The following is a 72,089-nucleotide window of genomic DNA, read 5'->3' as shown; positions in this document are numbered from 1 at the left end:
GTGCCGACGTTCCCTTCTTTCCTGTCGCGCTCTGTCCACCCTTGCTTGAGTCACTGCGTCTCTTGCCCCACTCATTCTCGCGGAATCTTGCACCGCTGAAGTAGGTCATGGACTATTTTGCCTTGCAGATCCTTCGGGAGGCGTACTTGCGAACGCTATTCCCATGGCTCCAACTCCTGCCATGGCCATGTTATACAACGCTTCTCTTGGATCTCCGGGAGGTGGCCTAGATGCCAGGATGAAAGCTTGTGTCGCCATGTATCCGGTGATGCGTGTAGTTGACACGTCCGTTGGGAACCCCAAGAGGAAGGTGTGATGCGCACAGCGGCAAGTTTCCCTCGGTAAGAAACCAAGGTTTAATCGAACCAGTAGGAGTCAAGAAGCACGTTGAAGGTTGATGGCAGCGGGATGTAGTGCGGCGCAACACCAGAGATTCCGGCGCCAACGTGGAACCTGCACAACACAACCAAAGTACTTTGCCCCAACGAAACGGTGAGGTTGTCAATCTCACCGGCTTGCTGTAACAAAGGGTTAACCGTATTGTGTGGAAGATGATTGTTTGCAGAGAAAACAGTAAAACAAGTATTGCGGCAGATTTGTATTTCAGTATTAAAAGAATGGACCGGGGTCCACGAGTTCACTAGAGGTGTCTCTCCCATAAGATAAAAGCATGTTGGGTGAACAAATTACGATCGGGCAATTGACAAATAGAGAGGGCATAACAATGCACATACATGGCATGATAAGTATAGTGAGATTTAATTGGGCATTACGACAAAGTACATAGACCGCCATCCAACTCGCATCTATGCCTAAAAAGTCCACCTTCGGGTTATCGTCCGAACCCCTTCCAGTATTAAGTTGCAAAGCAACAGACAATTGCATTAAGTATGGTGCGTAATGTAATCAACAACTACATCCTCGGACATAGCGCCAATGTTTTATCCCTAGTGGCAACAGCACAACACAACCTTAGAACTTTTTGTCACTGTCCCAGGTGTCAATGCGAGCATGAACCCACTATCGAGCATAAATACTCCCTCTTGGAGTTAAAAGCAAAAACTTGGCCAGAGCCTCTACTAGTAACGGAGAGCATGCAAGATCATAAACAACACATATGTAATAACTTGATAATTAACATAACATGGTATTCTCTATCCATCGGATCCCGACAAACACAACATAGAGTATTACGGATAGATGATCTTGATCATGTTAGGCAGCTCACAAGATCCAACAATGAAGCACAATGAGGAGAAGACAACCATCTAGCTACTGCTATGGACCCATAGTCCAGGGGTGAACTACTCACTCATCACTCCGGAGGCGACCATGGCGGTGTAGAGTCCTCCGGGAGATGAATCCCCTCTCCGGCAGGGTGCCGGAGGAGATCTCCAGAATCCCCCGAGATGGGATCGGCGGCGGAGGCGTCTCAGTAAGGTTTTCCGTATCGTGGTTTTTCGCCTCAGGGGTTTCGCGACGGAGGCTTTAAGAAGGCGGAAGGGCAACGTGGGGGGCCACACGAGGGTCGAAGGGGTGGCCACACCATATGGCGGCGCGGCCAAGACCTGGGCCGCGCCGCCCTATGGTGGCGGCCCCTCGTGGCCCCACTTCGACTCCTCTTCGGTCTTCCGGAAGCTTCATGGCAAAATAGGACCCTGGGTCTTGATTTCGTCCAATTCCGAGAATATTTCGTTACTAGGATTTCGAAACCAAAAACAACGAGAAAACAGAATCGGCTCTTCGGCATCTTGTTAATAGGTTAGTTCCATAAAATGCACGAATATGACATAAAGTGTGCATAAAACATGTAGGTATCATCAATAATATGGCATGGAACATAAGAAATTATCGATACGTCGGAGACGTATCAAGCATCCCCAAGCTTAGTTCTGCTCGTCCCGAGCGGGTAAAACGATAACAAAGATAATTTCTGAAGTGACATGCCATCATAACCTTGATCATACTATTTGTAAACATATGTAATGAATGCAGCGATCAAAACAATGGTAATGACATGAGTAAACAAGTGAATCATAAAGCAAAGACTTTTCATGAATAGTACTTCAAGACAAGCATCAATAAGTCTTGCATAAGAGTTAACTCATAAAGCAATAATTTAAAGTAAAGACATTGAAGCAACACAATGGAAGATTAAGTTTCAGCAGTTGCTTTCAACTTCTACATGTATATCTCATGGATAATTGTCAACATAGAGTAATATAACAAGTGCAATATGCAAGTATGTAAGAATCAATGCACAGTTCACACAAATGTTTGCTTCTTGAGGTGGAGAGAAATAGGTGAACTACCTCAACATAAAAGTAAAAAGAATGGTCCTTCAAAGAGGAAAGCATCGATTGCTATATTTGTGCTAGAGCTTTGGTTTTGAAAACATAAAGAGAGCAATAAAAGTAAAATTTTGAGAGGTGTTTGTTGTTGTCAACGAATGGTAGTGGGCACTCTAACTACCTTATCAACCAGACTTTCAAGAGCGGCTCCCATGAAGGACGTTATCTCTACCAGACAAGGTAGATCATCCCTCTTCTCTTTTGTTTACACATGTACTTTAGTTTAGTTTTTCTTTATTTATGGATGACACTCCTCCCAACCTTTTGCTTACACAAGCCATGGCTAACCGAATCCTCGGGTGCCTTCCAACAATCACATACCATGAAGGAGTGTCTATTTGCAAAATTAAGTTGCTTACCGATGAATCGAGCAAAACATGTGAAGAGAATTATTAATGCAAGTTAATTAATCGGGGCTGGGAACCCCATTGCCAGCTCTTTTTGCAAAATTATTGGATAAGCGGATGAAGCCACTAGTCCATTGTGAAAGTCTCGTCAGAAGTAAATGACAAGATCGAAAGATAAAACACCACATACTTCCTCATGAGCTATAAAACATTGACACAAATCAGAGGTGATAAATTTTGAATTATTTAAAGGTAGCACTCAAGCAATTTACTTTGGAATGGTGGAGAAATACCATGTAGTAGGTAGGTATGGTGGACACAAATGGCATAGTTATTGGCTCAAGGATTTTGGATACATGAGAAGCATTCCCTCTCGATACAAGGTTTAGGCTAGCAAGGTTATTTGAAACAAACACAAGGATGAACCGGTGCAGCAAAACTCACATAAAAGACATATTGTAAACATTATAAAACTCTACACCGTCTTCCTTGTTATTCAAAAATCAATACTAGATATTATCTAGACTTTAGAGAGACCAAATATGCAAACCAAATTAGCAAGCTCTAAGTGTTTCTTCATTAATGGGTGCAAAGTATATGATGCAAGAGCTTAAACATGAGCACAACAATTGCCAAGTATCAAATTATCCAAGACATTTTAGAGTTACTCCATGTACCATTTTCCAATTCCAACCATATAACAATTTAACGAAGAAGAAACTTCGCCATGAATATTTTAAAGAACATGTCGAGGTTTTGAACTAGGTTCTCCCTTTCAGCATCAGGTATATTTTGCAACCGAGATCTTGCCCTATTTCGAGCTGCTCTATGACTGTCTCCCGAAGTACCTGATTGTCGGCTCAACTCCGCTCTTCGCCTGCTTGACGCAGAAGCCGCGGCTTGCCTCCTATCCAGCTCAACTTTCTGTTTTTCGAGCTCCCGTCTGGCACGGGCGAGTCTATATTGATATGCTTGTAACTCTTCAGCTGTCGCAGTTACAGTCATTGGCTCTATTCCATCAATAGCTCTTGCAACTCTATCCCACACTGCCTGCGGAAATTGCACCATCTCTCGTGTTCCAGGTCCGACATATTTGGTTCCCAAACCTCGCGTAAGATCAGCGGGATCGACGTACGGATTTCCCGCGTTATCGAAGTTCTCTGATGTCTCCTCCTGTGGTCGGCTTGTATCTCCGATTGCATAGATTTGATGGTATTTTGAATTTTTACCTTTTTCGGGATTGGTGACACCGTCATATAGATCGGCGAAGACCTCTCCCACAATAGTGGATTTGTCGATGAAGCTGAAGTTGTCGATGTTGTCCGAGTCGCTGCTTATATTGGAGTCCGCAGACGATTCGAAAGACATGTCGCCGAAGATCTTGGCGAGCTTTTCACTTGTCGTAGTTCTGACAAAACGTGGCGGCGAAATCTTCTCATCGCCTGTCTCGAACGATGACGATGAGTCCGAAAAATCGGAATCGACCGCCGACAATCCCGACAAAGTCGGATCCTCGAGACGATACGATCCTTCTTTCTCGACGCGGAAGTGGAACCTTCCGAACGTCATATCCATAGGCTCCTCCAGATACGCACATGCATCCAAACGGGAGGGCGGGTGAGGAACAAAATCGACTAGATCAATTTCGATCTGTTTACCTCTATCCATCGCGTTACTTGCTACCGAAGAAGTCGACGATCTTGAACGTGCCATCGAGATCAGCTCCTTGTCGCCTCTAATTGACAAGGGATTAACTTGTCAATGCCTACAGATTGTAGACTAGGGTTTAGTTGGAAGTAGAGGGCAAGTAGATCTCGAGGGTTTCAGGCACAAAAGTACTCGACTGCTAGAAAACTAGGGTTGTGTTGACAATGAAATCGATCGCCTCTTCGTCCCTCGATTCCCCCTTATATAGGAGGCGGAGCCGAGGGTTTCGTATTACACAAGTTTACAGATTCCGGGAGACTCTTTGAGTTCAACCCGTAAAGTTACAAATCTCTCTGTTTCCTAATACAATTCTATCTTTCCTTATCAATAACTAATTGGGCTTCCGAGCTCCATATTCATCGACTCGTGGGCCTTCAGTAAACCCCGGGTACCTTCTTCGGCAGGCCTATTGGGGATGCTTATGTCATCAGGAGCCTTATGACTTTGATCATCAACCAACTGAGGTGAATCTCTTCTCTTGTTCATACTAATATTTGCATCTGATACACTCTGCCTTCCATTGTTAAATCCTCATCTAAACTGATAAGTTCCATCAACTGCCGAATACTTTCCGAATGTGTCGGATGAAAACCTCGAAGAGGGTGATTCTACTGCCAATATAGAATCATGTGCCGAACAAAACGAAGTTCTTGAAGATGAAGACAATGATCCTGCCAATCCCGAAGCTTTTTCTGCAGATCATAGATCCTTCGCTGATGATTTAAGTGATACAGCGGAGTCGAATCATGACAATGATGTTGATCATGCTCCCTTTGTTGATGCAGCTCCGGAGAAAACTAGCGCACAACCGCGGAAGAGACCTTCTGGTGGGTTTGCGGATTAGGAAGATCTGCTCGACTTGTAAGTTTCTTCCATTGTTCCCAAAGTTTCTTTGTATTCTTCTACTTATTCTGAATGATTTATGTGCCTATAGCGACGAAGGCTTTATAGAGCCTCCTTCAAAGAAGGCAAAGGCGAGCCCCAGCATGCCAACTCCCGCAGATTCCAAAGCTTCTGCTCTGCCAGCAGCTATGGCTGCTCAACCTTCAACTTCCTCTTCCCTTTCAAAGGGGAAAGAGATTCCTTCGACAGCTGCTGCTGTCGTTTATCCTTCCAGCGAAAAACATGTAAGTGTTTCAACTTTTGCTCTCCTTGATGATGGTTCTCCTTCTACCAGCCCTCGAGTCTACATTCGACTGCTTGCAATCGGGTGTGGACTTCAAAAGATACATTGTTTTAAAGCTGCTAACTTTGACTTTGTCTTCTTTTCCTTTTTATAGGGCATTCAAACGGCCATCCCTATTTTGAAGGGTTTTGCCTCCCAGTTTTCTTCACTCGAAGGTGATAAGGCTCGACTTTAAGAGGAGGTGCAATCGTCTTCTACAAAGCTTGATCAAGCAGTAAAAATGGCTGCCACTGCTCGTCAAAACGCAGATTCCTTGAAAAAGGAACTTGACTAACTGAAGAAGAGGTTGAAGGATGAGGAAAAGGATAGGGCTGAAGGCGAAGCCCAGAGTAAGGAAATGAGGGTCTTCATCGCCAATCCACTTTGGCTTTGCTTGGTAATTTTTACTGTCTTATCCTTGAATCTTCTTTACTTAGCTTCATTGTGTTTCAACTTTTACTGCTTATCTTTTGCAGAAACTGCCGATATTCCTACTGGTTCCAAGGGCAAGCTCCCAGATAATCTTCTGTCGGTGCTCTGTCTATGGCAATCGAGTCCGGCGACCTGATCCGAGCCCTTCTCCACAAGAACAAGAGAGTTATGTCGAGACTTCATGCGATGATCTTTCCGAATGCCAATCAAGAGAAGTCGCTGGAGCAGCTGAAGGCCAATCAATAAAAAAAGGTGAGCTGGCTATTGATGCAGAACGATACGCACTGAGTGAACTGCAAAAAGCAACGTAAAACTTGCACTGTAAGTGTCTGTTCCTTCTTTGATTTCTTCGATGCTGTTGATGATTTCTCTCTCATTTTATCTTTGTCACTGCTTTTGTCAGTCATAGCTCTGAATTTATCGGAAGAGAACAAGCGAGTGCACAAACGTGTAGATGCCTTAACAAATTTTGCACACTTTGATGAAGTCTTCTGGAAGAATCAGTCGAAGGCTGCAACTGTCACAAAGTTTCAAGATCGGGTGCAACAAGTGCATCGATTTTTTGACAAGTGCTATACTGGTTTGAAGATGATATGGAAGACGATGTTTCCGCTGAATGAAATTCCTCCAACTTTGCTAACTTTGATGTCGAAGTTTAGTAATGCCAAGAAGGTCCGTACGTTAGTTCGCTGCCAGCTTCTTGCAGGAGCCGAATCAGCTTTCGCCTTTGTGCTGTCGAAACATCCTTCCTTGGACTTGATGGCAATTGCAAATGCTGATGGCGATGTAAGCCAATTTTACCCTGCTGGGAAGGTCCCTGATTTTATTGTACTTGATAGGCTGGAAGATACCTCGAAAGTAGATGTCTCAGTAGAAATTATGTAAGAATAACTTTAATGATATTTGTACTCCTATTGTAATGATAGCTTTATGCATCCGATATTTGCTGCACTCGAATATTCGAGTGCATTAGGTATAAGTTTATTCATTTGTATGATGTAACTCAATCTTAAATTTGTTGGAAATGCTATATTTGCCGCTTTTGGCAAAATATCACTTCCTCACAATTAATCTTCAAATGCCGGTGGCAAATATTTGTTTGACTAAGGAGCAAATCTTGATGCTCTTAGCCTTTTTTTAGGCTTCGATATTGTGATGTTTTTTTACGAAAGTTATCGGTGGCAAATTCTTTGAGTGATCAACTCATCTTGCGGGTTCGAAGAACTCATAGTAATCGCAACTTTGCTTCAACCGATGATGTATGTTTTGGCGACAGCCCCCGAGCAAATTGAGGGAACTATGCCTGCCATCGACTCCGTGATACGTCCCAAACGTATCTATAATTTCTTATGTTCCATGCTACTTTTATGATGATACTCACATGTTTTATACACATTATATGTCATATTTATGCTTTTTCCGGAACTAACCTATTGACGAGATGCCGAAGGGCCGATTCTGTTGTTTTCTGCTGTTTTTGGTTCCGAAATCCTAGTAAGGAAATATTCTCGGAATCGGACGAAATCAATGCCCGAGCATCCTATTTTTCCACGAAGCTTCCGGAACACCCGAGAGCCGCGAGAGGAGGGCCACGGGGCCACCGGATGACAGGGTGGCGCGGCCAGGGCCTGGGCCGCGCCCCCCTATTGTGTCACCGCCTCGTCAGCCCTCCGACTCCGCCTCTTCACCTATTTAAAGGTCCCTGACCTAAAACTTCGAGACGGAAAAGCCACGGTACGAGAAAACTTCCAGAGCCGCCGCCATCGCAAAGCCATGATCTGGGGGACAGGAGTATCTGTTCCGGCACACCGCCGGGATGGGGATGTGCCCCCGGAAGGCTCCTCCATCGACACCACCGCCATCTCCATCAACGCTGTTGTCTCCCATGAGGAGGGAGTAGTTCTCCATCGAGGCTAAGGGCTGTACCGGTAGCTATGTGGTTAATCTCTCTCCTATGTACTTCAATACAATGATCTCATGAGCTGCCTTACATGATTGAGATCCATATGATGAGCTTGTAATCTAGATGTCATTTTGCTATTCAAGTGGATTTTACTTATGTGATCTCCGGAGACTCCTTGTCCCACGTGTGTAAAGGTGACAGTGTGTGCACCGTGTGGGTCTCTTAGGCTATATTTCACATAATACTTATTCACTGAGTTATGATTTGAGTTGGATGTCTCTATGAAATTGTGTTGTGTTAGTACCTCCTATGAATGCTCAAAGTGACAGCGTGGGGTGTTCATTAGTACTTGGTACATCTTTAAGGTTTGCCTACATGATGAATTAGTGTTCGTTATCTTGCCAGAGAGTAATTCAGAATAGCATAGTGAAGTGCTTATATTTATATTCCTTTATGATTACAATGTTGAGAGTGTCCACTAGTGAAAGTATGATCCCTAGGCCTTGTTTCCAATACTGCAAACACCGCTTACTTACTGTTCTGCTACATGTTAGTTTACTGCATCTTTACTTCCTGCAATATTACCACCATCTATACCACCTGTATTTTACTATCTCTTCGCCGAACTAGTGCACCTATACATCTGACAAGTGTATTAGGTGTGTTGGGGACACAAGAGACTTCTTGTACCGTGATTGCAGGGTTGCTTGATAGGGATATCTTTGACCTCTTCCTCCCTGAGTTCGATAAACCTTGGGTGATCCACTTAAGGGAAACTTGCTGCTGTTCTACAAACCTCTGCTCTTGGAGGCCCAACACTGTCTACAAGAATAGAAGCACCCGTAGACATCAAGCACTTTTCTGGCGCCGTTGCCGGGGAGGAAAGGTAAAAGACACTCACACTCCGGTCCCAGGTAAAAGTACTTTTCTGTTGCCGTTGTGTGTGTGCTCGAAGCTATTTCCTTTAGATCCCGCAATTGCATCTTTTTGTTTCTTGTTTACACTAGTAAGGCATAATGGACAACAATTAGCTTCTTATTCTATTTCCTGAGTTAAAACATGGATTGTTTGATGCGAAAATTAAAAAACCTATGGAACCTTATTTGCATGCTGGTAGTAATATTAGTATGAACGCTTTGAACACCATTGTTGATAATGATATAGAAAGTTCTAAGCTTGGGGAAGCTGGTTTTCATGATCTTTTTAGTCCCCCAAGCATTCAGGAGAAAATTTTCTTTGATGATACTTTGACTCCTATTTATGATGATTATAATGATAGTGGTCTTTTGGTGCCTCCTACTATGGAGGATAGAGTTTATTATGATTATACTATGCCTCCTACACTTGATGAGAATAATAATGATAGCTACCTTGTTGAATTTGCTCCCACTACAACTAATAAAATTGATTATGCTTATGTGGAGAGTAATAATTTTATGCATGAGACTCATAATAAGAATGCTTTATGTGATAGTTATATTGTTGAGTTTGCTCATGATGCTACTGGATATTATTATGAGAGAGGAAAATATGGTTGTAGAAATTTTCATGTTACTAAAACACCTCTCTATATGCTGAAATTTTTGAAGTTACACTTGTTTTATCTTTCTATGCTTGTTGCATTATGCCTACATGACTTGTTTATTTACAAGATTCCTTTTCATAGGAAGTGGGTTAGGCTTAAATTTGTTTTGAATTTGATTCTTGATGCTCACTTTTGCTTCAACTCTTATTTCTTGTGAGTGCATCATTAAAATTGCTGAGCCCATCTTAATGACTATAAAGAAAGCACTTCTTGGGAGATAACCCATGTTTTCATTTTACTACAGTACTTTTGTTTTATATTTGAGTCTTGGAAGTTGTTTACTACTGTGGAAACTTCTCCTTATCTTATTTTATTGCATTTGTTGTGCCAAGTGAAGTCTTTGATAGTAAGGTTGATACTAGATTTGGATTGCTGCGCAGAAACAGATTTCTTGCTGTCACGAATTTGGGTATGATTCTCTGTAGGTAACTCAGAAAAATCTGCCAATTTACGTGCATTATCCTCAGATATGTACGCAACTTTCATTCAATTTGAGCATTTTCATCTGAGCAAGTCTGGTGCCTCTAGAAAATTCGTCTTTACGGACTGTTCTGTTTTGACAGATTCTGCCTTTTATTTCGCATTGCCTCTTTTGCTGTGTTGGATGGATTTCTTTGTTCCATTAACTTCCAGTTGCTTTGAGCAATGTCCATAAGTGTTAAGAATGATTGTGTCACCTCTGAACATGTGAATTTTTGATTATGCACTAACCCTCTAATGAGTTTGTTTTGAGTTTGGTGTGGAGGAAGTTTTCAAGGGTCAAGAGAGGAGGATGATACAATATGATCAAGAAGAGTGAAAAGTCTAAGCTTGGGGATGCCCCCGTGGTTCATCCCTGCATATTTCAAGAAGACTCAAGCATCTAAGCTTGGGGATGCCCAAGGCACCCCCTTCTTCATCGACAAATTATCAGGTTTCTTCTCTTGAAACTATATTTTTATTCGGTCACATCTTATGTACTTTACTTGGAGCGTTTGTGTGCTTTTATTTTTGTTTTGTTATTTTCATTCTCTGAATAAATGCTTGTGTGGGAGAGAGACACGCTCCGCTCGTTCATATGAACACTAGTGTTCTTAGCTTTACTTTTAATGTTCATGGCGAAGGTTGAAACTGCTTCGTTAATTGTTATATGGTTGGAAACGGAAAATGCCGCATGTGGTAAATGGTATAATGTCTTGAATAATTTGATACTTGGAAATTGTTGCTTATATAGATCATGTTTAAGCTCTTGCATCATGTACTTTGCACCCATTAATGAAGAACTACATAGAGCTTGTTAAAATTTGGTTTGCATGATTGATCTCTAGAGTCTAGATATTTTCTGGTTGAGGTGTTTGAACAACAAGGAGACAATATAAAGTCTTACAATAGTTACAATATGTTCATATGTGAGTCTTGCTGCACCGTTTTATACTTGAGTTTGCTTCAAACAACCTTGCTAGCCTAGCCTTGTATTGAGAGGAATTCTTCTCGTGCATCCAAATCCTTGAGCCAATAACGATGCCATTTGTGTCCACCATACCTACCTACTACATGGTATTTCTCCGCCATTCCAAAGTACATTACTTGAGTGCTACCTTTAAAATTTCTATTCTTTGTCTTTGCAATATATAGCTCATGGGACAAATAGCTTAAAAACTATCGTGGTGAAGAATATGTACTTATGTGTCTCATTTCTTAATAAGTTGCTTGTTGAGCGGTAACCATGTTTCTAGGGACGCCATCAACTCTTTTACCTTTGTTGAATATCATGTGAGTTGCTATGCATGCTCGTCTTGTCTGAAGTAAGGGCGATTTTCATGATCAAATGGTTTGAGTATGCATACTGTTAGAGAAGAACATTGGGCCGCTAACTAAAGCCATGATCCATGGTGGAAGTTTCAGTTTGGACAATAATCCTCAATCTCTTATGAGAATTTTAATTGTTGTTGAATGCTTATGCATTAAAGAGGAGTCCATTATCTCGTTGTCTATGTTGTCCCGGTATGGATGTCTAAGTTGAGAATAATCAAAAGCGAGAAATCCAATGCGAGCTTTCTCCTTAGACCTTTGTACGAGCGGCATAGAGGTACCCCTTTGTGACACTTGGTTGAAACATATGCTATACTATGATAATCCATGTTAATCCAAGCTAATTAGGACAAGGTGCGAGCACTATTGGTATACTATGCATGAGGCTTGCAACTTATAAGATGTCTTATACATAACACATATGCTTTATTACTACCGTTGACAAAATTGTTTCTTGTTTTCAAAATGAAAAGCTCTAGCACAAATATAGTAATCAATGCTTCCCTCTGCGAAGGGCCTATCTTCTACTTTATTGTTGAGTCAGTTTGCCTATTCTTTCTATCCCGGAAGCAAACACTTGTATCAACTGTGTGCATTGATTCTTACATGTTTACCTATTGCACTTGTTATATTGCTTTGTGTTGACAACTATCCATGAGATATATATGTTACAAGTTGAAAGCAATTGCTGAAACTTAATCATCCTTTGTGTTGCTTCAATGCCTTTACTTTGAATCTATTGCTTTATGAGTAACTCTTATGCAAGTCTTATTGATGCTTGTCTTGAAAGTATTATTCATGAAAAGTCTTTGCTATATGATTCATTTGTTTACTCATTATCTTCACCATTGCTTTGAATCGCTGCATTCATCTCACATACTTTACAATTGTATTGATCAAGATTATGATAGCGTGTCACTTAAGAAATTATCTTTGTTATCGTTTACCTACTCGAGGGCGAGTAGGAACTAAGCTTGGGGATGCTTGATACGTCCCAAACGTATCTATAATTTCTTATGTTCCATGCTACTTTTATGATGATACTCACATGTTTTATACACATTATATGTCATATTTATGCGTTTTCCGGAACTAACCTATTGACGAGATGCCGAAGGGCCAGTTGTCTGTTTTCTGCTGTTTTTGGTTCCAGAAATCCTAGTAAGGAAATATTCTCGGAGTCGGACGAAATCAATGCCCAGCATCCTATTTTTCCACGAAGCTTCCAGAACACCCGAGAGCCAGCAGAGGAGGGCCACAGGGCCACTAGATGACAGGGTGGCGCGGCCAGGGCCAGGGCTGTGCCCCCGTATTGTGTCACCGCCTCGTCAGCCCTCCGACTCCGCCTCTTCGCCTATTTAAAGGTCCCTGACCTAAAACTTCGAGACGGAAAAGCCACGGTACGAGAAACCTTCCAGAGCCGTCGCCATCGCGAAGCCATGATCTGGGGGACAGGAGTCTCTGTTCCGGCACGCCGCCAGGACGGGGAAGTGCCCCCGGAAGGCTCCTCCATCGACACCACCGCCATCTCCATCAACGCTGCTGTCTCCCATGAGGAGGGAGTAGTTCTCCATCGAGGCTAAGGGCTGTACCGGTAGCTATGTGGTTAATCTCTCTCCTATGTACTTCAATACAATGATCTCATGAGCTGCCTTACATGATTGAGATCCATATGATGAGCTTGTAATCTAGATGTCATTATGCTATTCAAGTGGATTTTACTTATGTGATCTCCGGAGACTCCTTGTCCCACGTGTGTAAAGGTGACAGTGTGTGCACCGTATGGGTCTCTTAGGCTATATTTCACAGAATACTTATTCACTGAGTTATGATTTGAGTTGGATGTCTCTATGAAATTGTGTTGTGTTAGTACCTCCTATGAATGCTTAAAGTGACAGCGTGGGGTGTTCATTAGTACTTGGGTATACATCTTTAAGGTTTGCCTACATGATGAATTAGTGTTCGTTATCTTGCCAGAGAGTAATTCAGAATAGCATAGTGAAGTGCTTATATTTATATTCCTTTATGATTACAATGTTGAGAGTGTCCACTAGTGAAAGTATGATCCCTATGCCTTGTTTCCAATACTTCAAACACCGCTTACTTACTGTTCTGCTACATGTCCGTTTACTGCATCTTTACTTGCTGCAATATTACCACCATCTATACCACCTGTATTTTACTATCTCTTCGCCGAACTAGTGCACCTATACATCTGACAAGTGTATTAGGTGTGTTGGGGACACAAGAGACTTCTTGTACCGTGATTGCAGGGTTGCTTGATAGTGATATCTTTGACCTCTTCCTCCCTGAGTTCGATAAACCTTGGGTGATCCACTTAAGGGAAACTTGATGCTGTTCTACAAACCTCTGCTCTTGGAGGCCCAACACTGTCTACAAGAATAGAAGCACCCGTGGACATCACTCCGTCGTTCTTAGTACCTCCTTGTTCGATGTACCGGCATGGGCCTTTCATAAGTAGTTTTTATCCTTGCCATAAGCAGCACTCACATGTTCCCTGAGGCTTCAGCAAATGATATTTGCATATTGTTGTGAATCCCGTCGATTACCATCCATTGCAGCACTCGTACTTTTCCCGAGGCTTTAGATGATAATTTCGGGTATAATCATTACAAGCGACTCTCGATCTTTTTTATCGAGTTCACTTGTTGAAGTCAATGTTCGTGGTATTATGCGAAATACTCTTTAAAAAATTGTTTGGGTGTCCCAAATCAACTCAATACTCGAATAAACGAAACTTGTGTCTTTATTCATAAGTCTATGACGACAAGATAAGCTAATACTGCTATGTCTAGGAAAGCCTTATTGAAAGTAAATTTCTATGAAAAATAAAGATGCATGTCACCGCTCATCTCCTTCTTGTCTTGATCCGCGCCTAGGGAGCCGGTAGATCTTGAGGTGCCGATGATTTCTGGAGCGGTGTCGATGGTTTCCTTAGGAGTACTTGCGATGATTGCTGGAGTATTAGTGCCTTCGGCTGAGGCCTTATCATCAATTGTTGAAGGGGCAATAGTTGGAACTGTCATTGCAGAATCATCTGGTTTCTTCTTCGACGTCTTAACGCTGTCATCCTCCTTGAGCTTGAAATCTTTATCTCGAGAGGCTAATTCCTTCGAGGGAAAGTCGATAGTTTCCTTCTTTACTACAAACTTAGCATCGATCTTCTGAAACTCACGATCGCAATTATCCGAGTGAGAGAAACTTCCTTGGACTGTGATATTGGTCCCATTGTTGCCTGGCATTTTGAGCTTTAGATATGCATAATGTGGCACAGCCATGAATTTGGCATAAGCTGGTCTCCCTAGTATAGCGTGGTACTGTGATTCCCAATTCGCTACCTCAAATTTGATCCTTTCTTTCATGAAATTTTCGGGTTTCCCGAAGACGACATTCAAGGAAATTCTACCAAGAGGATATGCTGGCAAAGTAGGGACAATGCCATGGAAACATGTATCAGACTCCTCTAGAATTTTGGTTGTGATGCCCATGTTTTTGACTGTGCTGGCGAATATCAGATTTAATCCGCTTCCACCGCCCATGAACACTTTTCTCATACCGAATCCTCTGATTTATGCTTCGACTACCAAGGCAGCATGACCTGGTTTTGGGATAGACATCGGATGGTCAGCCCTGCTAAACAGGATGCTCTGTGACGACCAGTCGAAGTATTTTGGAATATTCGCCATGGTACTTTCTAAGAGGTTGATTTCTTGTGTGAGATTTTTCATCTCTCTTCTGGAAACACCAGTTTTGTGGATCATGCTCATCTGTCCCCGCGGTGGGGGAAAGGCTTCATTAGCATTACGGGTTTGAACTTGTTGAAGTTGGTGCTGAGGCGGAGGTGGTGGCGGATTCAGCTGCTGCGGCTGTCCCCTGCCTGTTTCGTAGAACTTTTGCATTTCAATAAACTGTCGACAGTCTCTGAGCAAATGACTCGACTTCTGAGTGTTATCCTTGGGATTGATATAGGCATGTATGTAATAGGGAGCATTTAATTGTTCGGCAAAAGGTAAATCCGGGTCCCTTGAAGGTCGCTCCCTGTAATTGTCGCGATTTCCTCCTAAATTATTGCGATTGCTATCTCTACGATCATCACGCCTATCATCATATCGATCATCTCGTTGGTCGAAATACCCAGCAGCTACAATGTTAGTATCATCGTATCCACGGTCTTTCCTCTTCTTACGGCGATCACGTTGATGGCCTGAATCATGCCTCTGTTGGTCATCATCTTCGTCGTCACTACGCGGACGAGGTTTCCTTACATGATCTTCTCCATCAGCCCAAGTGTTGGCAATCTCCATCAGTTTGGTGATGGTTTTTGGCTTCTTTCGACCAAGTTCTTCGATATACGATTCCCGTCGGATGCCATCACTGAAGGCATAAATTGCTCTGTCGATGGAAACATCTTCGGCAGCGTTTAAGAGCAGAGTAAAAAGCCGGATGTACATGCGCATTGATTCCTTCGGCTTCTGCTGACAGTGACGTAGTTCTTCGATTCTGACCTGCCTCTTGTACGTGGCTTGGAAGTTTTTAACGAAGGCGTCCACCAAGTCTTCCCAGGATCGATCCTTTCGGTAAGCCACTCATCCATGCTCGTTCCGAATCTTTCATATAAAGCTACAGACATTGCATCGCCGCTATCTGATTTCCCTTGTGCAAGATCACAGTTTGTAAGTAATCGTCTATCCAGGACCTCGGCTCCTGCTGCCCGTCATATTTGGTAGCATCAGTGAGAGTAGGCTTAAATCACTTTGGTGGCAATGTCTCTCGAATCTTGTAACTTAAGCAATCGGCTCCCCGAACTTTGCCATCATATTCCAGAGTTTCCTCGGAATCGTCGCTATCATATCCTTCTCTTGCAGCACGTCGTCGTCGAGCTTTGTCGATTCTGCTTTGTGTGATATCACCACGAGCGTCTTTCGAACGATGCTTGGATCCACTGCCCTGATGTGTAGCTTTCTCCTTCCTTGGGACAAGCTTATCTCCAAGGATCGCGAGGCTTTCCATAGCACCTCGATGAGCTTGCGCCATGGGCCCATCGGGTGTCGGCAGGTGGTTGATCAAGTAGGCTGCGAGGTTGGCAGTTGCTCCCTCGACAGTTTTCGGCATGGGCATGCCTGCGGTGTCCGTGGTCATAAAGGAGTTGGACAAGTTTGAAGTTATCTCTCTTGCATCATCTTCCGAAAGTCGAGGCATCCTTGGTCGATATCTTCATGAACCTTGATTGCTACGAGACGCACTACCATGTGACGCTCTACGTCGCTCAATGGATTGATCGGCTGCGTGTCGGTGTTGCTCGAGACTTGCCTGCTCGTTTGACAATTGCACTCGATTCCTTTCCAAGATAGTATGGTACGCATTAAGAGTCCCCGCTGAAGCTCCAGAAGGGATTCGAGTATTGTTGGTTATAGCAGCACGAGCAATTTCCCACTCTTTCTCGGTAATAGTCACTATTATCGTTACTAGAGCTGTTGTCAATGTTGCGACGCCTATTGGCACGCGGGGTGCGTTCTCCTTCAACTCCATCGACCGAGTTGAGGATAGCGTAGATCTGATGATGCGCCACCTTCTAGGTAGCTGTCCCGGTGATGTTGTCGATACTTTCTGCATTCAAAGAATAATTGGCACTGCAGACGAACGGCGTGTCATCCGAGCCCAATCCATGCCTAGTGTCGCAGTTGAGGCAATAGTACGATGTCAGATCGGACGACATAGAGTCATCGGATCCAACAGACATAGATGACATCGAACGGCGCGGAATCGATGGAGGTGAAGATGTTGATGTTGATGTTGATGTCGATAGTGTAGTCGATAGGCCGACCGGGACCGGAGTCGACGCGGTCGATCCTACTGCCGATGACGACGGAGTCCTTGTTGTGTTGGAGGCGAGCGGATCGGGCAGTCGAAGGATGCCCTCAGCGTTAATGCAGTAGTGGATGCTCCCGAACGTCATACCCAACCCGCCTTGCAGATCCGAAAAGATCGGACAATACGAGTTATCGTGCGGAGTAAACTCGAAGGACCCGAATCGAATCGAGTTCCCCGAGCTTGGTGATGAAGGAGCTTGGTGATGAACTTGTGGATGACATGGCTGAAACAGCTGATGACGAGCCTTGTGCCAATAGGATTCCCACAGACGGTGCCAATTGACGAGGGTGCTCCTCGGCAATGCCCACCTTTTGGGGCTTAGGGTTGACGGAATCCTGCAGGCTGACACGAGACATCTGATACCAAACAGACAGGGAGAGAGATTTACCCAGGTTCGGGGCCCTCGATGAGGTAAAACTCTTACTTCCTACTTGTCTGATCTTGATTATCAAAATTATCGGGATTACAATGGGGTAGCCGAAGGCTATGACTAAGATCTCGTCGAGAGGCTAAGATTTCTAATGACCGAGCTCTAGACTTGCAGTGAATCTGTCTGTGGTGATTGTGTGTCCCTCGGCAGACCCTCTCCTGGCCCTTATATTGCAGGTTAAGTCTCGAGAGTTCTGTCCGGGTTCGACTAGTTTACAAAGAGTTCTACGTCTAAACTTTCCTTGTCCATCGTCTTCTTGCCTTGTTGATAAATAATCCTTCTTCGGAACCGACGTATCGGCCCACCTTGGTCGGTAGATGATCTTTATGGGCCGCTGGTTGGGTCGTAGGAGGTAGCATAACATTGGTTACCCGAAGGGTAATGCCCACATCAGAGTCTCTTTCGACAAAGTGATACCTTCGATCCGGATTACAGATTGTAGTATGATAAGCTTTTCCCTAGAAGACCTAGGTTTAATCGAACCTTGGGAAGCACTACTAAATGGTGTGAAGGAAACGTCTACAAGACTTGCTAGTGTACTTTATCTTCAGTTTACTGGACCTATCTAGTTTACTTTTAAGGGGGTTGTGTTCAATGATGGAAATAGGCCAGGGTTAAGGTTTCACCTGTAGCTGTGCATACATATATAAATGAAGCTCATATGTGTAACAAATAAAATAAAGATAAGAGATTTGTGGGTAGCACATCCGTAAATACTCTTTCCCCAAAAGCCAGAGGTGACAAGAGCCTAATGGTCCAACCATTGTCCTCACATCAGCTAGCAACAACAGTTTTTAAGTAAATACAGACCAAAGCCTTAAGCTAGATGATTGTTTTATGATCCCGAATGAATCACTAAACATGTAACGTTACTTTCCCCTTTTCTGTCACTAAGTTTTCGCGGTAGCACGCCGTTCTCCACTCATCCCACCTCTTCCCTTGATCGACTCGAATGATATGGGCACCTGCAGATCATCAAGACGAGGCAAAGAGACAAGGATACAAGATTGAAAAATTCCTATTTAATCCTTACACGTACATATCATAAGATTAGATGCACATGAACGCTGCGAGGATTCACCCCAACCCGCAGCCCATGAGGACTACTCACACATAACATCAAGATCAAATACAAAGATAGAAATCATTGTGCAAAATTCTTAAATTGAAATCACAATATTCTTACAATGGTCGCCAATTCTCAAGGAGATCTCTATTACAATGGTGATGGCTATGGCTATGGAGGAGATGAGAGATGGAATGGATGAACTAGGGTGATGGATCGGTGTGGTGCAGATGGATCTGCTGGATGGCGGCTCTGTTTGGCGACGAATGGCTCTGCTTTCAGCGTCGGTCCGTTCACGACTTTAATAGTGTTTGACGTCGGGAATGCAGCCGCAGGTGGTACGGGTAGGGCTTGCCCGTACCGATGCCCGTTAAAGCCACATGAACCGCCTTTCCGGGCGTAGTCAACTTTGCCATGCTCTTGACATGATTTTCTTCAGTAATTGCATGTCCATTCATCATTATGACGTGATTTCCTGCACATCATCCAAAAATAGAAGAGACTGCACATATTTGCATTGATTAGGCATTAGTGGTAAGCTGAGAGGTAAACTTAGTCAATTTCTTGACTTAGCTAAGAGTTTAAACGCGAGAAAAATATGGCGTATTTCACAACCATCAACCCCCCAAGCTTAAACTTGATCGTCCTCGAGCAATAAACAAAGAACCATAAGGAACTTGGCGTTTAAACCAAAACAATGAGAAAGTAAAGTCACATACAAGTGGTAACCTTACGAGTACAACACTTCTTCCATTTGAAAGCTTAGCATAGTTAGAGAAGTGCCAAGAATATAATACAAGCATTGGTAACTCGAAGCAATCACAATAAAGATTATAAGTATGAATATCTAGTTGTGGAAACAATCACTCTAGCTTAAGTAGTTAACTCTCAGTTTGCCAAGGAACACTGGAAGTTTATTATCATCAAATTAAGTATGAGCATTCATGTCTAAAGAGGTATAAGCAATGAAGTATCTTAATTACGCCCACATCAATCGATCAAGTCTATCAAAACACTTACTATCCATTCATTGCCTTTTAAGAATATAATCATCTAATAGTAGCGAGTCCATGCTGATGTTGCGCAGATTGCACACTTTTGGGGAACCCCAAGAGGAAGGTACGATGAGCACAGTAGCAAGTCTTCCCTCACTAAGAAACCAAGGTTTACTCGACCAGTAGGAGAAAGGCGTGACTTCTGAAGGTGTTCCTAGCTGACTTGTGGCAGGGCGCACTACCAGCATCAGCAACAACGTGGAACCTGCACAAAACACAACCAAAATACTTCGCCCCAACTGACAGTGAGGTTGTCAATCTCACCGGTTGACATAGGCATCCCCAATGGGCCTGCTGAAGAAGGTACCCGGGGTTTGCTGAAGGCCCACGACCCGAAGATTACGAAGCCCGGAAGCCCAATAAAGCGTCGATATGGGAGTTAGAGATATATTAGGAATAGAGACTTATAATTATACGGGACGAACTCAAAGAGTCTCCCGCTGTTTGTAACTTGTACATCACGAAACCCTCGGCTCCGCCTCCTATATAAGGGGGGGTCGAGGGAGAAAGAGAGGATCGATTTCATTGTCAACATAACCCTAGTTTTATGCAGTCGAGCACATTTTCGGGTGAAACCTTCGAGATCTACTTGACCTCTACTTTCCACGAAACCCTAGTCTACAACTTGTAGGCATTGACAAGTCGATACCTTGTCACCGGTTTTGCTGAAAACAAAGGATTAACTGTATAGTGTGGAAAGAGATGTTTGTTTGCAGTGAAATAAAAGAGTTGTTGTCGTGGGAGTTGGCAATGAAATAGAACATGTATTTGCAGTGTAAAAGAAAGGATCGGGGTCCACAATTCACTAGAGGTGTCTCTCCATAAAGATAAATAACATGTTGAGTGAACAAATTACAGTTGGGCAATTGACAGAATAAAGACCATACATGACAGCATGATTACTATGAGATTCATTTGGGCATTACAACATAATACATCGATCGTAATCCAACTACATCTATGACTAATAATCCACCTTCAGGTTAGCATCCGCACCCCTTTAAGTATTAAGTTGCAAGCAACAGATTATTGCATTAAGTAAAATGTGTAAAGTAAACAATAAAATTATCCTTAAATAAAGCATTGTTGTTTTCTCCCTAGTAGCAACAACACATCTACAACCTTAGGAGTTATTGTCACTCTCCCAGATTACTAGAGGCATGAACCCACTACCGAGCATAAATACTCCCTCTTGGAGATACATGCAGCTACTTGATCAGGGTAACCACAAGTACCGGAGAGCATGCACAAGATCTTAAATAAACAATAGTATGATAATATGATGAACAATCTGATCACAATTCCACAATTTATTGGATCCCAATAAACACAACACCAATTACATCGTATGGATCTCAATCATGTAAGGCAGCTCATGAGATCATTGTATTGAAGTACATGGGAGAGAGAGTACCAACTAGCTACAGCCATGAACCCGTAGTCCACGGGGGAACTACTCACAAACCATCATGGAGTTGAAGTGGAGGCGGTGGATTCGATGGAGATGGCTCCGGGGGTCAATCCCTGTCCCAGCATGGTGCCGGAATAGGAACTTCTGACCCCCAAAACTTGTCTTCGATGGCGGCGGAGCTGCGGAACTTTTCGGGGAATATGACTCTGGTATTTAGGGTTTTTGCGTCAAAGGCAATATATATGCGGAAGGACGAGTTCAGTGGGCGCCAGGGGGCCCCACACCACCCCTAGGCGCGGCCAGGGGAGGCTGCACCCAGACATGGTGTGCCTTCCTTGGTCCTCTCCTCTGTCTCTGCTCTGGACTCGGTCTTCGTGTCAGGAAAAAATAGGAGGTTTGGCTTTTGTTTCGTCCAATTCCGAGAATATTTCCTGTACATTTTTTTTGAAATACAAAACAACTGATAACAGGGAACTGGCACTATGGCATCTTGTTAATAGGTTAGTTCCAGAAAATGCATAAAAATGCCACGAAGTGTAAACAAAACATATAGCAATTGGCGTAAAACAAGCATGGAGCATCAAAAATTATAGATACGTTTGCAACATATTAACATCCCCAAGATTAACTCCTGCTTGTCCTCGAGTAGGTAAGTGATAACAAAAATAATTTTTGAGGTAACCTGAAGCCAACACAATCTTGATCAAGTTATTCTAAAAGCATTGTGATTTGGGATCAAAGTACTCTAAACATAGGCACGATAGATATAATTCTAACAATAGAACTTAGCAACTATGTTATAACATGAGAAGTAACTCAAACAAAAGATCATGAATAATAATGCACTGAAAGCAACTGTTTGTTTTTGAGCATAGAGAAAACATAGCAAAGTGGTATTCAGCTTGTCCTTCATGGAATAGCAAAACATAAATGTCAGGACACCTCTAAAGTTTAGAGGGTGACTAGATACAAATAATTTGAGAACAAGCAATAACATAATCATGAATCAATTAATAATAGATTTTGGGACTATGCACATTATACTCATAATGACAACTATGCTCTCTTAATTGGTGCATACAGTTAGAAGATGAAGACTCAACATAATATTAAAAGAAAGGCCATGCGCAGAGGGAAGCAAGATCACTCATGTGCTAGAGCTTTTTATTTTGAATAAAATAGAGGTGTTGAAAATATATTTTGAGAGGTATGTATGTCTATGTCAACGAATGGCATCAAATGATCTATCATCCCTTCATGTGAGCGGCTCCATAGAGAGAACAATAAAGTTCCTCTCCTCCTTTGTTTGAACAAGCTAAGTTCATGATTTCTCAAGTACATAGTGTTAGGAGATTTTGATTAAGCGTTTAATTTAAGTGGGCTGGGCACCCGCGCCTGCTCTTTTTTTAATATTAAGGACTAGCACATTATGCATGCTAGTCAAGGTGTGAAGCCATAATAAACATGAAAGAGATGATAAAGAATTCAACACTTCCTCATGAGCTAAAAAAACACAAAACAGGTAATAATTTTTGAAGGTTCAAAGGTAGCTCAAAAGCAATTCACTTTGGAGTGGCAGTGAAATACCACAAAAATATAGGTATTGTGGACACAATTGGAAAAATTTGGTTTTTGGGAGTTGGATGCACGAGTAGAGCTCATACTCAGTACAGGTGAATGATAGCAAAAGACTGGGAGCGACCAACTAAGAGAGCAATAATAGTCATAATCATGCATAGCGACAAAACATAAAGTGATATTACAAGTCAAAAAATAAATGATCATAGAGGATTTAGGTGACTGGTTTGTACTCATAACATGGTGTAAGCATGTGCCAAGTCAACCGAATAACATCATCAAATGAGAATACCACAATATTATGCTTTTGTATGATGGAAACAACACATGATTCTTTCTATGGCACATTAAGCACTCTCAGATATTTGAGACAAGTCATACTACAACAATAACTACTAAGAATATGATTAAAATAACATCCAACATGACATGCCAAAGTCAATGCCACAGTCTAAACAAGCTCCATTTTGCTTCACTATAAGCATGAAACATTTTACTCGTCTCCAACACCAATCAACTTATTTGAAACAACTCTCATAGATAATAATCAATAAAGACTAGAGAGCTAATCATACCCAACTAAAGAAAACCAACAAGCTCTGAACAAAATACGAGTGGAAAACCATAGGTAGACGTAGTACTAGCAAAAGAGAACACTCGCAAAACAATAATAGTGAAAACTAGAGTGTTCTATGCAATTAAAACCGAGTGTGTCATTTTCCAAAACAAACATGCTAGGATCCAACCATATGCTACAGAAAAAAAACAAAAATAAAGACGCTCCAAGAACAACACATAGCATATGAAGCAATAAAAATATAGCGTCTTGAAAAATGACCTGATACTTTGTTGATGAAGAAGGGGATGCCTTGGGCATCCCCAAGCTTTGACGCTTGTACCTCTTGGATATTTCTTGGGGTGACATGGGAATCCCCAACCCTGAGCTTTTGTCCATCCTTCATCTAATGACATAATTATTCTCTCCCTACACTTGAAAACTTCCTTCATAGAAAACTTCACACAATTCTCATTAGAAGCATTAGTGCAATAAAAATAACAAATCCACTTGGTCCAGTTCTAACATATGTGAAACATCCATTACAACATTAGCTACTGTAGAAACTTCTTCAAAAATCTCTTTCTCTCAAAAGAACTCAAAAAGAAAGAGATTAAGAGACAAGTGCAAATAGTGGCAGAAATCTGTCAAAACAGAACAGCAGGTAAAGATCAATTTTTTGAAAAATCTCTGTTGCTCAAATCGAAAAGTGTAAAACTAACGAAATTTAGATAATAACCTGTGTCATATTCTCAAAAATTATCAGCTCAAAATTACGTTCTTGCTGGGAATACGAATTTGTTTGGTGACAGCACAGAATCTGTTTGAGGACAGTAACTTCCCCAAATCTTACTTTCTTCCTATTAGAGGCTATTCTTGGCGCAAAAAACGAAATAAAAATGATAAGGCCAGGTTATTACAGAGGTAACAACTTAGAAGACCCAACAAAAGAAAAATTACAGAAATAAAACATGGGTTGTCTCCCATAAACGTTTTTCTTTAATGCCTTTTAGCTAGGCTTGATAGTTTTAGTGCTGCTCTCATGAAAATAGAAAATGAAGGAAAAGGAGCATCAAGAAGCAAATTCAAAACACATTTAAGTCTAACCCAATTCCTATGCATAGAAATCTTGTTGGCAAATAAATTTACAAAGAACAAAGTGACAAGCATAGGAAGATAAAATAAGAGTAACTTCAAAACTTTCAGCATACAGAGAGGTGTTTTAGTACCATGAAAACTTCTACAACCATATTTTCCTCTCTCATAATAATTTTAAGTGGCATCATGAATAAACTCAAAAATATAACTATCACATAAAGCATGATTTTCATGATCTACAAACACAATTTTTTATCAAGCTCAAAAATAGTGGGATTAAAACATTCAAACCCACTTTTAACAATTTTATAGCAAGATGATTAATCATTATCAAGAGGTATGTGGCTCCAAGATAAAGTCAAGATCCGTCCAATCCCATTTTCAATAGTAGTACAATTAATATTATCAACCAATATAGCACCATCATCTAGAGCTTTATCATAAACATTTTCAAAGCAAAACTCTTTAGTACCATGCATTTTGAAGTTAGGCACAAATAAAGGATTATCATAAGATTTATCAAAGTAGCATGGGTTATCATAGATAACATGAGCATAATTATTATCACAAGTTTTACTCATGGTAAATATTTCAAGAGAATCCACAAGAACATAACATCCATCCTCCTTTGATATGCATGGGGGACAATCAAATAGTGTAAGAGATAAAGAGTTACTCTCATTAGAAGGTAGGCATGGGTAGCTAAACCATTCTTCCTCCTTTTGTTCATCACTCTCCTCCTCTTTTTCATCTAATGAGCTTTCAGGTTCAGCAATTTCTTCTTCCACAGGTTCCTGCGAATTGTGGATACATTCTTGTGCATGACTGAGTCTCTCTTTATAATCAATGATATAAAAATTATTGCTGAAATTTTCTATGCCATAATCAAGGATAGAAGAGACCATATCTTTAAGGTTATTACAAGCAACATAGGTCTCATAATTTTTAGACATGAATGATTCTATTTCAGAAGCTCCCATAACTAAAACAAATTGTTCTACTTCTTCAAATCCAAGATGAATATAGTTATTCCAATAATAGTTCACAATTAAAAATTCTTTACTAAAGCCACATTGGAATTTAAGATGTTTAGTATCCTGTTCAGATCAACAATTTATATCATGGTGTTTAAGCAAAATTTCAGCAATTTGATTCAACTGTTTTAACACGCCTCTCATGACTTTGCCCATATATGATTCTCTATACTTTATAAATAGCTCCATATAGGTTCTAGCATGTTCTTCCATAACAACAATTTTTTAGATTTTCGGTTTTTCAAAATTTTATGGATTTTCGGGTATATAAAAAAATAAAAACAAGACAAAATAAACTAGACAAAAGTAAACTAAACAAAACACAACTAAACAGAAATAAACTAAGCACAAATAAACTAGACAACACAAAATAAAAATAGAGAGACAGGTAAAGTGTACTCCCCAGGTGAATTTATGAGTAAAGGTACGCCTCCCCGGCAACGGCGCCAGAAAATAAGCTTGATGTTGCGCAGATTGCACACCGTTGGGGAACCCCAAGAGGAAGGTATGACGAGGACAATCGCAAGTTTTCCCTCGGTAAGAAACCAAGGTTTAATCGACCAATAGGATAAAGGCATGACTTCTGAAGGTGTTGCTAGCTGACTTGTGGCAGGGCGCACTACCAGCGATAGCAACAACGTGGAACCTGCACACAACACAACCAAAATACTTTGCCCCAACTTACAGTGAGGTCCTCAATCTCACCGGTTTTGCTGAAAACAATGGATTAACCATATAGTGTGGAAAGAGATGTTTGTTTGAAGTGAAATAAAAGAGCTGTTGCCGTGGGAGTTGGCAATAAAACAGAACAGGTATTTGCAGTGTAAAAGAAAGGATCGGGGTCCACAGTTCACTAGAGGTGTCTCTCCATAAAGATAAATAACATGTTGGGTGAACAATTTATAGTTGGGCAATTCACAGAATAAAGACCATACAAGACAACATGATTACTATGAGATTCATTTGGGCATTGCAACATAATACATAGACCATAATACAACTTCATCTATGACTAATAATCTACCTTCAGGTTAGCATCCGTACCCCTTTCAGTATTAAGTTGCAAGCAACAGATTATTCCATTAACTAAAGTGTGTAAATTAAACAATAGAATTATCCTTGGATAAAGCATTGTTGTTTTCTCCCTAGTAGCAACAACACATCTACAACCTTAGGAGTTATTGTCACTCTCCCAGATTACTAGAGGCATGAACCCACTATCAAGCATAAATACTCCCTCTTGGAGATATAAGAAACTACTTGATCAGGGTAACCACAAGTATCAGAGGGCATGCAAGATCTTAAATAAACAATAGTATGATAATATGATGAACAATCTGATCACAATTCCACAATTTATCGGATCCCAAAAAACACAACACCAATTACATCATATGGATCTCAATCATGTAAGGCAGCTCATGATATCATTGTATTGAAGTACATGGGAGAGAGAGTACCAACTAGCTACAGCCATGAACCCGTAGTCCACGGGGGAACTACTCACAAACCATCATGGATTTGAAGTGGAGGCGGTGGATTCGATGGAGATGGCTCCGAGGGTCAATCCCTGTCCAAGCATGGTGCCGGAATAGGAACTTCTGACCCCCAAAACTTGTCTTCGATGGCGGCGGAGCGGCGAAATTTTTCGGGGAATATGACTCTGGTATTTAGGGTTTTTGCGTCAAAGGCAATATATATGCGGAAGGACGAGTTCAGTGGGCGCCAGGGGGCCCCACACCACCCCTAGGCGCGACTAGAGGGAAGGCCGCACCCAGACATGGTGTGCATTCCCTGGTTCCCTCCTCCGTCTCTGCTCTGGACTCCGTCTTCCTGTCGGGAAAAATAGGAGGTTTGGATTTTGTTTCGTCCAATTCTGAGAATATTTCATGTATAACTTTTCTGAAATACAAAACAGCAGAAAACAGGATACTGGCACTGTGGCATCTTGTTAATAGGTTAGTTCCAGAAAATGCATAAAATGCCACGAAGTGTAAACAAAACATATAGCAATTGGCGTAAAACAAGCATGGATCATCAAAAATTATAGATACGTTTGCAATGTATCACATGTCCATACTTGAGAAGTGACATCTTTCGGATTCCTTTGACAGTTTCCAAGTAAAAGTCATGAATGACCTTGTAGGATTGTGACAATTATGGGGGCCTGTGACAATTATGGGGGCCAGTGGTGCTAGTATCCCAAGAGTGTGTGCAACCATCGTCTTGACATGCATAAAGCAATATCAGACACTAATGCATATGTTGACATGCGTAAAGCAATATCTCATATTTATATGCAACCATACATCTTGGCATGCGTCTCAGCTACCACTAGACTTCAATTCCATCAAACAACTCTTATCAAGAGTGCTATCAAGTCTATCACAACATCTATGGAGTTAAGTATTTTTAAAGTTAAAACCTTAAGACAATTGATCATCATACAAGTCATAATTTTAAGACTTCTACTTGTTGTACTTGTTTGGTAATATTATTTCCAAAGCAAGACTCGGTTGACTAAATGAACTAGAGTAAGAACTTTCACAATTAACTAAGCATACAAATAAAGCTCTACTCCAATTGTTTCAAATCACCCCACATGTACAGTATCTTAACAAGTCTACTGACTAGCATAAACAATTCAAACTTCAAAAGTGGGACACATAAGACATACCTCTTGTAGGTGGCTTCATATTTCTCTTACTTATGATGTGTTCCTTCAAAACTCTTGGTAGATCTCTCTAATAAATAATATCAAGCAAAGAGGCATCAGAAAATTCAGCTCTTTCAAGAACAAGGATAAAAGGATTTTTTTGTATTTTCGTGAATTGGGATAGAGAGGGAAAAAGAAACGAGAATGGCGACAAAGTAAGGAACTAAAACAAAGCAAATGAAAAAGGAAAACAAACTAAAATAAAAAGCAAATAAAAAAGCAAAGTGTTGAAACAAACCAAAACGAGTGTTTCAAAGCTCTCTGAAAGAGCTGGAGTACAAATTTATCCAACACAAATAAAAATGCTTGAGGAACACATCCCCAAGCTTAGGCTTTTGCAAGCCATCTTGGTGAGCTCATTGTGGTGGAGGATAATTGCCATTGTTCCATTGGCTACTCCAGTGAGTGAACTGGGAATTGAGTTCGGTGGTGTGGTCTCGAAGGTTCATGGAGAGGTTGCCCAGGTTCTCAGTGCTTCCTTTGAGCGCGTACATGTCTTGGTAGGCGGTGAAGTCATGGAGTGGTTGCTTCTCCTGTTCCGGTCCTTGAGGTTCTTATTCAACCCTCTTCTTCTTCCTCCTCTTCCTCTTCTTCTTCTTCTTCTTCTTCTTCTTCTTCTTCTTCTTCTTCTTCTTCTTCTTCTTCTTCTTCTTCTTCTTCTTCAGGTTCATCTTATTGTGGGGGTAGATTTGCCTCAACCTGCGCATCATAATGCAAACACCTTTCCTCGAGAGAGAATAGACCATTAGGTAGAGGGGTAGCAATCAAGTGATCAGTTCTCGGTATATTGAAGTAATATCTACCTTCTATTTTTCTAACCATACCACATGCATTCAGCGTAGTAAAACCAAGGCGTCGAGGGTCCTCCAATGATCGTAAATTACTTACATTGATATTAACCCTTTTTGCCAATATGGTGATGACTCCACCTCCGCATATGAGGCCACGAGCTTCAAGTGCTTGGTGGTTCAAGTAGAGAACGAGAATGGCAACTAAGTTTGGGCGGAGGTTGCTTTCTGGGAACACAGCCTTCGCGAGGATCATCATGTCCTCCTCATTGAGTCTTGTGAAATCACCTCGTGCCTACAAGGTGTTAGCAATAACATAGTACAAATAACGAATAGCAGGTCACTCAATAGAATTTCCCCGAGGTAGTGTGCTAGGTATTCTCATCCTAGAAAAATACATGAGGTGAGGGATTCAAAATAAAGCATGCATAGCAGTTGGCGGTGGCACTGTTCTCAAAGCCAAAGTGGTTGCACCACTCATCTAAAGTCAAATCATACTCATTGTTCATCAAACGGAAGGATATCCGGTCGACTCCGGCTTGACTCTCCTCAGAGTTGTAGTACTAGTTCACCATGTGCTTAAGGGTGCTTAGGAACTCGAGTGTCAAGCGGCGATAAGTGGCAGGCTCCTAAAAACAAAAGTCAAGCAAACCAATATTGTTGCAAAGAGTATTGAAATTGTTGTTTAGGCCTAGTTGGTTCAGAATATGTAGTCATGCCCATTTTGTCGACTTGATCTCGCAGTACTTTAGACGGTTGAAACGGTTTAGATGACGGCGGTCTTCAAACTCTTTACCGAGCGAAGCGGGTGTGTCTTCAACCGGTAGTGCAGCATGTGCAGCCACAGCGCAAGAGCGGCTCCTTGTGTTCATCTAAAAAGATTGATTATAGGTTTAGTACCTTAAGCACATCTTAAAATTTTAACGAAAAATAAAAAATGATCCGATAGAAATAGACATAGGATCATCCTCTACACATCTTATAAAAGAATCTCTTCTAAAATTGCGATCCAAAATGCTCATTAAGCTGATGAAGTTCATAATATGACCTAAGTCTAGATTGATAATGACAAAAGTTAAAGCATGTATTTGCGGATAAAAAGTTGGAGATCGGAGGAGAAACGTACCATACTTCAATGGAGTGCGAGGAATCGAACCGAAAACGAACGAAATTGGAGATCCAATGGAGTAGGTTTTGAGTTTGGAGGAGGAAGTGAGAAAGAGAGAGAATATGAAAATTTGAGTTGGATACCTCCTCCCTGCGTGTTTAAGTCATCTGAGGCGTGGTACGGGCGCACGATACAGGCGCATCCCGCCTGTACTAGGTGCAACCTCCTTAGAACTTAGGCGATCGACGCGGTACGGCCGGGTGGTACGGCCATATCCCCCGTACCGATGGTCGTTAAACATATAATATGTTTTCCATGAAATTGATTTTTCCGTTGTCGAAGCGGTATGGTACGGTCTGATCTTCCCGTACCGATGATCGCCAAAGTAACAGATGGTTTCGATGAAATTTTAAACTTTTCTTTTCCGTGATCGTGGATGCGGTACGGGCGCGTGGTACGGTCCGGTACGACCGTACTGATGGTCGCCAAAGTTACAGTAACTTGCGAACATCAAAAATTTATGTGCAATCTTCACGTGCCCTTATGCATCAACATTACCTCGAAAATGGCTAAGGAAAAACAACAGTATATATCAAGAATGCGCAACCATTAGCATATAAAATCAAAAAGGCATTGTTGTTTAACCTCTTCTCCTCTTTTCCAAAGGATCTCATAAACACTTTTTATTAAAAACAAAAACAAACGAAACAAACAAATAGAACTAAACAAGAACTAGAAGGAAAACTTATCTTTTATCTCTAAATAGGAGTCCCCCACTAGGTGATTTTCCTGTGTTCTTATGCAGCCACATCATCCCCTTTTAGGTTCTACTCCCTCGGCGCTCGATTATTTCTCAAAAAAAAAAATGCAGCGCCGTTTCTCAAAATAAAAGCAGCCTCTATTGGTATTTCCCGGTGGTGGCTAATCATCAGCACTACCGTCTCGCGTCCTTCACATGAATGTTCATGCCCTCCTCGCCACAAATTCCTATGAAACTGCCCGATAAATCCCAGCAAAAACTGCTCGATGAACTGATCCGTCGCCGCTTCTTCCAGGTTAAAAGCCACCCCGTGCTGCTATCTGCACCAAGCATGCACGCCGCGCCCTCTGCCGATGATCTCCGAATTGGGATGGGCCGCTCCCAATTTTAATCCCCCTTTTTCTAATCCCTCGGCATATCTTTCCAATTGGGTAGGTTGCCCCTCCACCGATTTGATTGTATTCTACCTGCTGCTAGCTCAAAGCCTTCGCTATTTGTTTGTATTTACTAGTTTCTCCATGATGTTTGGTACTGCCGGTGGATTGCTCATGTGATTTTTTTTATCGCTTTGCAGTTCACGGCCATTGATTAATGTCGCCTCTCATCGATGAATGACGCATGCTTGCTGCTAGCCCATGCTCATCCATCTTCATACACCCTATCTACCACCGGTCCACCGTGAGAGTGCATCCCCTCTGAAATCAAAGGCTTCTTAGTATTCATGGATGCATCCCACCACAAGGGTCACGAGTTGAAGGAAGAAGCCTGCCACACGCTGGATGTGAGAGCACCACTCCAAGAACTAGCGATCCCGTAAAATGAAACTGGCAAAAGTATTATTTCATACTAGGAAGCAATGGCGCGGCGACACGCCGCGCCTGTCCTTGAATGCTTGTGTGCGTGAGCGGTAGTGCAGGCATGAGCGAATCCAGTCTATAGTCAAAGGGGGCAGCTGCCCCCACTCAATTTTCATTTATCTTGTACTAATATGCTAAGCTAAAAACTGATTTACCGCACTTAGAAATGATATTTGCACCACTTATTATAGGTGAGGTCAACGACAGTAATGATTGCTATCAAGGTAGATCTCATACAGTACATTATTTAGTTTTCATTTTCCTATTTATTGCACCCATATTGCACGTTGTACTTCATATATCGGAATTGTTTTACATGCCACGATTTACATAGTACTACAATATTTGTCCGATACTTCCAGTACAACGACAATCTAACAATCTAATAAACCATATTTCTATACTTATGGACCAATTCTTAGGTTTGTAAAAAAATCGCTACATACTGATCTTATGGGATTAGATGTACTATTAGTGCTAAGTTTTTTCTTGCTTAAGTTTCGGGGTGCTAATTTTTTCCCTGGCTTAAATTTCGGGATGCTAATCTTTTTTTCTTGCTTAAATTTCGGAGTAGGTACATATTTGGTTTCAATCTAAGGTGCCACCGTGGCTTGACGGGTGAGGCAAGCGCCTTTGGAATAAGATCCGATGGGTCTTGTACAAAATTCGTATATTAACAGGAGCTGGAATCTCCAAGAAAAAGAAAAAAAAAAGAGTTGGCTGTGTGCCTAAGCGGCTAAGCCTAATACAGTGCTCACATAGGACGACACAGGCACGCGTGAAGGAAAAATGACACTAAAGCACCTTGCCAGTACTCCGTACAACACAACACACGCGTACCCCACTCGCTCTAATTCTCTCTCTCGTTCATCCCCTTTTATCCCGTTCTCTGTCGAGCCTTGCGGTCAAGCTCCCCGATTTGATGCCGTCCTCCCCAAATTGGTGCAGCTGGCCGCTCGTCGGCGCTCTCCCAAGCCTGCTCTACCGGCACCCTGCAGCTGTGCTGCCTCCTTTCGGTCTTCTGTGCCGTTCCGTCAAACCTAACCCGAGCATGGGAGGAGTGGGGCACCGAGGCAAGCCGGCAGCTCTGATTCCGTCGGTAGTTGGCTTCCTGCAGACTTTGCTCCAAGGAAGGCGGTCACGGGTCACCCAACCGGCGGGGTCGCTGAGCCGCAGAACCTAAGGTCCCATCAGCGGTGCTCGGACGAAGGCGTAGCACTCCCCTGATGCAACAAAACGCTTGATGCTGGTACGTGTCCCATCCTGCACCTTGTCTTCTCCATTATGTATCTGATCTAGTTTTCTAGCTGATCAAATGTGTTGATTTTGAATTCTTTTACTTGAAATTCCTTGATGTTAAGCTGTAGGTGCCACTTGATTGTAGAGATCAGCTTATTGTATGATTTGGTCGCTTCTAAGTACTCTATTCTTTTGAAAAAATAAATATGCTACTTGGGTTGTGAAATTTGTTTCTTATAAGTTATAACTATCTGAAAACATAACATGCCATGTTAAGCCTTGGAACTTTTATATAAATGAACTGGCAGCACTACACTGCTATCATACATACACTTACTTTTAGATGGAAGGTGGATACAAATTTAGATGGAAGGTGGATACGATTTTTTTCTCAAAATAAAAGATGAATACGTTCCAAAACGTTGTATGCTAATTATCTTATGTGCTAAGATCCAAGACGTTGCATTCTGAATTATATGCATGCAGATGTAGAGTTCTAGTTTTGTAAATATGTACACACTCATCAATTGATGCTAATTACATACTGTCTCTATGCTAGATCAGTTTACTTTTTCTAGCTATTTTTGAACTTTGTGGAGGTTATTAACATTAACATACAAATGTTTGAAACTATATTATCCTGCGATGGTCAACCATATCAATCTCTGTAATTTACTTTCCAAACAATTAAGATTTTTTAGCTTATTCCAAACTATTAGGTTAGAAAAAAAACTGGATTAACCTACGAAGAAACCTACGAAGGTCGGTGTGTAAACATATCTGGTAGTTTATTAAGAGAAAAGGGGCTGCCCACACTGCAACATATCCAAAGGTTGCAAAGTTCATCTCTAGGCAATCTGCAACTACCCCTACCCGCCCCTTGTTTTTTCCAGCAGCACCACTTTCCTGTCGAAGAGTGAAAAATATGAGCATCCTTGCAAAGCAGCAGCCATCCTCTAACGTTTGCCACCACCTTGTTCAAGATCATGTCCATGCATGTCCTCGAGCGCTGCTGTCGCCCTGTACTGGTCGTCTCGCCCGGCAGCGTCGAGCCTGGCCACAGGGTTGCAGCGGCAGATCACCAGCGCTCGAGGACACCTACAAAGGTGACTACATCGTCGATTGGATAGAGGCATAGAGCAACTTGCCCTACACCACCCCTCCTTGCGTGCAGAGTCATCGGTAGCCTGCCAACCACCTGTAGTATTTTTTCCGTGGGCATCTCTGCAACTTCCTAATTAAATCTTATAAGTAGTGTTGTGTTAGTTATTTCTTTGCATCACTCTGATTCCCAGTAAAGTTTACTTTGTTTGAGGTAAGGTGGCAAGAAGATTTATAGCCTCCATACTGATTAGGAAATTGGTCTAAAAATGTAACCAGCATGTATGCTAACTAATTTTTTTCTGTAAGCGTAGTTTTTTTTTGTAGCAAGAAAGAATGAACACTTATTGCAATGGATCAATACCATGGCATAGAAATCTGTAGCATCGGATTTGCTAACACGATAAGTTTTCTTAGCTTTTGTGTGGGATGTACTTTCGGCCAAGTATTCATGCGCTTTTGTCTGGATTTTGTAAGCAAAGCATGGAAGTTCCATTGTGGAAAGAACTATAACATATATATGCATGTCTAATCTAAATTATATGATTTTCTGCCTAGCTCGTTTTCTAAACACTTGCAATTTTGATAGCAGAGGTTGTTAACTCATATAGGAGAAAAAGGAAGAGAATCAGTACCATCAGGAGACCTGACGGGCCCTGTTGCCAAAGACTGCGCACCTCCAAGTATACAGCCCCTAAGAAAGGTAACTGGAAAAGCTGAACCTTCACTCCCAATCCTGAGATTTGTTGCATTTTGTAAGCATAGACCATAAGCTTATGTTTGGTAGCGTGAAGAATAAATCAAAATCACAAAAGCAAAGGAAGAGCTGATTTCATAGAGATCATAGTCATTGCAGAGTAAGCTGAATAAAATGGATAGAAGCAGTATAACTGTATAAGACAGAAGATACCGAGAGTAGTCTTCAGCACAAGTCCATACAACAACGCGAAGTATAGAAAACAGAGGGCTGACTATAAAATAGCATGGAAATGGTTACTAATAGAAAATATAGATAACACAACTGTAGCATGGTTATGCTGACAAATAAATTCAGTAGCTGACACTCCTAAGCGAAACCGATGTGGTCAAGCTGAAGCGCTAAACTTGAAATAACTCCACGTATTTATACAGACAGCACACACAACGACAAAAGGTTAGCAGGCCAATAGTTGTGCACCTTTTTGACAATTAAGTAAAATCATGAGGAAAAACAAATTATAAAATAAGACTACTTTAGCTCGTCCGATATATATTAACTCATAGGGCATTTATAAGCATCTTCATGCAGATGAGTTTTATTCCAATGCAGTTACGACACCAATCTTCTTGCGTTGTCACTCCAAACTAAAGTACATAAAATTCAACCATAAAAATCGAAGCTTCAAGGTAGCTTGTGTAATGACTGAAAGTACATAAGATCCAACCACAATTTTGCACTAACAACCATTTTCCTTTCAGTACAGTTGTGAGATTATTTAAGATAATGCGAAAGAATACGTTATATTCAGATTTGCATATAAATATAGGTCAGTGACTGAAAGTACATAAGATCCAACCACAATTTTGCACTAACAACCATTTTCCTTCCAGTACAGTTGTGAGATTATTTAAGATAATGCGAAAGAATACGTTATATTCAGATTTGCATATAAATATAGGTCAGTGATACTCCCTTAGAGGTAACATGTGTGTTGTTGGCTGGATAAGTATCTGCTTCTTAAATTTGACTGCACAAATTGAAGACAAATTGAAGGAAGAACAGAAAATCGAACAAATAGGATGCATTACTCTAGAAATCCATGTTGGCCCTCATCGAAAGTCGGAATTACCTCTTGCTGAATTCTGACATCTCCAGAGCAAGCAATTGGACCAACATCCCCACAGTCTGGCCTCTCCCATGGCACCAGCGGGGACGCCCTGGTGGATCATGTTGGTCAGCCCTATCCATCCTCACAACTGCAAAAGCAAATGCAAGTGAACGTGCAACATCTGCCTTGAAAGACGCACAACAATGAAACAAACCAAATCATCAGGTGGCACTGATTACACCAAAATCTGTAATTACCTGAGAACTGAAAAGTCACACATTAGAAGCTCTGGATCCATGAACACAAATTTTGAACGTGTAGAAGCAACAACCTAAAAAATAAACGCTGCATCAATTTTGCATTAGCTGGACTTGTAACTGATGCATCAGAAGACATGGATCGTTACTGTAATCTACTTTTGCAGGACTCTGTGCCTCAGTTTGAGAGCAGATTATCTAGAGTGAGATTAAGGAACTATCAACCGAGCCAGCTTGCTTGCTATCACGCTGCCGAGCCAGCCTGCTTGCCATCACGCTGGGCAGCAAGCATCCTGGCCAACGGCGAGCCTAACATCCGCAACCCCCTGTCCCCAAATCATCCTGGGTCCTGGCGACCAAAGGTGGTCCGGGTAGGCGGACAGGCTGGGGAAATTGCTAAAGAGCGGCAAGGATGGATCGCTGAAGACGCAGGATGCTGCTGGAAACCATGGACGGTGGGCGACATGGACTGAGGGGCAAAAGGAAGAGGGACTGGAGGCCAGCCAGAGGAGGAGAGGCGGCCACTGGCCTCGCTCGGCGGGCCGGCCACCACTCCCTGTCGCCGGAGCCGAGCACCAGGGTGGAGCTCGACCTCACCAAACATGCCTGGAGGATGCGGGAACCACGTCAGTGAGGCCTGATCACCACTTCAATCCGGCCACTCGGCCTCAAATCATGTGAAAGCAGGATGAGGCGTGGATGTCAAGGGCCGGCCGGCCGGTGGCGCGGGGAAGCAGGCCGGTGGTAGTAGGGCAAAGGCGGTCGTGAAAAAGTGGGCGCTGGCCATAGGAAGGATGAATACGAAGATATCAGAAGAAAGAAGAAGGGAGAGGTTGGGTCAAAGTGGATTTGCTCGATGGTGCCACCGCTTTTACCGCAACTTCCAGAGAAAATACGTGGCAATATAAGATGATCAAGTTGGCCCGTTGGCCTGCAACCGGTAACCGGTTGCCCATCCACACAAAAAAAAGTTACTGGTCAAATAAATTAACTGGGCCATAAAAAAAGAGGGTACGTGTCGAGCAATGGTTGAAGAAAAGAGCAGATAATTTGTGCATCTACAGTGTCCAAACGTGGCTCAATCAACCAGGAGACGCTAAAATGTCCAACTTTTATATAGTGTATAATGTTATCATCATGTACTACTACAACTATGGCTTATTGTTTCAGTACATGTGCATTTGATTAATTAATATCAGTTGGGTTTCTGTAAATGCAATATGCCTAATCGCCCTGTAAATTTTGCTATCCCACCAGTTTTTATTTGCTTCCTTCTTTAGCAGACTGTTGGCGTTGATCCATAGATCCACAGGTTTCTTGCTTATCCATAAATAATCAGATTCAAGAAGGTACGAGATTGATGCTATCAATTACTTATTTTTTTCATCAATGGGTTTTAACCATTTAATATATAAGCTTACAATGCTCAATGAGGTTTGAGAACAAAGCATGGGATCATCTTTGTTTTAGGTAGTGTTATATGCTGGACAGATAATAAACCATACTATAGTATGTTTCTGGATTGTCTAATTTCTTCCTTGCTATACTTTTCTAATATGCTTTGTTCCATCGTTATGCAGGTGATATGTGCAAATTATATGATAGCCAACGTGTGAAATGATGGCTACTGTAGATCAACGAGTTAAAAGGAACTTGGTAGGTAGAAATGAACAAGTATTTTTGCTCAACACATGTTGTTTCCCTCTTTCTTGGAAAAGATATTTGAGTTATTCATCTTATTTTTTCAGAGATCCTCCTTTGCTTTTAGTATCCACTTCCCCGTGCTACCTTCATTGTGTGACCTTGCCTCACCAATATATTCATAAAAAAGAGTATCTCTATTGACCATCTGTCTTTCATGCATGTATGTTTCGTCGTAACAAGAGTGTTACAGTTGGCAATGTAGGTGCACATCACTGTGATGATGGCAATGGGCAGGGTATGGGCAGGCTAGAGCAATACCATACCCTACCCATATATTCAATGGGTACAAACTTCTACCCATACCCGTACCCATGGGTATAAAACTTTACCCATACCCATACCCAGCGGGTACCCGTACCCATTGGGTACCCAGTGGGAGGTTAAATTGTACATAAGTCAATCACAATTTTACATTTATCGATAGCAATTTTGATTAAAATAATTAATAATCTCAACTCAATAATAGGTAGTTGAGTACATAATAATTAACATAATATAAAAATCACATTCTCATATTCTAACTCATAAGTCAATAGAAGTAGACGTGTCACATAAAAATTTAACAATAAACAGGTAGAGTATGGGTATACCCGCGGATACGAGGCTATGCCTGTGCCCTGCACATGACTTAACGGGCATGGTATGGGTACTACCATGGGCATAAAAGTGTATCCATTCCCTACCCATGCGGGTACGGTACCCGCGGGTACCCGTACCCGTTGGTAAAATTACCATCCTTAACATCACATATCTGAAATTATTGTATAACATTGACCAAAATGGGTCTATTTGTAATTCGGAGCCACATACGAATGACCACCTTATATATGGAATTTGGTGCATCCTTTTTCAAGCTACTCAGAAATATAATGTACTTTTAGCTTGACTCATATCCTTCTTCTATTATTTTACACTGCAACGTTTGCTTCTCTAACTCTCAAAAGATCTATTAACATATTCCCGCGGCAACGCACGGGTATCATCTAGTTGAATATGGGTTGCCTCCCATGAAGTGCTTCTAGTTAAGGTCAATTAACTTGACCAAGATGGTGATCACTTAAGAGTTGGAAGTGGAAGACCCACTCCAAAATAATTAGCTTTCAAAGTAACGATCTCATCATCACCATTTTTGGCCTTCTTCTTTCTAGGAAAGTGTACTACAAATGGATCTTTGGATGGTAGTCCAATTCTCACATTCCCTTCATGCAAATTGATCAGAGCTTTAATAGTTCTAAGAAATGGCATTCCTAAGATTAGAGGAGCTATAGGATATTCTGGCATGTCCACAATAATAAGATCAATAAGAGTAGGACATCCTTTAATCTCTACTACAATATTATCTTTTATGCCTATAGCTTGTCTATATGTTGAATCAACTAAGTGCAGTCTTATCTCAGTTGTTCTAAATGGCCCCATTCCTAACTTATCAAATAAGGTCTTTGGAATTGTGGAGACGCTTGCACCAAGATCACAAAGTGCAGCCACCTCGTTTGTTCCAAAATGAATTTTAATAGTGGGCTCAAATATATCATCAAGCTTAGCTGGAAGTTTTTCAGCTAGCTTCTTATATTGTTGTTCTAAATCACGAACTTTGCATGCTACTTCATGAATAAATTGACGGTACCTTTCACCATTAACTTCATCGACTCCTGGGTGTCTTACCATGACCATCTTTATGAGGTCTTCTACGGAGTATTCAGGTGTTGGAGCATTGCTATAATCCAGTTCTTCAAGTGCTTCTCCACTTCTTTCAATCCTCATCATCTTGAGGTCTTCAACGATTTTTGGTTCTGGTTTACCTACAAATCTTGCAAGTATAATAGTTTGGCTTTCAGCTATCTTCCCCAGTTGTGTCTCAACGGTCTTTGTCATTTCCTGTAGAACTTGAACATCATTCTTAAGAGAAATGGTTTGGTTAGATAAATTCCCTAGCATAGTGCTATGAGTTTTCAGTGAGCTTTGTAAGGGTATTATTTTGTTTAGCTTGAGCATGCACAAAAATCTTGAAAGTACTTTCAATTGATGTACACCATTGCTTGCTCCATTACCGTTGGTGAAGTTATTATTTGAAACTCCTGCATTATTATTATATTGTCTAGGAAAAATTAGAGGCATAGTTTTGACTCTTCCATGCATGCAGGGTTATAAGGATTTCTTTCTGTGAAGTCTATTTCCTCAACTTTAGTATTGAAGATGACATTACTTGGGTAGTTTCCTTACCCTTGAGAATATGTTTAAGATCATCTACCTTTGAAGTAAGTTCTTCATTATTACTTTTGGTGATTGCATTCACCTTTCTTCAGGAGGATCTGTCTACATGTCATTGGGCATGGTTACTTTGCATATCATATAGAAGCCTCCTTGCCAGTTCAACTGGCTTGCTCATGAATGTTCCTCCTGCTGCAGTATCGAGCATAGACTTTGACATTGGGTTAAAGTCATTATAGAATAAATGTAAGATTAACCAATCCTCCATTCCATGACCTGGACAGTTCATGGTGGCTTCCTTCATCCTTTCCCATGCAAGCGCTAGTGGCTCGCGATCTTCTTGTCTAAAACATGTAATGTTAAAACGCAGTTACATAGTCTTTGCTAGTGGGAAAAATTTAGTCATAAATATATTAGTGCATTCATCCCATGAAGTTATACTGCCCTTAGGCAAAGCTAGCAACCAGTCCTTTGCTTTTCCTCTTAATGAAAAAGGAAAAAAGTGTAATTTAATATCATTTGGATCAACATCTTTAATGGGCATCATATCACATACTTCAGTAAATGTGTTTAAGTGCATACCTGAATCCTCAGCGGTTGAGCCTCCAAATTGGTTCTGCTGAACCAAACTTAGAAGGTTAGGCTTAATTTCATAGTTCTCTGCTTCAACAACGGGTTGAGTTATGGGTGCACGAATAAAATCATCATTGGGGATAGCATATTCCTTGAGCTTCTTTTCTGCCATAGTGATTATCTTTTTGGTATTTTCTCCTATGATTGCAAAAGACAAGTAACTATTTTTTTGGGTTTTCAAGTAGAGAATAAAACAGTAAACTAATAACAGTAAATAAAACTTAAAACTAAAAATAAGATAACTAACAAGGTCTCTAGTAACCGTACTGGAATAGAGAAATTGCTTCCCCGGTAACATCGCCACAAAAGGGTTGATACCTTCGATTCGGATTACGGATTGTAGTATGATAAGCTTTTTCCCCAGAAGACTTAGGTTTAATCGAACCTTGGGAAGCACTGCTAACTATCTAGTTTACTTTTAAGGGGGTTGTGTTCAATGATGGAAATAGGCCAGGGTTAAGGTTTCACCTGCAGCTATGCATACATATATAAATGAAGCTCATATGTGTAACAAATAAAATAGAGATAAGAGATTTGTGAGTAGCACATCCGTAAATACTCTTGCCTCTAAAGCCAGAGGTGACAAGAGCCTAATGGTCCAACCATTGTCCTCACATCCGCAAGCAACAAAAGTTTTTAAGTAAATACATACCAAAGCCTTAAGCTAGATGATTGTGCTATGATCCCAAATGAATCACTAAACATGTATCGTTACTTTCCCCTTTTCTTTCACTGAGGTTTCGCGGTAGCACGCCGTTCTCCACTCATCCCACCTCTTCCCTTGATCGACACAGATGATATGGGTACCTGCAGATCATCAAGACGAGGCAAAGAGACAAGGATACAAGATTGCAAAACTCCTATTAAATCCTTACACATATCATAAGATTAGATGCACATGAACGCTGCGAGGATTCATCCCAACCCGCAACCCGTGAGGACTACTCACACATAATATCAAGATCAAATACAAAGATAGAAATTATTGTGCAAAATACTTAGATTGAAATCATAATATTATTACAATGGTCGCCAATTTTCAAGATCTCTATTACAATGGTGATGGCTATGGCTATGGAGGAAATGGGAGATGGAATGGACAAACTATGGTGATGGATCTCCTTCGGTGTGGTGCAGATGGATCTGGAGGATGTCGGCTCTGTTTGGCGACGAATGACTCTCCTTTCAGCGTTGGTCCCTTCACGACTTTTATAGTGTTTGACCTCGGGAACGCAGCCGCAGGTGGTACGGGCGGACGGTACAGGCGGGCTTGCCCGTACCGATGCCCGTTAAAGCCACAGGAACCGCCTTTCCGGCGTAGTCAACTTTGCCATGCTCCTGACATGATTTTCTTTAGTAATTGCAGGTCCATTCGCCATTATGACGTGATTTCCTACACAACATCCAAAAATAGAATAGGTTGCACATCTTTGCATTGATTAGGCATTAGTGGCAAGTTGAGAGGTAAACTTAGTTATTTTCTTTACTTAGCTAAGGGTTTAAACAAGAGAAAATATGGCGTATTTCACAGCCATCACAAAGCCATCTTGAACTCTCGTTATGTATACCATACACACCTGATGACGTGGTAAGTATATCTCGTTAGTACAAAAGTCAGGGTATGAGTCGACTTTCCTGATTCCGGAGTCTGCACTGTCATCATCGATGATGTTCTTCTAGTTCGTGTGCTCGAGCACCCTAGTAGATGACGCGTCGCTGCTTGATCTGAAAGAGACACCGTCGAATAGATCGGTGAGATCTCCCAAACTTGTGGCAGAACCGATGTTGCTTCGTGTCATTGGAGCCAAATGTTCTTCGCTCGTGGAGCCGACCGATGATGTCGACATTGCATTTGTTGGTGTCGATGCTTCCGCCGATCGAAACCGATCCGCATTTGTTGGTGTCGATGCTTCCGCCGTCGAACCTGAGTAGATCGGTTCCGATCGGCGGAGAGTTCCTTGTGTTCCAGTATGGAAGTCAAAGCTTCCAATCACCAGATCCACCCCATGGTCAAAGTTGCTGAAAACCAGGAGAAGGGCGGGCAGGTGCTGACAAATTTTTTATCAAGCTAAAACGAACATGATCACCCGATCTCGTGAAGAAGAGATCGCCGAACTCATGACTCCAGCGCCCAAGCTTCCCACAGATGGTGCCAATTAACAAGGGGTAACCTTATCAATGCCCATAATAATGGACTTGAATTTCCAGGAAGGAGAGCGCTTGTGAATTCAAAGACCAGTCACCCAAACTACGTAGCCGACGAAAAGTAAGATCAGGGGCGAAAGTCGCCGAGATTGTATTATCAAACTAGGGTTTGCATGGATCCTCTCTCGGTTGTGAATCTAGATCCTCTCTCGGTGGCTCCTCCTAACCTTTATATAGTGGGCTAGGTCTCAGAGTCCACCTTTGGGTCGATTACATTGCTTATGTCGGTTTACCCGATATGGTTCTAACCTACCTACTTTACATAGTCATTGGGCTTTGGCCCCGTGCGGTATTGTTCATGGGCTTCGCCTATTCCTTCGGGGATTCACACCAAGGATGGTAATGTTGAGTACTCGATATGGCATACCCATGTCGGAAGGTAACCACACAACACACCATAATTGTCGTACCCAACTATTGAAGACCGGATCATGAATTTTCAACCTTAAGAGCAAGTTCTAACAACATCTAGAAAATACATTTAAAACAAATTCTAATCACCTGGCTGATGCCACACAAGATCGGAATAGGCTAGCAAATCGGGGTCATCAAGCTCAAAGGAACCGATGGATGCTGGCACTAGGTCCATCATCTAAGAGAAGCCCCCACACAAGGGATGGAAGCCCAAGGACACCGAAGCGACTGTTGCACAAAGGGTGAATAACATAGGCAGATATATGCAGGTACAAGTCGGGGGCACCACCCCCAAGTTTTTGAGAATCACTGAAGGAAATTAATTACAAGGCTTAGAAGAGAAAAATTTGAGCATTTGTCCCGCAGACACATATATTTTGCCCCCCTCCCAATTTCCTTGGCAAGCTCCGCCACTAGAGAAGAGCAAGATGAGAAGAGTGATGGATCGATGAGGAAGGGCCTCAAAATGGTAGCCATACGTCAAAGTTTGTAAAACATCAATGTGGGAGAAGAGGATGGATGTTAGATGTGAGTAGGGTGGCAGGGATCCATATGCCTTCTAAGAATGTACTTTTTTTTTCACATCATGTTTTCTCGAACACACACCAAAGTTTGTATCTTTGTAAACTGGAAGAACAAGAAGTGGAATTCCTAAGTGATTAACTATCCATCCAAGTTAAACTTTGTTTTTGGAGAGCTAGGCGGAAGGAAAAGAGTCCGCTCAGAAGACAGAAGATTACAAAGTTCACAATTCACTAAAAAGGAAAAAAAAAGAAGAACACAAAAGAACTATACAAGACCATTACATACTAGTGGAGGCTCGAAGCATCGCAGGATGGGATGGGGGGAGCAAGACACTGTTTTGGCCCTACCTAGTAACCATAAGTATGCCTCTTCTAGTATGTAATTGACCAACTCAAGTGGTTGGGGGTGGCGCCATTGAAGACGCAATAGTTGCGAACCTTCCAAAGCTATAGACGTAGTCAACGACGAGGCAAAGGAGGAGAGAACTGTCGGGGCCTCACTGGACTCGGCGGAAGACGCATGCGCGATGTTGGGGTGCAAACAGAGGGCGCCGAGTGGCAGCTCACGGTGGTGGCAAGGGCCAGAGGATTTGGTTGCGAGAATCGGAGGAACAAATCACGACAGACAATAACAGAATAATAAATCTAAACAGTTGGATGGTATATCTGGTGCTGATTAGCCCAACCCAGGGCAGTAGCTAATATACACTAACTTTAGTGAACACAGGGTGAATTTATGTTCGCTCTTTTATAAGTGGTTTAGATAAAGTGCCATTATAGAGCTCGAAATCGGTATATTTTTATTATGAATAGAAATATATTTACCAATTAAATTTTATGTAATCTTTGGGCAATAATGAGAAATGGTTTTAATAAAAAATAATTTTCCAAAATTAATATTATCTCTATTTATAAATAGATGTCTAAAATTTGTCTAAATCTGATGTATCGGACGGAGTAGAACTTTTTTTAACACCTTTCTAAAATACCTACTCTGATTTATATTAGTTATTTATAATATAAATATATCTATGATATACAGTACATAATGCCTACAGGTATTAAATTGCAAGTCCCAAAACCGTGTCGAGGTTCTAGAAAGAAAACACGAGCCGGAGGAAAGAGAGGTGGGAAGACTAGAAGAAGCCGAGGAGCGAGAGGAGAGAGAACGAGGAAGAAAGGGAGAGATGGGGATCCGGTTCGTGCTGCTGGTGAACAAGCAGGGGCAGACGCGGCTGGCGCAGTACTACGAGCACCTCTCTCTCGACGAGCGTCGCGCCCTCGAGGGCGAGATCGTCCGCAAGTGCCTCGCCCGCACCGACCAGCAGGTACTACCCGCCCATCTCATCTTCGAACCAGCAAATTCAGCACCTGTATCAGTTCTCTTCCCTCTTCTTTTGCTGGATCCAAGAACCCTAGTTCTGTCCCAGACCAAGAACGATTTTTTTTTGGATCTGGATCAAGATGGGCTACTGACCTTGATTTTCATGTCTGTCTGACGGAAACTGTGTGCTAATGCAGTGTTCTTTTGTGGAGCACCGGAATTACAAGGTCGTCTACAGGCGCTACGCCTCCCTCTTCTTCCTTGTCGGCGTCGACAATGATGAGGTGTGAATTCCGCCAGCCCTGTCTCCCGTGTGCATAAATTTATTGTTACATCATCGTCACACCAGTTAGATAGTCCTAGCGAATCTTGATGGGAATATGCTGTGCGCTCAGCTCTAATCACCTGGCTTGGCTAAACGAAAACTAATATGTAGATGATAGGATAATAAGAGGGATATACATATCTAATTGCGTCATCGATCTTCCAAAGCATTGGTATTTCTCTTGTACTTTGTAATATGCGTTGTGAAGTTTGCCTACTGTTATTGTACTTCTGTTTTTCTGTCCTGTTGAGATTATTTTCTGTTTGCTCATTCAATCATTGCTAACGCAAAATAAACTTTATCTGGGTATATGCTGTGGGCTTAGCAAAACTACCGCATAATACAAGTGAAATTAGTTGGAAGGTACCATCGGATCATTATAATTGAGATGACAACTTCCAACACATTGACCTAATTGCTACAACGATCGAAAACAGGCTGAAGGAAAATTAATAACACCATTGTTCTTACACTTGTATTCGGTTCCTCATTGCAGCTGTGGAGCCATCGTTGTGCTCTGTTAAACACTTCCCTTGCCATCTGATTTAGTTGCTCCTTGCTCCTTACACAGGACACCTTTTTTATGAGAGAGCTCTTGATGATCAAGACAATACCGTATGTAGTAGAGTTGCGCCTCATCTCATGATTATGGAAGAGTTTTGAAAAACCAACAAGCCAACATAGAACTCCACCACAAGGAAGAAAACAAAACCTTAATCTCTCTGTATAATACAACTCAACTGCTCACCGTCCTTAGTGACCTGATTTCTGGTCTCTCGATTCTGGAGATGGTGATTTGTAGCATGGTGGCAAATAGTTAGTGCCAATTGCCCTCCCAGCTAATACATATGTTCTATTTCTACATTCTATAGATTTGCATGTCTCGTGTTTGTTCTGTGATGATCTGAAGAAAGAGTTTGTTCTCTTTGCATATGAGGATGATAAATATAGGCAAGAGACGCTAGTAAAATACACAAATCGACAAAGATGCAAAGCCGTTGGCATTAATATTCTCCGCATTGCTGAGAAGTAAGAGGCACTTAATAAGCACTGCTGAATGTGCTTGTATTAAATAGGAGGCTCCAGCAAATAAAGAAAATAATGCCCCGTTTGGATGTTTGCATTGGGAGGCTTGACATTGTATTGGGTCGAATATCCAATACCTATGATATTGATATTGCTATTGAATACCCATATTTCTGTTTGGATGTTTCGACATTCGCAATACAGACTTGATATTGAGTTTGAATACCAGATGTTGCTTCGATGGTCAAAGTGTGGAATTGCAGTTGTTTGAGACTCCGATTGTTATACTGTTGTATAAGCTAGACAATATTTTTCACAAGGACATTCAAATGCATAATTATATATAGCTAGTACATTGTGGATGCTAAAACTGAATTAAAGGTGAAGGGACGAAATGTACTAGTACATTGTTGATTCTTTCCAGATAAATAATTTTCCACCTGTAGCTTTTATTTCACGTTGAGATTGAGTTTGTGGACTTCTGGAATCTTGGTGAACAAATGAACATTCCCTGGTTTCGTCTTGCCTTGCTATACATATCACTGCTAATTCAAAATTGTAAACTTAGGGTGTGATTAGTTGGATGGGTTATTGAGTTGGCTCCAAAACGGTAAAAGCAGGATGAGCTGGAACAGGATTGAGGTCATGCAGGAAATGTTGTTTGGTTGCTGGTTAGCCTGCATTTGTGGAGATGTTTTGTTGGATGTACTATAGTGTTGACTGCATGTTTATTTGCAAGGCATGTTAGGAAAAAACAATATGTTTTCATGGCTTTGATTTTCCTAATATATTTGCATAACCTTATGCTAACCTGACCCACTTTGTTTGTCTTACTCTAGTGTGTCCTAATACTATGATATAATGGCATTACCGCAACCTGCATGAGCAGAAGCGTGAGAAATTTCACGTTTCTCCTCAGCCTAGCCCAGATCAACATTTTGCATCAGTTGAGCTTGGTTGCTTTATTTGTACAGCCAAGGAAACAAGGAAAAAGTGCGAAAGAGTCTGCAGTAACTCAGTCTGGCAACCCAAATACACCAATCCACCTTTAGTGTGCAAATGTATCATAAAAGATCTTACTGTGAACTCTCCCTTAGTTTCCCAACAACCAGACAGCCTTATCACATCATTACAGAACTGCCAGTGTAGGATTTGCACATTGGTACAGATATCTGAAATGAGGTATCTTTCTTTGATAGCTGGTATTGCTATTGAATTATCCTTTGATGGCCCGATTCGTTGGCAACTTCTGTGTGTTGATATTCCTACTGCTTCTATAGTAATACTACTGCACTATAACAACTCGGCATATGCATCTGTACCTTGAGTCTCCTGACAATATTTCGGCTGTATTGTGTTTAACAGAATGAGTTAGCTATCCTCGAATTCATACATCTTCTTGTGGAGACTATGGACCGCCACTTTGGCAATGTGGTAAGCTTACATATCCTAAGGGTTGGGCATCGTAAAGATACTCACACAATTATGGCTAATGCTAATTTCCTCTGTGGCAGTGTGAGCTTGACATCATGTTCCATCTGGAGAAAGTGCATTTCATGCTTGAAGAGATGGTGATGAATGGCTGTATCGTGGAGACAAGTAAACAGAACATATTGGCACCCATCCAGCTTATGGAGAAAACTTCGTAAATAGTGAACTCAAAGTGTCTTGTTTTTCTACTCTGATGCTTATCTTCTTCCCCCCTCTTGCCATAGATATTACCTCTGTATGTGAAAGTGCCAAACAACTGTTGTATGCATGGGTTATCCTGTTCGCCCCAATGGAAACTATGAAATGTTATATGATGCTGAAAATGAAGACTGCCATCATTCTTGTTGTTACTTCTTTCTTGCTAGTAGTAAGTAGCAACTATTTTGTAATGTAATATTTGTGTTTTTTTTTTACAATTTGCTACCAGGCTGGTATTTGAGAAGTAACTGAAAATAATAATATCATTGTCGGGTTGATTTATATCGCTCGTGCTACTATGGGTATTTATCTGAAGAGTAACTGCCATTTTTTAGAGAGGAATTGGCGATCAATTTACATGAGACGAGCTTCTCTGTGCATGCCCCAGGCATTTCTTGCCCCTCATTTGTTCTCCCGAATTCTTCCTTGGTTATTCAAAGCTTATGTATATTTATTCGAATTTATGAATAAGTGCTATTGGCAAGTTACCTGAAAACAATACACTACTCCCTCTGATCCAAATTAATTGACGCTCTCAGATTGTCTGCTTGATTTTGCAACATTGCTGCTACCTATCTGAAGAGGAACTGCCATTTTTTGAAGACGAGAGCGGGTCTTGAATTGGCCAAGGTGGACTTTCTTGAGTTCGGAAGGTGAGTTTGGTTCAGTCGTGAAAGTGCTTTGGAAGACAATGGCCTCTAATGGTGATATTCTGGCTGAAAGCACAACCTACGTGCTGGCAGAAACGATCAAGTAGTAGCGTTGTATTGTGGTCGTCAAAGTGTGCAGACCAAGCTGCTACCTGCGTGCAGAACGCCTGCTTGATAACTTACACAAGAAGACATACCAAATCCATTACAACTTGATTATGTCAATAGCCAGTTGTCACGTTTCCTGCTGCCACCCGTTTCCACGCAAGGAAATGACACACTATCGACTTACATTACATGCATGTTGGAACAGTAGTCTTCCTGCTCCTATTCATGAACAGAATGAGAATAGTGTTTGTTCTATTTGCATATGAGGTACTGGATACATATACGATGTATACAATGCGAAGAGAGGAGCTAAATAGTTGAGTCGACAAAGATGCAAAGAGTTCCTATTAATAGACGAGTCACGAAGCTAGCCGGGGGGTTGTGATTGGGTTGCTGAAAAGTAAAAGAGTGACAATTAACACCGCTGGATCCATTTGCTTGAATTAAATAGGGGCTTCGTGCTACTAAAACTAACAAATAGCTGGTCCAAACACATACTTCCTCCGTCCACAAATAAGTGGACGTGCGTGATTTTCAAGGCAAATTAGTAAAAGGAGAGAGAAAATTGCATTGGGAAGATGCAACCAACATCTCTCTCCTCTTTAATTATTTCACCTCCAATATGCTAAGTGCATGTATAAAATTAAGAGAACATGTGCTACATATTATTGGGTTTGATTTCCGTGCAATGAGAGAGAAACAACTTTTGCTAATTTAAAGTGCATTGGGAACATAGAAGTACACTCTTTCATTGACAAAGTTTAAGGCTAGATGTCCACTTATTTGTGGACGGAGGGAGTACAAAACGTTATAATATAACTGCGTCCTATATGGCAAAATGAGTTTGTTATCTACAAATTCATATATTCATACACATTATTTAGCGAAAATATGGACACCACTTTAGCAATGTGGTAAGATTTCAGTTTTAAGGAGTCAGCAATGTGAAGATACTCACACCAAGGGAGAAAACACTACTTCCACTCAAGCTAGTGTGAGCGCGACTTCATGTTCCACCGGCCGAAGGTGAAATTCATGCTAGAAGAGATAGGGAAAAATGTTCTATGATGTTGAAACTGGAGATCTATGTCATTTTACTTGTTATATTTTTCAGGAAATTTTACTTTAAACTTAGTTCTTACTAGCAACTGTTCTGCAAAGTACTGTTTGTCTTTTTGTTTATTGTGCTTATATTCTAACAGGATGGATGCACTTGATGAGAATACGACAGTAATCTTTACATGAATTATTTAACACGTGGTATGTGGGGAAAAATCGCTGGGTTGATTTGCATCACTGGTAACATCTTGACTGCATTTGCTAGTATGAACTGTTGTCTGAACATCAACTGTCTGAACACTAACTTTTCTGTGAATTCTTAGTATCTGGGAGCTCTTAAAAAACCAGTCTGGTACATCTCTAATCTTGAATGGATTAAGACTTGCACTCTTGCAAGTTTGCAGCATGATCAACAAGTTATGCAAAATATAGCACTACTTGCAATTGTTTCTGCGTACTGCTCAGCTGAAAGTAGGCATTAGGAGTGAGTCATTTCATGAGGCACCAAAGATTAATGTGATCTAAATCCTCAACTTGTGCAATATCTCAAGGCTTGCACTTGTGTATCACACCGATGAAAAAATTTACAGGTAAGTTTAGCAGTTATAATGTACAATCGGTAGGTGGTCCGAGTACCAATTTGTAATTTTCTTTACTTTTTAGATTATTTGTACTACTGTTGATAATTATTAATAGATCGGTGGATTTCTCGCAAAAAAAAATTGTATAATCGGTTCAAAGAGAATCTACCCGAAGAACCGGAAGCAGAGTCAAAAGCTTTGCTGCATCTCATGATTACGAAGAAGTGGGTCTGGCACGACACAGAAAGACAAAAAAACGCCCCCTTGCTGCTCCTCTCGAGCAGCCTGGGCGGAACCCTAGGCGAACAGGCACAACACCGCCGCCACCAAACACCTCTCCCCCCTTGCCGCCGCCGGAGGGCGCCACCAGGCAAAAGCCTGCACGGCGTCGGCGGGGAGGCCTCTCCCCTGCAACCTCTCCGCGCGGGGCGTTCTCGCGGGGTTCTCCCCCGGCTGGTGAGCTGCTGCTCCGGCGCGGCTTTGGCGCAGCGTGCCCCCGCCCCGGCGTGGCGCTCGTCCACGTGCCAGCGTGGAGTTCGCCCCGTGCCGACGTGGAGCTGCTCGGCCTCCCCGTCTTGGTCTCCTCCTTCCGCCTCCGTGCTTTGCTTCCGTGCAGCGCCGGGCTCCTTCCCGCGGCAGCTGCTCGCGCCGGTGCCGGCATGTGCAATGCCCCGTGCCCCTGGCTGTGTGGCTGGCGGCTGCTCCCCTTCCCTGTTGGTGTTGCTCCACGCGGGGGGCAGATCTCACCCGACAGATCTGGCCCTGGAGCGTCCCGACCGGACCGCTGCCCGTCCAGGTTGGACCGCTCAGCTCTTCGGCCGCTCCTTGCCCCGGTGGCCCGTGTCCACCCTCCGACCGTGGTTTCCGCTGAGTGGAGGAGGTCAGCCTGTCTCGACGCTTCGTGTCAAGCTCTGAGAGAAATCTTCGATCCTGGCCTCGCCGGATTTGGCGGTGGCGACACTCTCTGTGTCGTTCTTCCTCCTTGGAGGCACCGTCCTGGAGCTTTGCATGTGTCGGATAGCTATGCCTCTCGTCTTCTCGCCGACCCTTGGCTCGTATCCCTCTAGAGCTAGGTTGTTGTCATGGTGGCCCAGACCGTGCTACCTGGACGTCCTGGGGTGGCCTCGGCTTGCGTTGCTCTTCGACCACGAGGGTGGCGCGCACACCGGTGACATCGCCCAGACTCGGCTATCCGACGCCCTTCAACCGTACGGTGACGCTTCTTGGTGTGCTCATGTCTGGTCTCCACGTATTCAGCTACCTGTTTCGTTGGGCTGCTTGCCTCCGGTGTTGAGGTTCTCACCGGAGATCCTCCTTGGCGGCCGGCTTGAGGTCGTCGAGGTGGCTTGCTCGTTATGACTTTGCTCCGGTTCGTGCTTGTGGCGTGACTCGACTCTGCATCGCCTTTCGGCCACAGGGTCGACACACCACTGTCATCGCCCCAGTCTCGGCTATCCGACGCCCTTCGACTGTGCTTGGTCTCGGTTATGCAGGTCCTTCGTCGCCACCCGTCGCTCACCCTGCTAGGTCGTGGTGCTTGTCTCTTGAGGTGCTAGCCTCCCAGAGGGTTCGGTTAGCTTCTGATGCTAACCTCCCTCTACCTTTTTGTGTTCCTTTGCTTCTAGTTTGCTTTTCTTGTATTTTTTGTCTTCTACTCTGTAACCCCTGTAATTTCTCTAATTTGGTTGTAAGAACTTGGACCTGCTAGGCTAATTTTTTTTTACGAAGAAGTGCACAAAAATCCAACAGGCCAACGGAGCCTCCACCAACAAGAAAGAAAAAGAAACAAATCTTTATCTGTATAATACAACCCAAACGCTCACCGTCTTCAGTCACCAGATTTTTGGCCCACTCTTCAATTTGGAGATGATAATGGCGAATATTAGACACAACTCCTCACCCAGCTAGTACAGACTCCTATATTCCATCCATATGTACTTGACAGTTGTGTCGTTTCCTACTGCTACCCATTTCCAAGCAATAAACTGGCGATCGCTTCCGTACATGTCAGAATAATAGTATGTGCATACATCTAGTCTTTGTTATCTGATGATTTGAAGAGAGTGCTTGTTCTCTTTGCGTATGAGGATGTTAAGTGTACGAGGGATACACGGGAGTTCAGTAAAATACTAAAATTGATGAGTCGAAAAGGTGCACAGTTGTTTGGATTAATTATTTCTGCATCGCCGAAAAGTAAAAGAGATGCACTCAATTGAGGCTGCCAGATGCATGTGCCTGAATTGATTAGGAGGCACTACCTCGGTAAAGAAAGTAAATATCAGATACGTGTCAAACATATGTAAGAATTGTGCTACATACTTGTAAGAAAAACAACAGAAACAATGCAACATCCGGAGAAGATTTTCGTCTACTTGGTGTTACCGACCTATAAAAAGACACATTTGTTTAGCTGCTAGCACATACATATGGCTTAAAATAGCCGCCAGAATCAAAACAAATATTGGAACTGTATCTTGTACTATGAAAAACTGAGTTAGGTATTGCAGAATACATAGTTTCATACCTGTGCAAAAGAAAATAATTTAGAATTCATAGCTTCATACACACTTTTCTATCGAAAACATGGAGACCACTTTTGTAATGTGTTAAGCTTGCATAGTGTACAAATATCTGAAAATGGGTATCTCCTTCTTTCATTGGGAATTTTGCGATAATGCTACTGAGTTATCCTTTGATGCTCCGATTTGGTAGTGATAATTCAGTGTGTGTAGACTGAAGGCTACAAATTATATCGATATATGTTGCCTTCATTGGTGATATTTCTATATTTGTATTAAGTCTATAGTAATACTACTGCGGTATAACAACTCCGTCTCTGTATTTTGGTTGCAACTTGTTCGACAGAACGAGTCAGCTATCCTCGAATTCTTATATACTAGATTTAGATGTGCGCCTTGGCGCACGATCCCGTAGAATTTGCACCGATTTATGGTTTGTATAAAATTGATGAAATCAGGTGAAAATGAAAATCTGATTTTTAGATTTTACAAAACAAAATCGATAGGATGAAATTAGGACAATGCACACAAAATCATGAATGAAGTAGCAAACACTTATATACAATCAAAAAAAAAGAGAGGAAATAGAGCAATATTTTGGGGCTTGCCATGGTTGGCGGCCCGGTAAACAGTTATATTAAGCATATGTAGATATCGACAGTAATAAAACATCAAATGAATAAAAAACTATTTGATAGGTGAAACAATATGTAATTAATACGCATTTCAAAGGTTGTTGGTTCTATAGTATGACTTCTCCATCGAAACGATGTTTACGACATATTATCGGAGAGAATGTCTCCGTCACTTCTCACGTCGCCCTTGGTGGGTATAGTATTGTTAATGGCTTTGAAAACTGCGGACGGTGAGCACCGCCCTAATCAAGACCCTGGATGGAATGTCACCAACATCCGCATGCCAAGTTATGAATATTGACATAGAGATACGTTTGTGAATTAGGAGCCCGACTTGGCACGCGTTCCCGGTCTTTGGTAAACAATTTGGCAATCACTATATTAATCGTGCATAAAAATATATAACTGATTAAGCTATAAACCAAGAACACACATGACTTAGTCATTCCAAAATGAAATATAGAAACAACCTGTATCCTTGGATTCAATTCTTAAATGCTAATTAGAAAACGAAATGCAAATGAAAATGGTACACTCTTATGTTACAAATAAACATGTAACAATGTGTTTGCGGATGTGTTTTTAAAGCTATTAATTTCTCCTATGCATTGTGTGTAGCGATGGAACAAATAGATACACTCAACTTAGTGAAAAAATGATGGGTCTGGCTCACTTCTAAAAGCATGCAAGCCACAACTTTGCCCTGTTTACTTGCTTTTGGAGACATCCTGAGCTTTGTCCTGCTGCACCGACCTAAAACACCATAACAGGACCATCTATCGAGTTTTTATTGTACAACCCACATCCCTCTTTTACTGAGCATGCATCAGACGCCATTTTTTTTTGGAACAGTGGAACTGTCTGAGAAATTTCTTGACCTTGCAAGACCTGCAGGAACCCAACAGATTCACCAAAGCCTACAGATGGGTTGGAAAACAGAAGTTCCGAGGTGGAAGCATGTAACTTTTTATATTAGTAAGGAATATCGAACCATCTAGACGATCAAATTATGAGGCCCCAGCTGGCTGAGGACAATATTTAACACAATGAGTTCCGTAAGCCATCAATTCTTGACCTGGCAAGACCCTGGGGAGCTTACCAGCTACCACATAGTCCGGCGACGATTTAAAAATACGCTTTTGAGTGCTTATTGTAATAACTGATTTGTTGGTTTCTATTAATAAATATAAAACTCTATACAACTAAAGCATATAAATATGCCAAAATGTACTAAATATCATATAGCTTTCTCCATTTCCACCTGTGAACAAATCACTTTATAGGTAGGGGTGGCTTGAATTTTGCTAAGTCATACTGATGCTAAACAATTTAATTGGAATTCACAAAAAAAAAGAATATTCAAAGTATTCTTAACCAATAGAAGTTTGATTATTATGAAAACTATTGACTTGAGGCGGTGGAAATAAAACCCAGAAGTTCCACTGGTTAGTACAACCTCTTGTCTCTAGCTAGCTGTAAAGCTCCCCCACAAATATATATAGCATGTAGCAATTGATACTAAAATAAACTTATTTTCTTTAGTCGACCCAAATATATTGTTTGCTACTGATCTACAAACTCTAGCAACAAACTAATATGCATAGACACAGAACTTGTTCATACCTATGTTATGTGAATGCAGAACTCGTAATGGTATAACTGGTTATATTTAGCTGGACAACCTTTTTTAATTTTCTATTTCTTTTACTCAAGTCATTTTTTATCTAGAGCCAGCCTATTTGCCCCAAGCTTGTGGTCGACATACCACTTTCCTATGCCCATAAGATATATTGATGTAAGGCTGAGAAAAATATTTGTACATATATGGAGCAGAGGACAAACCTGATGAAATCAGAAACTTAAGTAAATCCAAATGACTAATTACTTGGGCTGCCTACCTCTACATAGTTTCCTTGTCAGGCACCTGAAATTTTCCAGTGGCCGGCAAACAAGTAACTTTTTTTTAGTTCAAAAGAGTGTAACAAATAGAATGTCGGGTAATGTTTGACCTTGATTTCCATATTATGCAGCAATGCATGCATAGTTCATAAATAAAACAATACACAACTAAAACGTAAATTAATGACCGCGCTACCATGGTAAAGGAAAAAAAGGTAATGAATTGCTTCATATTCAAGGCTGGTATTGATTTGAGCTGCGTTTTTATTATCACGGTCTCAATGTATATCAAATCTACTAATTAGGCCTCGTTGTTGTGCTCTGCAAATAAAGAATGATGGAAATTAAATGGAATTTTGGCAACTTCCGTTCCGAGCAGAAAATGAAACATGCTAAATTTAACGGATGGCATAACTACAACAGTACGTATACAAATGGTTCTACTATGTGAATATAACAGTATGATAGAAATCTTAAGCAGAAGAAGCACAGTCAGCTACTATGAAAGCAGTTGTTGACACCACCAGAAAAAGAGATGTTGGCAGCACATGATGTTAGTTCAGGATAATATAGAAATGGTGACTGACCAGCTCAATGCCCACGAGTCAATAAAATATAAACATTAACAGAAACTATTCAGATCCATCAAGTGGTTCAAACAAACTCATAGCAAGCTACTACATGGTTGGTGCAAACTGATTTCTAAAGGCCAATTAAATATGGCACAGATGCATGGAAGTATTGCGCCACGAAGAAAGGTTGGTTTTGATGCCATTCATAAACTTCGAGAGAATGGAGTGATAACAATAGAATACCTTGGTTTTCTTAAAATACTTCTTTGTTTCTCACTATTTCCATTGTTTCTGAAGTCTGACATCACAACCAATTAAGACAGGTGCCTGAAACATGAACAGGAAGGGCACTTGCTAGTCAGCACAACATGATAATATCAGATAATACGCCTCACCCAATCAGTTTGTGTATTACCTGATATAGTATGTAATGTGTGCATGTATGAAAAATATTAAAATAACACAACAACATAACATTGGAATCAAGGGAGCGTCTATCCCTTATTCATTCTCCCAGCTCATTATGTCAAAAATGGCAATAGACAGCTAAAATTAGGATTTGAGCTGTCAATTACCTTATTTTTTATATTAAAATCATGTTGTTCAAATTCGGATCGAACATTTAGTGAGAACAAGCCAGATAGCAATGTAAACAAAAAAAAAAAGGTAAATGATATTTCGGATCGAACAATCAACAGACTGAACTTACATGTAAGAAAGTGATGGGCTCATAGGGCTAGTGAATTGGCACATAGGCTCACAGGTAAAAAATGCCCAAATAATCTCAGAAGCTCGCCCAATTTACCGTGCAAGCAATGCAAAAACTTCCTCTTCAGGCCCTGAAACAAAGCATTCACATAATTGGAAATGAACATGATTTTAGGAGAAAGAAAGGAAGCAAGAATTAACCACAACGGGTCAAAACTTTGAACCCAAGTATTATACATATTTGTTTTAGGTTCTTGAAGTAAAAACAAAAGGTGGTACTAATATATGACAATTCCCAATGAAAGCTTAGTAATCTGCAGGTGTAAAGACAAATCAAATTTATCACCTCTCACTAGGGGCCTACCTCTCACTAGGTATATCAATAATCATGCATCAATAATAATTTTGAAGCAGCCAAAAATATCAGTAGCAATCTGTAAGGATGAACTGAAAGGGTTCCAATTTACAAATTAAAAAAGTAGGTGTTGCTTTGAGTTGAAGATGAAGTGTTTCTCAGCAGGGAAGTGGGAAGAACTTACCAATTTTGTTTGGTTGCATTTCTATGTTAATGTTAACAAAAAATTGAGCAAAATCAATAAGCACGGATCTGGAAACTAATGCCCAGTACCATATCGAGTTTTGTTTCCATGTATTCACTAAACATGGAAACAGAGATATTGATATTCTTCCTCTACAATATACCTGGATCAAAATAGCCGGAGGGTTATAAATCAAATGCAATTAAATCAAAAATAATTTATCTACTATGAGAATGAAGTAGAAAATGCATCATTAGGGCTAAATACCATTTCTGATGCTTCCATATTCTGTAGTAGACACCAACTCGCTGAAATACTTCTTGACCTAGGTCGAGCATGTTTCAAACGAAATCAAAAGAATCACCACCTTCATGTATTTCTTCAAGGATTGCACATCAATGAAAATGCGGCATTCCACTAGGAATCTGAGGCATATGTTGCAAGAATTGGTTGCTTAATTAGTACTAAATAATTAATTATGACGAGAATATAAAAGTTGGAAATCTTTGAACACCCTTATGAATAAATTAAACAAACATAAAGATTTGAAACTCTCATGTATAGGTACTCCCACAATGCAAATATGAAATCACGCTACAACCATTGATTGTCCACCATACCAATGAGTCTAGCTCTTTCTAGAAAACTGAAAGGCCAACCCGTTGCAAAAACTATCCAGTACCATCAATGGTTATTTTCATTGCTAATCCTCACAAAAAATACTTAAGAAGAAGAAATTGGTACAAAACATATGTTCTGGATAACACAATTGACAACCACTACCAAGAACTCCATACTCGTTTTTTTATCTAACAGCTTGGAGGCATCAAGCTACCAAGAACTCCATACTCGATTTCTGAATCTAACAGATTGGAGGCATCAGAAACTCAATCAAACCAAAATTTTCGGATCTATGACATGTAGATGCCACAGATCTTTATTTGGGGAGATGATTACTGGCTCGTAGAAAAGCATCCTTGCCTTATTAACTCGGTGGAGGCAATGGCAGCGGAGGACAAAATTAAAGGTCCTCCCAAACCTCTGACGCCATTGTAGTCTTTCTTTTTGAGCTGCTACAAGAAGGGGTCCTCTAAGAGAGAGGGGGGTAGAGAGTGCATAGAGAGATGAACCTGGAAGAAGAGGTGGAGGAGGGCAGGCCATTATGATCTTCCTTCTCACCAGCGGGCGCCCGAGTTAAACGGAGGAGGGGCGCGGTGGCGGAGCTCCGACGTCCATCCCTTGCATCGTGCTACTTCAGGTGGTGCGATGGTAGCAACACATGGTCCTCCCAGCGACAAGGGCGAGCGGCGCGGGGGAGGAGATGGAGCGGCCAGCTGCGGCTGAGCCTACAAAGATGAGAGAGAGGAGGAGAACGGGCAGGAAGGGAAGGGTACGCTGTGGGATGGAGGAGGCGGAGGAGCTCGTGACGCGGACGGAGCAGGGCGGAGGGGATTGAGGAGGACAAGCCCGCTCGGGGATTGGCGGGCCGGCGGCTAGGGTTTCCGCCGTCGGACGTCTCCTTTTATATCGTTGTTACGTGTTGCTAGCCCGAATGAACGGACGAGATTCCCCACCTAACACCTGCTGACAAGATTCAATGGCTCAGAAGCGCTAATCGTTGTGAGGTCCCCGTTGGCGGGCATCATATATACCCCTGGATTCTTGTGGAAACTATGGACCGCCACTTTGGGCAATGTGGTAAGCCTATATATCATAATGGCTCAAAATTGTGAAGTTACCCGCAAGAAAAGTAAATATACTCACATGACTATAACTGATGCCACTTCCGCTCGTGCCAATGCGAGCTCGACATCATGTTGCTTCTAGAGAAAGTGCACTCCATGCTATAAAGATATGGTGATGAATGGTGACAAGTACACAGAACATATTGGCACCGATCTATCTTGTGATAAAACCCTCGTAAATAGTGAACTCAAAGTATGCTAAACAAGTAACAACAAGAGACCGATCTTTCTCTCTCTTGCCATAGATTTTACCTCTGTATGTGAAGGTGCCAAACAATGCTGTATGCATGGGTTATCTTATTCTACCGACTGATGCTCAAAATTGAAGACGCCATAATTTTAGTTGCTACCCCTTTCTTACTAGTGGTCTGTACTTCCTAACTACTATTCTGTAATGTCTGTTTTTGACAATTTTCCTTTTTACCGGACTGGATGCACTCCATGCCCATAAGACCGGAGTCTTAACTTGAATTTATGAACATTTGGTGTTTGAAAAGTCATTGAAACAATAGTAACATTATCAAGTTCATTTGCATCACTAAAAGTAAAAGCAATAATTTTCTTGGCCGTGCCATTAGGAACTGATCAACTCTGACACATTTTTCTTCTAATTCTTCCACGATAAGTCAAAGCTTGGAGACTCGTACTGAGCTCATCAAGTTGTGTATAATCAAGCTAAGGGTACGGCAGATGCCCCAAGGCCATCGCCTGCTTTCCTGTTTCTCCTTTCCTGTTGTGGCGCCATTGGCTCGGCAGAGTTTTGTGCCGCGGTAGCGCTCTCTCTCGCGGTCTCCCCCTCCGTCTGAGGTGATCACTGTTAAGCTTCATGCACTAGCCACTTGAACCAAAAATCCAAACTGACGGAAAGGGCTAGGCAATCTACTTGTACACGTTAACACCCCCTCTCACGTGTGACGGGGAGACGAGAAGAGAAGTCAACACGTGTATAGAGGCAAAGAGGCAGCGTCGGGGCCACACGCCACACGGCAAGAGGCTGCGGGAGAATTTAGAATAAATTGTGAAAGTCAGGATTTGAACTCGAGACCTGGGGCTCTGATATCATGTTAAGCTTCATGCACTAGCCACTTGAACCAAAAGTCCGAACTGATGGAATGAGCTAGGGAATCTACTTATACACGTCAACAATCACAAGTGGCTCCGTGCTTTTCCAGGTGCTCCAATCCCAACTCCTATCCTCCTCCAACACAACGTCACGCGTGACAACCAGTTTCCCACAATCTGGATCAAATACACGGTAGGCTTTTGATCCAGCTTCATAACCAATGAATACCATTTGCTTGCTTCTATCTGCAAGCTTGGTTTGGCCATCCCAACCTTTTTCACATGCGCTACGCAACCGAACGTCCATAGATGCTGAACTGAAGGTTTTCTGCCATGCCATGCTTTATAAGGCGTCATCCCTCTGACGCTCTTTGTCGGTGCTCTGTTCAGCAAATAAACTGCAGTTGTCACGGCTTCTACCCAAAATTTGTTTGGCACACCCATACTTTTGAGCAGGCTCCTAGCCATTCCAACGACCATCTGATTCCTCCGCTCGACAACACCATTGTGTTGCGGTGTGTACGGTGCCGTGCGAAAGTGCTTGATGCCGTGTCGTTCACAGTGCTGAACAAACTCATCTGAGTTGAACTCATCGCGCATGTTAGTCCGTAGTGACTTTAACTTCAGGTTTCTCTCAACCTCAGCTGCGGTTTGAACTTTTTCCAGTGCATCAAGAGCTTCATCCTTGCTGCGCAACAGCACAACCCACATATAGCGTGAGTAGTCATCCACCAGGAGCAGGAAATATTTTTTTGCCTCCGGGGGTTGCAGGTGAGATGGGCCCACATAGATCTCCGTGCCACAGGTCAAGCTGTTGTGTTGCACGATATGCTGATTGAGATGGAAACGGGAGCCGCTTCTGCTTGGCGAGCATGCACCCATCACACACTTGCTCCACTTGGTCTATGGCAGGCATTCCTTCGACCATGCCATCAGCAGATAGGGCTGATACCCACAAGTATAGGGGGTGTATCGTAGTACTTTCGATAAATAAGAGTGTCAAACCCAACGAGGAGCAGAAGGTGTTGACAAGCAGTTTCGATGAAGGATTCACCGTAAAGGCTCATAGACAAGTTTTCAGGAGGTTTTGATATAGCAGATAAATAAAATACAAGTAAGTAAAATGCGAGAGTAATAATTGCAGCGAGTGGCTCAATCCTCTTTAGCACAAAGGACAAGCCGGTTTGTTTACTTATGATTACCAAACGTTCTTGAGGACACACGGGAATTTAGTCTAGTGCTTTCGCTTCATATAGTTGATTAATCTTCATTGTTTTGATAAGTGTTGTGTGGGTGAACCTATGCTAATGCACCGCCCTTCCTAGGACTAATACATACTTGTGATTAAACCCCTTGCAAGCATCCGTAAATACAAGAAAGTAATTAAGATAAATCTAACCACAACCTTAAACTCCGAGATCCTGCTATCCCTCATGCATCGATATACTAACAGGGGTTTAGGTTGCTGTCACTCCGGCAACCCCACAATTAGCAAACGAATACAAGATGCATTCCCCTAGGTCCATAAAGGTGAAGTATCATGTAGTCGACGTTCACATGACACCACTAGAAGAATAACACCACAACTTAAATATCAAACCATTAAATATTACTCAACATAGTTCACTACTAACATTTAGACTTCACCCATGTCCTCAAGAACTAAACGAACTACTCACAAGACATCATATGTAACATGATCAGAGGTGATATGATGATGGATAACAATCTGAACATAAACCTTGATTCAACGGTTTCACTCAATAACATCAATAACAAGGAGTAATTAACACCGGGAGAGTTTCCCCTATGAAATACTCAAGATTCAACCCTAGATGTTACAGCGGAGATGAGGTGCAGCGGTGGAGATGACGGTGTCAGTGGTGGAGATGATGATGATGATCCCAATGAAGTCCAGCTCGATGACGGTGATGGTGACGATGGCGACGATTTCCTCCTTCGGGAGGGAATTTCCCCGGCAGATTTCTGCCCTGCCGGAGAGCTCTTTTCTCTCTGGTGTTTTCCGCCTCGAGGAGGCGGCGCTGACTATCCTCGATGTCCCCCCGCACCTTAGGGTTTCTGGGAGATGAAGTACGCGGAAGGGCGATGGCCGAGGGGGTCGTGGGCCCCCTCCCCACGTGGCGGCGCGCCGGCCTTGGTGGCCGCGCCGACCTTGGTGGCCGCGCCGGCCTATGGGGAGGGCCCATGGCGGCCTTCCTCGACCTCCCCTTTTGGCTGGCTCCATCATTTGGAAAAATAGGAGCTTCGGTATATTTTCCGTCAATTGTTGATCTTCAGAAATATTGTATCCTGACGGCGCTTTTTCCAGCAGAATCCTGCCTCCGGTGAGTAATTCTCCAATAATCATGAAACATGCAAAATAGGTGAAATAACATAAGTATCATCTCTAAATATGAAATATATCAATGAATAACAATAAATTATGATATAAAATAGTGATGCAAAATGGACGTATCAACTCCCCCCAAGCTTAGACCTCGCTTGTCCCCAAGCAAAACTGAGCTCAGTAAACAAGACCACATGTTTATGGAGTGAAGAGTCGATAAATAAAATACGGACAAGAAGCATCACATTTATTAATTCACACAAGACATTCTAGTAAACAACTTCCTCATATAAATCAACTTGAAACAAGTAAAGGGAAATCACAAATAAAGGTGCATAGGAAATCATAATTGGTGATGGCAAACTTCATCCTAGTCAAAGAACAATTAACGGATTGTACTTATCTTTCGAGCAGAGTCTTTATATTAGAGCTTATATGGCAGAACTTACATGCTCAATCATAACAATCTTCTCATAATCATTGATAACCTTCAAAGTCATATTCATTCGGATAAAATTTGTACTAAACAAGGAAGAATAAAAGACATGATTAAATAGATCACAATATAAATGGTTGGATCACAACAACTCAATTGCTTGCTTGAGATAGAGGGAAATAGGTTTACTGACTCAACATAAAAGTAAAAGATAGGCCCTTCGCAGAGGGAAGCAGGGATTAAATCATGTGCTAGAGCTTTTTAAGTTTTGAAATCCTGAAGAGAGCATAAAGAATAAAGTTTTGAGAGGTGTTTGTTGTTGTCAACGAATGGTAGTGGGCACTCTAACCCCCTTGTCAAACATACTTTCAAAGAGCGGCTCCCATGAAGGACGTTATCTCTACCAGCAAGGTAGATCATCCCCCTTCTCTTGTGTTTACACATGTACTTTAGTTTTATTTATGGATGACACTCCTCCCAACCTTTGCTTTCACATGCCATGGCTAACCGAATCCTCGGGTGCCTTCCAACATTTCACATACCATGGAGGAGTGTCTATTGCAAAATTAAGTTGCTTACTGATAAGTCAAGGCAAAACATGTGAAGAGAATTATTAATGAAAGTTATTAATTGGGGTTGGGCACCTCGTTGCCAGCTCTTTTGCAAAATTATTGGATAAGCGGATGTATATGCCACTAGTCCATTGGTGAAAGTCTGCCCAACAAGATTGAAAGATAAAACACCACATGCTTCCTCATGAGCTATAAAACATTGACACAAATAAGAGATAATAACTTTTAAATTGTTTAAAGGTAGCACATGAAATATTTACTTGGAGTGGCGCTAAATACCACATAATAGGTAGTTATGGTGGACACAAATGGCAGGGGTTTGGTTTAAGGCTTTGGATGCACGAGAAGCATTCCCTCTCAGTACATGTCTTTGGCTAGCAAGGTTGGTTAGCAAGCATAAGAGTTGAGGGAAACAAACAAATATACATGTGATAGAAACAATCATGCATCTTCCTTGTAAGCACAAACAATTTTAACTTCAGAATACTAAGCTCATTAGCTAACAAGAAAGATAGATAATGAAATAATATATCTACATGTACTTCCCTCTTTTCTACTTAAGCCTCAAAGTATTGTTGCTATTGACCAATGCTAAGTTTGCCAAAACCAAATAGATTTACTTGATGCTCCCAAAGTGATACCAATACTATCAACAAGATCAATCATATAACAAAAATTGCAAACTAAAATAAGGTGTGCAAAAAGTAAATGATAAAACTTCTCATTAATATTCCATAACGATAACTCACACCAAGGGATACATAGATAACCAACTAAAAGAGAGATACTTCCACACTGCAAACCATCTTATATGATAACTTCCCTATCCATGATATGACACTACTTGACAGTAAAAAGGTAAAAGATAGTGATGATGTGATACCGCGGCACTCCCCCCAAGCTTGGAACAAACCAAGGGGGTGCCAATACCAATGATGAATTACTCCTTCGGTGGTGATGGTGGAACGACCCTGATGTGAGTGAGGAACCGCTCTAGCATTCTGCGAAGTCGGTTATTCTCCTCCTGAAGTATCTCCACTTCCCTTCTCAGAACACGGTATTTATCACAAAACTCATCGGTAACCCGTAAAGCTTCCTCCACAGCAGGGAAAGAGTTGAGGCTGGGAGCAGGTGGTAAGGGTCCCTGCAAGTTATGAGAAAAAAGAACGTCGAGTGTTAACCGATCCCACCAAGATTGGCTTACTCCCAACAACTTGCCGCTCTCTTTTTATTGATGACATCTTCTTCACTTCTTCCTTGACACTCTCATCCATCTCTTTCCACTCGGGATCTTGAATATCTTCCTCCGAAGGCCCCTTGCCCTTGTTGTTGGAGACCATGGTTCTTCTAGATCAAAAACGGATCCTGGCAGAAAACAGCTCGAAACAAAACACGACGAGAAGACGATATACAGGATCCGGGGATTATATAGCAAAAAATTTCACAACAGAAGGAAAGCACCAGGTCGAACCTGAGGGGAGAGGGACTCCGAGGAGCCGTCCCCATATAGCAGCACGGCCAGGGTAGGCCCCGCGCCACCACGTGGGGACGTGCCCTCGTGCGCCTCCTCCACTCCGATTCGATCTCGTAATTTTTCATATTTTCTAAAAGTAGCAAAAATATTGTTCGGAAAGTTAAACGTGGACTTTTTACTACCAAAACTGTTACCTATTCGAAGTCAAACTCTGCAGAACTATCAATTTGATCTTTGATGAAAGTTTCCGGAGTTACCACTCGAATAACATCAACATCTTCATTATAAGAATCTCCAGAAATATAATGTTTGAGTCTTTGTCCATTCACCACTTGTGTGGCATCATCTTTCAGCGAAGCAATTTTTATTGCCCCTGAACGATACACCTCCACGATGACATATGGTCCTTCCCATTTTGAGAGTAATTTTCCTGCAAAAAATCTGAGACGAGCCCGATACAATAGGACTTTATCTCCAACATTAAATTATCTTTTAATAATTCTTCTATCATGCCATTTCTTAACTTTCTCCTTAAAAAGTCTAGCATTTTCATAAGCTTCACTTCTCCACTCGTCTAAAGAACTCAATTGTAGCAACCTTTTCTTACCGGCAAGTTTAAGATCTTTATTACGTTCTCTTACAGCCCAATAAGCTTTGTGCTCTAGTTCTAAAGGTAAATGACAGGCTTTTCCATAAACCATTTTATAAGGAGACATACCCATAGGATTTTTATAAGCAGCTATAAGCCCACAACGCTTCCTTCAACTTACTAGCCCAATTTTTCCTAGATTTATTAACAGTCTTTTGCAAGATAGATTTAGTTTCTCTATTTGATAATTCTACTTGCCCACTAGTTTGAGGATGATAAGCTGAAGCAATTCTATGATTAATACCATATTTAGAAAGAGTTTTTCTAAAACTACCATGAATAAAATGAGAACCTCCATCAGTCATAAGATATCTAGGTACTTCAAACCTAGGAAAAATAACATCTAAAAGCATTTTTAAAGAGGTCTCACCATCAGCACTCTTTGTGGGTATGGCTTCCACCCATTTAGTAACATAATCAACAACGACAAGTATATGAGTGCTACCTTCTGATAGGTCTCCAACGTATCTATAATTTCTTATGTTTCATGCTAGTTTTATGACAATACCTACATGTTTTACTCACACTTTATATCATTTTTATGCATTTTCCGGGACTAACCTATTAACAAGATGCCGAAGCGCCGGTTCTCGTTTTCCGCTGTTTTTGGTTTCAGAAATTCTACATAGGAAATATTCTCGGAATTGGACCCCACGAAGACAGAAGTCAATATTTTGCCGAGGCGGACCCAGAGAGCCAGAGAAGGGCCAGAGGGGGGCCAAGGGGCCCCCACACCATAGGGGGGCGCGGGCCCAACCCTGGCCGCTCCACCAGGTGGGGAGGGCACCCTGGGGCCCCTCCGAGGCCACCCTTCCGCCTATATATTCTACCAGAAGTAAAAACCCTAGGAACATCGGTCTTCGTCCACGAAAAGTTACGTAGCCGCCGCCATCGCGAAGCCAAGTTCGGGGGACAAAAGTCTCTGTTCCGGCACGCCGCCGGGACGGGGAAGTGCCCCCGGAATCCATCTCCATCGACTCCATCGCCATCTTCATCGCCGTTGCTGTCTCCCATGATGAGGAGGGAGTAGTTCTTGATGGGTATAAAACAAAAATTTTCCTACCGCAAGAACGAAAACCAAGCCAAGATGCAATCTAGTAGATGGGAGCAACAAGAAGATCACGAGACTAACCCTTGAAGATTTCCAAAGCCTACGAGATTAGATCTCGTTGTTGCAGAAGATGATCACTTGCCGCTTTCAAAAGCGCGTAGAAGATCTTGACGGTGCCACAGTCGGGCAGCACCTTCGTACTCGGTCACATGTTCGGTGTTGATGACGACCTCCTTGTCCCCGTTCCAGCGGGCAGCGGAAGTAGTAGATCCTCCTCGGAATCCCGGCATCACGATGGCGTGGTGGCGGTGGTGGTGGAGATCTCCGGCAGGGCTTCGCCAAAGCGTATGCGGGAGAGGTAGAAGAGGAGGGCGGCTAGGGTTTGGGGAGAGGGGGTGCCGGCTTGGGCAGCCTTGAGGCCTGCGGCCAACTTGGTTGAAAGAAGTGGCCGGCCCCCTCCCCTTGTCCCTCATTATATAGGTGGAATCCCAAGGGTTTGCCCAAAGTCTTCGAATAAGACCCCAATTCAAAAACTGCCATATGGACGAAACCTAGAGGGACAAGGACTCTCCCCTTCCCCCTTTTCTTTGTCCGGCCAAGGAGGTGGAGTCCACCATGGAATCCACCCTCCCACTTGGTTGGCTGGTTAGGGTTGGTGGAGTCCCTCCGGGACTCCTCCTTCCATAGTGATTTATTCCGGATAATTCTAGAAACCACCTTCCATAAATTCACCGGATCATTTCCAAACTTGGAAAGTGACTTCCTATATATGAATCTTATTCTCCGGACCATTCCGGACCTCCTCGTGATGTCCTGGATCCCATCCGAGACTCCGAAAAAAACTTCGAACTCCATTCCATATTCCATATCTACTTAAAACGACATCAAACCTTAAGTGTGTCACCCTACGGTTCGTGAACTATGCAGACATGGTTGAGACTTCTCTCCGACCAATAACCAATAGAGGGATCTGGAGATCCATAATGGGTCCACATATTCAACGATAACTTAGTGATTGATTGAACCATTTACATACGATACCGATTCCCTTTGTCACGTGATACTTTACTTGTCCGAGGTTCGATCATCGGTATCTCCATACCTTGTTCAACCTCGTTACCGACAAGTACTCTTTACTCGTACCGTGGCATGTCATCTCTTGTGACCTAGTCACATGCTTGCAAGCTAATCAGACGACATTCCACCGAGAGGGCCCATAGTATATCTATCCTTCATCGGGATGGACAAATCCCTCTCTTGATCCATATGCCTCAACTCACACTTTCCGAATACTTAATCCCATCTTTATAACCACCCATTTACGCAGTGGCGTTTGATGTAATCAAAGTACCCTTCCGGTACAAGTGATTTACATGATCTCATGGTCGAAGGACTAGGTAACTATGTATCGGAAGCTTCTAGCAAGTGTAACTTAATGACTTGATCTTATGCTACGCTTATATGGGTGTGTGTCCATTATATCATTCATCTAATGACATAACCTTGTTATTAATAACATCCAATGTTCATTATCATGAAACCATGATCATCTATTAATCAACAAGCTAGTTATACAAGAGGCTTACTAGGGACTCCTTGTTGTTTACATAACACACATGTATCAATGTTTCGGTTAATACAATTTTAGCATGGTATGCAAACATTTATCATAAACACAAAGATATATTATAATAACCACTTTATTATTGCCTCTTGGGCATATCTCCAATAGTCTCCCACTTGCACTAGAGTCAATAATCTAGTTTACATTTGTAAAGATATAACACTTTGGCCTTCTGGTGCTTATCATGTTTTGCTCACGGGAGAGGTTTCAGTCAATGGATCTGACACGCTCAGAAACGTATGTATTTTGCAATTCATTTGTGTCTCAACGCATCACTCATTTTCCAAATGAGTCGGCATTAATCATATATGTTTAGTCTTCTGGCGGAACCTTAATTCCGCGGTCTGAAATATGTCACTAATATTGTCACACACAATATAGCTTCAAATTCTGACACTATCGGAACTACACCAAGTTCTCAAAGAACTTCTCGACTTAACATCCTCAGTCATTTGTCAAAACAATTACATACTCTGCCTTCGTTTGTAGAATCCGTCACAATATTTAGATCTCATCTAAATCTAGCATTGTGCTACCTTTTAATGAACACTTAGCCTAATTGAGATTTGAAATTCATTTTTATATGTGACCAAACTAATATCGGTGCAACACCTTACATCGATTTGTTTGTCATTACCCCATACAAAACTATATATATCCTTGGTTCTTCTAAAGTACTCAAGGATATTCTTACTATCGTCCAATGATCATCACATGAATCATTCTGGTACATGCTCATAACACTTTAGAGCACGGGACATCTGATTGTGTACATTTTATTCGTGATCTAAAATCACTCATGTGTTTTTACTCATCGAGTGTCAAATACACTCAAGTCTTGTTAAACCTTCACATGAAAAGAACACCTTCTTAATATTTTTATATTGAACTACTTCAATATTCATTCTATGTACTTTAACTTAAACTTATTATGTGTTTCAATATATCTTCATAGATCTTTACACTAAATATGTTTATGTCCACATCCTTTCATTGAAGTTAATTCTCAATGAAACCTTTTAATCAAGTATATAATTACATCATTTATAATCAATAATATGTCATCCACATATAATATTATAACTATGTCTCAGTGCTCCCACTTAATTTCTTGCAAATGCAAGCATCTTCATCGTTTCTGATGAAATCAAAAACTCTTTAACTATTTCATCCGGTGAAGATTCCAACTCCGCGATACTCACTTCATACAATTGAAGTTTGTATACTTATCTAGTATTCCACGGACTAGCAAAACTCTTTGGTTTGTATCTACTATACATCCTTCATACACACTTCTGGTAAGGAATGTATTTCTGCCATCCTACTATCATATCTCATAAAAGAAATATGTAGCGATTACTAGAATAATCCACATAGACTACAAGCATCACCACGGAAGATCTAATCTTATCGTAGTCAACTCTTTGAACTTTGTCGTAAACAACTTTTCGACAAGTCGAGCTTCTTCAAGGATATTCCATCCAAGTCCATCAATTTTATATATCCATTTACTTTCAAAAAGTATTCACCTATCTTGGATTTCATGGCGCATAGCCATTTTAACGGAGTCAGGGCCCATCATAACTTCTTTGTATGTAGTTGGTTTATCATTGTTCAAAATCAATCCTTTGTCCACAAATCATTTATTGATCACAAAGTAAACCATACCTACAAGGTTCAATAGGTACTTCGATCTCCATGGCTAAAACACTTTGTAGTCATGGGAGCCATGATCGTCGTGGCCGCTTCCGGAACCATTTCCGATGCTGCGCTACTCTGATCATTATGCTCAGGTTCATAATCCTTATCAAGTTCTATTGTCCCCCCACTCAAATACTTCGCTAGAAAACAATTTCTTGGAAATAAGCAAGTAACATTAACAAACACTTTTGTCTTTTACTTCCTAGTGGAAAGAATTCCCAATTTATTCTCTGGGATAACAAACAAAGACATTCATCCGATTTTGGTTGTAAACTTATTTACTTATGCTATGCATACCAAAATTTAAGAAAGGACTATTAGGATTTATACCCATGCCATAACTCGTATGGTGTCATTTCAACGGATCATGATGATGCTCTATTCAGTGTAAAAGCGGTAGTATCTAAAGCATAATCCACAGAAATATAATGGCTTCATTTTATTTTATCTCATCATTAATCCAACAAGGATTGGATACGTCTCTCGGATACTTCATCGTCACTATGATACCCCATGAAACGTGAGTTGTAGAACAATTTCATAACTCTTTTAGATGTTCGCTAAAACTCGTAATTCAAATATTTCCACCATGATCCTATCATAGATATTTGACTTTTCTATTACGATGATTTCCACTTCATGCTGAAATTTATTTGAATCCATTCAAATGTTTCAAACTTCTTCCTTATCGAATATATCCACATATATATACTCAATTCATTGTTGGAAGTTTTCATGAAGTAGAAGAATCTCCCGCACACAACTATGCCCAATGAACCACATACATCATCATGTATGTTTCCACTAAGTTAGTTTCCCGTTCAACTCTTGGCCTATGAACGGTATTTCAGTCATTCTCTTTAGAAAAGATTTGCAAGTGCCAAACGATTCAAAAATCAAATGACTCCAAAAATCCGTCTGCATGGAGTTTCTTCATGCGTTCCTTTCTAACATGACCTAAATGGCGGTTCCTGATGACCCACAAGTATAGGGGATCGCAATAGTCTTCGAGGGAAGTAAAACCCAATTTATTGATTCGACACAAGGGGAGCCAAAGAATATTTGTAAGCCTTAACAGCGGAGTTGTCAATTCAGCTGCACCTGGAAACAGACTTGCTCGCAAGAGTTTATCAGTAGCAACAGTTGTATAGCAATAGCAGTAGTGAAATATAGGCAGTAGTGTAATAAAGACAGCAGTAGTGATTATAGTAAACAGCAGGATTAAAATACTGTAGGCACAGGGATGGATGAACGGGCGCTGCATGGATAAGAGAACTCATGTAACAATCAAGGCAGGGCATTTGCAGATAATAATAAAACAGTATCCAAGTACTAAACAACCATAGGCATGTGTTCCGTATATAGTCGTACGTGCTCGCAATGAGAAACTTGCACAACATCTATTGTCCTACCAGCCGGTGGCAGCCGGGCCTCTAGGGAAACTACTGGTAATTAAGGTACTCCTTTTAATAGAGTACCGGAGCAAAGCATTAACACTCCGTGAACACATGTGATCCTCACATCACAGCCTTCCCCTCCGGTTGTCCCAATTTCTGTCACTTTGGGGCCTCGGGTTCCGGACAACAATATGTGTATACAACTTGCGGGTAAGATCATAAAATAATGAATATCATCATGAATCAATAACATGTTCAGATCTGAAATCATGGCACTCGGGCCCTAGTGACAAGCATTAAGCATAACAAGTTGCAACAATATCATAAAAGTACCAACAACGGATACTAGGCACTATGCCCTAACAATCTTATAGCTATTACATGAACAATCTCATCCAATCCCTACAATCCCCTACAGCCTACAGCGGGGATTTACTCACACATGGATGGGAGAAACATGGATGGTTGATGGAGAGGCGTCGGTGGTGGTGATGGCGGTGATCTCCTCCAATTCCCCGTCCCGGCAGGGTGCCAGAACGGAGTTTCTGGTCCCGAGACGGAGTTTCGCGATGGCGGCGGAGTTCTGGATGTCTTCTCGCAATTTCGTCCAACCTCCTTGATACGTCTCCAACGTATCTATAATTTCTGATGTTCCATGCTAGTTTTATGACAAT

General features: G+C 41.7%; 2 protein-coding genes across 3 annotated transcripts; both read left to right on the top strand.

Annotated features, from left to right (window-relative positions):
- The first annotated feature begins 32,491 nt into the window (after positions 1-32,491).
- LOC124682678 lies at positions 32,492-36,540 on the top strand. 2 transcript variants are annotated; one of them, XM_047217319.1, is made up of 3 exons: positions 32,492-32,879; positions 34,563-34,673; positions 36,203-36,540. In XM_047217319.1, exons 1-3 carry the CDS (start codon positions 32,874-32,876, stop codon positions 36,506-36,508), a joined length of 423 nt encoding a protein of 140 aa, XP_047073275.1. In that variant the 5' UTR covers positions 32,492-32,873; the 3' UTR covers positions 36,509-36,540. The 2 variants fall into 2 exon arrangements, with proteins under 2 accessions (XP_047073275.1, XP_047073274.1); XM_047217318.1 differs by having other exon boundaries at positions 34,560-34,673.
- An 8,276-nt stretch (positions 36,541-44,816) lies between these two features.
- LOC124682677 (AP-4 complex subunit sigma) lies at positions 44,817-48,239 on the top strand. Its single transcript, XM_047217317.1, has 4 exons — positions 44,817-45,051; positions 45,245-45,331; positions 47,764-47,832; positions 47,913-48,239. Exons 1-4 carry the CDS (start codon positions 44,911-44,913, stop codon positions 48,045-48,047), a joined length of 432 nt encoding a protein of 143 aa, XP_047073273.1. The 5' UTR covers positions 44,817-44,910; the 3' UTR covers positions 48,048-48,239.
- Positions 48,240-72,089: the final 23,850 nt, after the last annotated feature.

This window comes from Lolium rigidum, chromosome 1 (assembly GCF_022539505.1).
Source record: "Lolium rigidum isolate FL_2022 chromosome 1, APGP_CSIRO_Lrig_0.1, whole genome shotgun sequence".
NCBI lineage: Eukaryota > Viridiplantae > Streptophyta > Magnoliopsida > Poales > Poaceae > Lolium > Lolium rigidum.
This window is presented reverse-complemented; position numbering and strand designations above follow the sequence as displayed.

What these genes read in the sequence shown, in the direction of transcription:
- LOC124682678 (XM_047217318.1), top strand. An exon ending in GTATACAGCCCCTAAGAAAG is followed by an intron (nt 34,674 to 36,202) that starts GTAACTGGAAAA and finishes CTACTTTTGCAG; the next exon opens with GACTCTGTGCCTCAGTTTGA.
- LOC124682677 (XM_047217317.1), top strand. Translation starts at nt 44,911, where the DNA reads ATGGGGATCCGGTTCGTGCTGCTGGTGAACAAGCAGGGGCAGACGCGG. An exon ending in TCGGCGTCGACAATGATGAG is followed by an intron (nt 45,332 to 47,763) that starts GTGTGAATTCCG and finishes TGTGTTTAACAG; the next exon opens with AATGAGTTAGCTATCCTCGA. An exon ending in ACCGCCACTTTGGCAATGTG is followed by an intron (nt 47,833 to 47,912) that starts GTAAGCTTACAT and finishes CCTCTGTGGCAG; the next exon opens with TGTGAGCTTGACATCATGTT.